This window comes from Monodelphis domestica, chromosome 5, assembly GCF_027887165.1.
Source record: "Monodelphis domestica isolate mMonDom1 chromosome 5, mMonDom1.pri, whole genome shotgun sequence".
In the NCBI taxonomy this organism is placed as follows: domain Eukaryota; kingdom Metazoa; phylum Chordata; class Mammalia; order Didelphimorphia; family Didelphidae; genus Monodelphis; species Monodelphis domestica.
The window spans coordinates 293176986-293249074 of record NC_077231.1 but is presented as its reverse complement, the minus strand read 5'-3'; the positions used below and the strand labels follow the sequence as shown (position 1 = coordinate 293249074).

The 72089-nt window shown below is 37.4% G+C and overlaps 1 long non-coding RNA gene across 1 annotated transcript; it reads right to left on the bottom strand.

Moving 5' to 3' along the window:
- Positions 1-40525: 40525 nt before the first annotated feature.
- Positions 40526-57954, bottom strand: LOC103099259 (uncharacterized). Its single transcript, XR_008912480.1, has 2 exons — positions 57812-57954; positions 40526-40825 (listed from the first exon to the last, which is right to left on the bottom strand). It is a non-coding gene; the product is annotated as an uncharacterized LOC103099259 (long non-coding RNA).
- Between the last annotated feature and the right edge of the window lie 14135 nt (positions 57955-72089).

Below are 72089 nucleotides of genomic sequence, written 5' to 3'. Positions count from 1 at the left end.
TACAACATAGATAATATTATTTTATAGTTTTCTAAGTCAATTGGCATCATATATAAAGCCCCAAAATTAAACTTTGCATTGTTATAATCACCAAACTTGTTCCTGAAGAAAAGATAAGAAAATATAGCTTCCACTCTTTTCAGAGCTGGGAGACTATGAGAATAGAACATTCCATATACTGTAAGACTCAATTGATATGTTAATGAATTTTGCTGAACTCCTTTCCCCCATTCTCTTCCTTTTTTATTTTTGTTTCAAGGAATGACTTTCTAGCTAGAAAAGGAGTGATACATTAGGAAATTAAGGTAATGTAAAAAAATTAATTATATTAATAAAAATTTAAAATTCTTTAAAATTAAAAAGAGAGAGAAGAGAGCCAAATGTCTAGCATTAAAGTTGAAAAGGGTGAATTTGCCACCAAAGAAGATGAAATTAAAGCAATTATTAGGAGTTATTTTCCTCGATTATATGTCAACAAATTTAGCAATTTAAGTGGAATGAAAGAATACCTACAAAAATATAAACTGTTTAGATTATCAGAGGAGGAAATAAAAAATCTAAATAAACCTATTTTAGAAAAAAAAAATTGAACAGGCCATGAACGGACTTCCTAAAAAATCATCAGGATCAGATGGACTTACAAGTGACTTTAACCAAACATTAAAGATCAACTAATTCCAATATTGAATAATTTGAAATAATAGGTAAAGAGTTTTACCAAACTCCTTTTATGAAGCAAATATGATATTGATACCCAAACCAGAAAACTCAAAAACAAAGAAAATTATAACCCAATTTCATTAATGAACATGGATGCAAAATCCAAAATAAAATATTGGCTGGGAGACTATAACCATGTATCACAAAGATCATTTATTAGGACCACACAGAATTTATATCAGGAATACAAGGCTGGTTTAATATAAGGAAAACTATCAGCATAATTGGTTATATCAATAACAAAAGTAATGAAATTCATATGATTATAGCAATAGATGCAGAAAAAAAATTGACACTCATTCCTATCAAAACCACTGGAAAGCCTTCTTTAAATGATATGAAGAATCTACCTACACCATCAGCAAGTATGATTTCTAATGGAAATAAGCTAGAAGCCTTCCCAATAAGGTCGAGTGAAACAAAGATGCTAATTATTACCAATAGTATTTAATAACATATTAGAAATGCAAAATGCAAAAAAGAGAAGAAAAATAAACTGAAGGAAATAAATAAATGTAGAAAATTGTAGAATGTAGAAAGAGTTAATAAAATTATCTCTTTTTTCAGATGATATGATGGTATATGTGAGAAATCCTAAAAACTCAATTAAAAAGTTAGTTGACAGTATCAACAATTTTAGGAAAGTAGCAGGATAAAAAATAAACCCATGGATAAGTCCTGCAAGAAGAGATAGAGATCTTGAATTTAAAATAATCACAGATAGTATAAAATACTAGAGATTATACTTGCCAAAATAAATCAAGGAACTACATGAACATAATTATAAAAGACATTATACAAAGTCAGATTTAAATAATAAGATAAATATCAATTGTTCATGGGTTGACAGAGCCAATATATTTAAATGACAATCCAATCTAAACTAATCACCTTATTTAGTGTTAATTAAATTAGTGGGAGAAAAAATAAAATTCATTTGGAAGAACAAAACATCAAGAAAATCAAATAAATTAATGAAAAACTATAAAGGAAGTCTAGCAGTACAAGATTTTTACCTGTATTACAAAACAATAATAATCAGATTTAGTATTTCCTAAGAAATACAAATGTAGATGAATAGAACAGAACAGTGAAAAAAGGGACAAAAGTATATATCCAAGTTTTTTAGATAAGAACTCACCATGTGGCAAAAATTGCTGGGACATTTGAAAAGTAGTTTGGTAAAAACTAAATATAGACTAACATCTTACACCATTTACTAAGATAAGATCAAAATTGATACGTAACCCAGACATTAAAGGAGATATGAAGAGCAGGGAACATAATACCTATCAGATTTCTGGATAGGAGAAGAATTTATGAGTAAACAGAAGATGAAGAGCATTGTGAGCTGTCAAATGGCTAATTTGATCACATTTAACTTTTTTAAAATTTTGTACAAAAGAACTAATGTAGCCAAGATTAGAAGGGAAGCAGAAAATTGGGGGAGGTGGGTTTATAGAGTTTTTTAGATACAAATCTCATATATAAAATATATAAAAAACATTGTCAAATTTATAGGAATATGAGCCATCCCCCAATTAAATAGGCAAAAGATTTAAAAAGGTTTTAGATAAATAAATAAAGCCATATATAGATATATGAAAAAATGTTCTACCTCACTACTGATTTGAGACAAACAAATCAAAACAATTCTGAGATATCTTCTCACCTGCATCAGATCGGCTAATATCATAAAATGGCAAAATGGAAAATATTGGAGGAGATATGGAAAAATGGAGGCACTAATACATTGCTGGTTGAACTATGAACTGATCCAGCTATTTTGGAGAGGAACTTGGAATTATTCCCAAAGAGTTATAAAACTGTATATAGCCTTAGACTCAGCAATACCATTGCTAGATCTCTTTCCCAAGGAAATAAGGGGTAAAGGAAAAGAAACTATATGTTCCAATGCCTGTACATTCATGGTATATAATTGTGATGGAACATTACTATGCCATAAGAAATGAATAGAAGGTTAATCTTTAAAGAACATAGAAAGATCTACCTGAAATAATGAAGAGTGAAATAAGTAGAACCAAGAGAATGTTGTTTACAACTATAGAAATATATGAAGAATATTGCAAATGTCCATCTCCAGAGAACGAACTGAAAAATCTTTTTGTTGAGTGATACTTTTAAGGTGCAGGGAAGAAGGGAATAGTACTAAAATATCTGGTAATACATTCCATTAAATAAATAGTTGTTGTTTTTTTTAAAGAAAGAAGTGAAAAGGTCACTTCTTTGTGTGAAACAGGAGTGAAGAAGAAGATGGTGGCAAAAGCCTTGTGAGTGATATGAAATGAGGAAGAGGAGACTCAAACCCTGAACATGAAATTCTTACAATTCGATATGCCAATATTTTGATAGATTAAGTAATTTCATTAAAATAGATTTTGCTTGTAATCCTTTCATATTTGTGTGTGACCTTGATGATTCTTATCCATGACTTTCCATAATGGTCCACTGAACTATTAGTCAAAATTCCTGTAATCTATCTGCACTGTCCATCCGCCATTCTACCTTCCTTCTACATGACTACCTATTTCCTTTTCAAATCATGTATGTTAATGATATATCTTTTGTGTTGTTCAGTTGTTTCAATTTTGTCCAACTCTTCCTGATACCATTTGTGGTTTTCTTGGCAAAGACCTTGGAGTGATAGGCCATTTTCTTCTCCAACTCATTTTACAGATAAGAAACTAAGACAGAGTTAAGTGACTTACCCAGGATCCCACAGCTATTAGTCTGAAGGCAGATTTGAACTCAGGAAGATGAGTCCTCCTGACTTCAGGTCAGACATTCTATCCACTGCACCACCTGGTTGCCCTACACCTTTATACCATCTCATTTATATGTTATCACTGGTAATATGCTGCAGCCCATTTATATGTCTACCATGTGTCTTTTTCAATTGCCTTTGTTTCAACAGAAAATGTGATTTTTCTAATATCATGGTATTCTATGATTTGTAATCACATAAAATCCCTAGGACAATACTATTTTTAAAAATTGGGAGGAGAGAACAACCTCAGATTATTGAAAGTTCAGCATAGCTATCTAGTAATCTAGCCCAGTTTTCTCTTATTCAAATCCAGTTCCTATATAGCACCTTCCAAGATATAGGCACAGACTATGCCAAAGTGTTTTTTTATTCAAAATGTCATTTTAGCATCAGTTTCCATTTTTTATCTACTTAATTTTTCCCATGTGAATTTCTAAGTCAAGCTTTTATGAATGACTAAATATTATTAATGAAGCTTTGTCACATTGTCTGGCTTAATGCAATCAGCAATGTGATCTCCAAAATAAGTATTTGAGATACTTCATTGCCAAGAGGAACCTATCTTCCCTTTAGATTTACACAGGACATATTCAGATCTGCCTAAATGCTTTGCATTTCTTTTTTTTTATTTAACTCAATCATCTTTTTCAAGGCACCATCCTAGTCACTAGAGATGTAACAGAAATAAGAACAAGCTCTCACCCTCACTGATCTTTCATTCAATGAAGAGATATAAACAAGTAAACAGATTGAATAAGATGAGATACTTTGTGGAGAGGGAGATTACTTACCACTAGTGGATCAGAAGATTCTCTTCACAGGAAATCTCATCTGAGCTCAGCATTAAAATGAATCCAAGGATTCTAAGAGCTAGAGGTAGAGAGGTGCATTCCACACACAGGGAACAGATGGTTAGTGCAAAAGTATGAAAGTAAAAGAGATAGAATATATATTCAAGAATTAGACCAGTTTGACCACAAAGTAGAGAAAAATTGAAGAAGAATGAGATGAAATATCTTTAAAGGAAACCTGCAACCAGATTATAAAGAGTTTTTAAATGTCAAGGTAAGGACTTTTTGTTTTATTCTAGAGCCAATGAAGATTCTTTGACAACAGGGAAACATGACCAAACCTATAATTTGGCAAATTATTTTGATACATGTGAACTTATGGAAAAAATATAAAGATGACCAAAAAACTGAGAGGGCTGTGACTATTACTGTCAACCAGATATAGGAATATAGGCACTTCCCACAATATGATATTTCAGAAAACATTCCCTCAGTTCTTCATGTACTTCCCAATGTTAAAAGTCATTACAATGAATCCAAATAATCTGAAGAAATAAAAACATAAGTATCTAAGACACATATTATTTTATTTTGGTTTCCAAATTATGCCTGATTTATTTTATGTCAGGACTAAGATCATAAATTTGGAGGTGGAATGGATATCAAACATCATCTCATTATTAGTTTATAAATGAGAAAACTGATGTCCAGAGAAGCACCCTGCCTAAGGTCAAACAGATAGGAAGTAGCAAAGCCAGAAGTCTAGCCAAGGCCCTCTCACTCTATATCCAATGTTATTTTCAGTGTATCAATTTATTTTAGGGCCTAGACTACTGACTTCCATAACATAGTCTGTTTTATTAAAAATCATTCATTTGCATAGAATTATACTCATTTCATTTGTAAGTTCAGCCATTCTCCTATTTTGTCTTACAGTAGCAGAGCTTCAAGGTTCATGACTATTACCCTACAGCAGTGTGTATAAATATCACTGGATTTGGCAACAAAACACCTGGATCTGCACCTTGGCTCTGCCACTACTATCCATGTGTCTTTGAGGAAATCAATGAACAAGCCTTATAGTACTCAACTTTAAACTGAAAAGTATGTATGAAAATGATGTCTAAAGGCCATAGAGTCCATAATTCTATTTTTAATATATATCAAAAGTAGAAATATCCATTTAATCTAGTGTTCTCTCCTCAGTCCCTTTTGCATTATGGTTGTATTAACACATTAGGTCATTCCTTAAAATGAAAATGATGGAAAATCAGAATTGAACAACAACCAAAAATAAAAAATTCCCCTTCCTTCTTCTAGCAAATGATATACTAAGGATTGATAACATCTTCCAAAATGGTTGTAAAGTGATCTTTCTTAAATTTCCACCTCTGTGGAATCAAGAAAATCTGAAATTGTGCCCACCTCATAGCTAAACCCTGCCCAAGAAATGAATAAAACATGGAAGGAAGCATTCAGTAGCCCAGCTGTCACCCCCTGCAGATTGCCTGCTGCTACTGAGGTGAGGCTGATAGGTCAAAGCTAGGCCAGGAAAAAAAGGAGAAGAATTCTTGGCAGATGTTCTTCATCTTCGCTTGAAAATAATATTACCAGATGTCTTCCTTCTTTCCTGTAATCCCAAAATAGATCAAGTCTTCAAGATAAATAAAGAAAAAAGAGGATGCAGTAAGGAAGGAAACCTATCTGAGCCCTGCTGTGAAACAGGCCCATCAATGATCTTGATAAAGTAAATGGGCAATTTCTCTTGATAAACTAATACCTGAGTCTTTTCAGAAGTCATTTGGAACCAGGCAACCAGTGCCAAGGCCATTTTTCTTCCAAAGCCTGAGGAGCTTAACCCACCATAGATACAATTTCTTATGAGATCTCATGGGTACCATTCATCCTCCTCGCCATTCAAGAAAGCTCTTTCCCCGCTGGTCTTCCCCTTTCCTGGAAGAAGTTCAGTATGTGTATTTATAGCTCCCTTTCTATTCTGCCTGACCCTCTCCCCCCACTTGGAGCAGACAGGCTTTGGTTGCAGGTGAGGACAAGAATACCCACAGAAGTCACAAGTCATGGCAGGAAGGGAAAGATAAAATAGGCAAGGTCAAGGACTTAGTGGGAATCTCATGTGCCTCTCAATTAACAGTAGATTGAACTGAAGGACTCAAGGTCAGAGAAAGAAGAAACAAGGAAGCAAGCTAAGCATTTTACATTCTGCTATGATTGGGAGTTTCTTCAGAAACTATTTTTGCCTTTCTTTATAACCCCAGCACTTAGCACAGGGCCTGGTGCATAGTAGGTGCTTAACAAATTACTATTATTGGCTGACTATGGATGCCTACATCCTACTCCATTAGCAATGAGCTAGCCAAAACAATAAACAGCTTGAATCCCTGCCATTGCAGAGCCTTGAACAGAAAAACACTAGCTATAAGAATTTCTATCTGTCCCCTGCCTAAGCCCATTGACCAAAAAGGAGGGGTCAAGATCAAGGCTCCAAACTTCTAATTCTTGACCAGCTCTACTCAATAATGTGAGTCAGATATCATCCAAATCTGTGTTGTTTTACCTATTTTCATGAGAAATGGTCAAGGCAGGAGGGAGAAGATGAAAGAAGCAAAAAAGAAGAAGAAAAGAGGAAAGGGGAAACAGGGAGATGGTAAGTGAACAGAACTCTGAATCTTTAAACTCCTGGGTTCATATTAGCTTATGTATGATCGCACGCTTTAGGTATAAGATAAACTGTAGGCACATAGTTCATAAAGGAGAGGAAGGAAAGGAAACAATCATTTATTAAAGCCCTACTACGTGCCAGGCTCTGTGATAAGAGCTTTTATAAATATCTCCTAGTAAATTCTTATGTTTTAGTCTATTTCCTTTAAAGAAGATTTTAATACTACTTGTGAAACAATTAAGATAGCTGTTTGGTATCCCACCCTCCATCTTTCCTTTCTTGTATGAGTTTCCATGTTGTGCTAAAGTCAGGGGCTTCTGAATCTTTAATTATATTTTCTACCTTTTAGCTTTCATCCATTATTTCCTTTGGTCCTTACAAGTTCTCTGTGATGTACATGCTATTATCATGAAACCATTCTATTTTGCAGATGAAGAAACTGAGGCACAGAGTTATCCTTGCCCAGGATCATACAACTAATAAGTGTCTAGGGCAGGTTTCATTTTTTAAAAAATCCTTCCTTTCCACCTTAGAATCAATATTTTGTATTGGTTCTAAGACAGAAGAGTAGTAAGGGCAAGGCAATGGAGGTTAAGTGACTTGCCCAGGGTCACACAGCTAGAAAGTGTCTGAGGCCAGATTTGAACCCCAGACTTCCCATCTCTAGACCTGGCTCTCAATCCACTGAACTACCCAGCTGCTCCCTCTAGGCAGGTTTCAAACCATGTCATCCTGACTCCAGATATATATTGCTGTTTGTTTCTCTGTACTTGGACTTTCGTGGGTTCCCACTGACAATCGCCTCACTTCCTTCTATCCATCGTGTTCCTCATGATTACTACCTGATTGCCTATATTTATTTTAACTTACCCCTGGATGCACCATCAGAACACTTTCAGATGAGTCCAGTTGGTTCTGAAATAGAAACATTTCACCATAGTCTCTCTCATCACTCACTCCTCAATAATACAGAACACTGGTAATCATGGCTGCAATCTAGACTCCACACTCTTCCTCTCCCCGGTACTGAACGAAATAGACTACATCAAAGGAGCATAAAAATCACCTTTGGCGGAACAGGACTCCCCAGTACTCCCCAGTATCCCACAGAGGTGAAGGTACGTGGGGCTTGAACATTTCCACACTATAATAATAAGGAGGAAAAGCTTGCACAGAAAAGTGAGCTGAGCCGCCCTTTCCCCACCCCACCTCCCCCACCAAACCAGAGTGAGCTACCAGAGCACTCACCTGAACAGCGAGTGAGTGGGGAACATCTCTGTCTGGGGGGGGGTGGCACTCCAGGGTCCTTGGGATCTGGGGACTGCCAGGAAACAACGTCTCAGAGCAGTTTCACGGGAGAACCTGGCGCTGAGCACGGGCTGCGGAGCCTTACTCGGGGCAATTGCTCTGAGCATCTGGGCGAAGCTAAACACCAGGGGTGGACCACACGCTGATTATCTGGGCGGAGCTGAACACCTGGGCAGTGTGGCTGTGATCAGGGACCCAGCACTCTAAGAAACCTCGGAGGCTGGGAAGAACTAGTCTGAGGCAACCTAAATTCACAGAAAACCTGTCCATATCACCCAGACCCCAGACCAAAAAGGAAAGGGGAATAAAACCACCAAAGGGATGGCTCACATGGCCCAAAATCAAGCCTCCAGGAAGAAAGGGAAAAAGGTGACTATTGAAAACTTTTATGGTGGAAGTACCCAAGGAAAAGAAGAGAATGAGGAGGAAATCAAAAAAAAAAATCAGAAAATGCCTCCCAAAATGGAAACTATCAACAAGCTCTGGAAGATCTTAAACTGGAACTTATCCAAAAGATGGAAACCTGGAAAGAAAAATGGGAGAAAGAGATCAGCAGCCTGACAGATAAGACTGCTCAATTGGAAAAAGAGCTCGAAGCATCCAATAGAAGGGCAGACAAAGCTGAAAAGCAAAACCAGTCCCTAACGACCAGAATTAAGCAACTCAAAGAAAATGAGATCATAAAACAGCAAGAATCAATAAAGCAAACCCCAAAAATTAATGAATTAGAAGAAAACATAAAATATCTCACTGAGAAGGTCACAGATTTGGAAAACAGAGGGAGAAGAGACAACCTCCGAATTATCAGTCTCCCAGAAAAACCAGAGATAAACAATAAACTCGATATTATTCTACAGGAGATTATAAAAGAAAATTGCCCACACATTCTGGAGCAAGGGGGCAAAATAGAAATAGAAAGGGTTCATAGAACACCCTCTATACTAAATCCCCAAAAGACAACCCCTAGGAATGTAATTGCCAAATTCAAGAGCTTCCAAGAAAAGGATAAAATCCTACAAGAACCCAAGAAGAGGAGCTTCAGATATAAGGGGGATCCCATAAGGATCACACACGACCTAGCGGCTAACGCACTAAGAGACCGCAAAGCATGGAACATGATATTTAGAAAGGGAAGAGAGCTGGGTCTCCAACCAAGAATCAACTACCCAGCAAAACTGACTATATACTTCCAGGGGAAAGTATGGGCATTCAACAAAATAGAAGATTTCCAAGCATTTGCTAAGAAAAGACCAGAGTGTAGTGGAAAATTTGATATCCAAGCACAGAAAGCAAGATAAACATGAAAAGGTAAATATGAAAGAAAGGGAAAAGGAGATAAATCTTATCTTTTTCTTTAAGTCAAACTCTCTTCTATAAGGACTACATTTACATCAAATTATATATATTAATATGTGGGGGAAATGCTTTGTGTAACTCTCAAAAATTGTAGCATCATGAGAGTAGTTAGAAGAAACATGCATAGGGAAAGATTGGAGCATTAAGAAGATTTGGGGAAAGTGGGGGCAAAGAAAGGAAAAGGGAGGGGGGGAACCATCAATAACACTAAGATTTACTTCAAGAAATAGGGGAGGGGGACTTAATAGAACAATCTTTCCCATATAATGATACATATGGGAAGGGGAGGGGAAGAACTCTCATATGAGAAGGAGAGGAAGAGAGCGTGAAGTGAAATTACTTAAACCTTACTCTCAGTGAAATCAAATCTGAGAGGGAAGAACATCTAGATCCAGTGGGATCCTGAATTCTATCTTATCCATTAGGGCAAGAAAGAAAGGAAAATTAAGGAGGGGGTGGGGGGAGGGAGTACAAAAAGGGAGGGAAGGAGAGGGGGGAGGGGAAGGGAGCATAAAAAGGGAGGGGCTAGGAAGGGAAGCACCTCAAGGGAGGGGACTAGGGGGACTGACCTAAAGTAAATCACTGGTTCAAAAGGAGAAAGCTAAAGAAGAAAGGTTAGAACTAGGGGAAGATATCAAAATGCCAGCAAATCCACAAATGAAAATCATAACTTTGAACATGAATGGGATGAACTCACCCATAAAACGTAGACAAATAGAAAATTGGATTAGAACCCCAAACCCTACCATTTGTTGTCTTCAAGAAACACATATGAGGTGGGTTGACACTCACAAGGTTAGAATTAAAGGTTGGAGTAAGACCTTTTGGGCCTCAACTGATAGAAAGAAGGCAGGGGTTGCAATCATGATATCTGACAAAGCCAAAGCAAAAATAGACCTGATCAAAAGGGATAGGGAAGGTAAACATATTCTGCTAAAAGGGAGTATAGACAATGAGGAAATATCACCTAATCAACATGTATGCACCAAATGGTATAGCATCCAAATTTTTAATAGAGAAACTAGGAGAATTGAAAGAGGAAATAGACAGTAAAACCATATTAGTGGGAGACTTGAACAACCACTATCAAATTTAGATAAATCAAACCAAAAAATAAACAAGAAAGAGGTAAAAGAGGTGAATGAAATCTTAGAAAAATTAGAGTTAATAGACATATAGAGAAAAACAAATAGGGACAAAAAGGAATACACCTTCTTTTCAGCACCACATGGCACATTCACAAAAATAGATCATACACTAGGTCACAGAAACATGGCACTCAAATGCAGAAAAGCAGAAATAATAAATGCAGCCTTTTCAGATCACAAGGCAATAAAAATATTGATCAGTAAGGGTACATGGAGAGCCAAATCAAAAATTAATTGGAAATTAAATAATATGATACTCCAAATTCAGATGCTTAGAGAAGAAATCATAGAAACAATAATTTCGTTGAAGAAAATGACAATGGCGAGACATCCTTTCAAACCTTATGGGATGCAGCCAAGGCAGTACTTAGAAGAAAATTCATATCCCTGAGTGCATATATTAACAAATTAGGAAGGACAGAGATCAAGGAATTAGAAATGCAAATCAAAAAACTTGAGAACAAACAAATTAAAAATCCCCAGAAGAAAACCAATCTAGAGATCCTAAAAATTAAGAGAGAAATTAATAAAATCAAAAGTGACAGAACTATTGAGCTAATAAACAAGACTAGAAGCTGGTACTTTGAAAAAACAGACAAAATAGACAAAGTACTGGTCAATCTAATTAAAAAAGGAAAGAAGAAAGGCAAATTAACAGCATCAAGGATGAAAAGGGGGATCTCACCTCCAATAAAGAGGAAATTAAGGCAATCATTAAAAACTACTTTGCCCAACTATATGGCAATAAATATACCAACCTAGGTGATATGGATGAATATTTACAAAGATATAAATTGTTTAGACTAACAGAAGAAGAAATAAAATTCCTAAATAATCCCATATCAGAAAAAGAAATCCAACAGGCCATCAAAGAACTTCCTAAGAAAAAATTCCCAGGGCTTGATGGATTCACCAGTGAATTCTATCAAACATTCAAAGAAAAGCTAACTCCAATACTGTACAAACTATTTGACATAATAAGCAAAGAGGGAGTTCTACCAAACTCCTTTTATGACACAAACATGATACTGATTCCAAAGCCAGGCAGGCCAAAAACAGAGAAAGAAAATTATAGACCAATCTCCCTAATGAATATAGATGCAAAAATCTTAAATAGGATACTAGCAAAAAGACTCCAGCAAGTGATCAGAAGGGTCATCCACCATGATCAAGTAGGATTTATACCAGGGATGCAGGGCTGGTTCAATAGTAGGAAAACTATCCACATAATTGACCACATCAACAAGCAAACCAACAAGAACCACGATTATCTCAATAGACACAGAAAAAGCCTTTGATAAAATACAACACCCGTTCCTACTAAAATCATTGGAAAGCATAGGAATAGAAGGGTCGTTCCTAAAAATAATAAACAGTATATATCTAAAACCATCAACTAATATCATCTGCAATGGGGATGAACTAAATCCATTCCCATTAAGATCAGGAGTAAAACAAGGATGCCCATTATCACCTCTACTATTTGACATCTTATTAGAAACACTAGCAGTAGCAATTAGAGAAGAAAAAGAAATTGAAGGCATTAAAATAGGCAAAGAGGAGACCAAATTATCACTCTTTGCAGATGACATGATGGTCTACTTAAAGAATCCTAGAGATTCAACCAAAAGAGCTAATCGAAATAATCAACAACTTTAGCAAAGTTGCAGGATACAAAATAAACCCATATAAGTCATCAGCATTTCTATGTAATTCCAACACAGCTCAGCAGCAAAAACTAGAAAGAGAAATCCCATTCAAAATTACCTTAGATAAAATAAAATACTTAGGAATCTATCTCCCGAGACAAACACAGGAACTATATGAACACAACTACAAAACACTTTCCACACAACTAAAACTAGACTTGAACAATTGGAAGAACATTAACTGCTCATGGGTAGGACGAGCCAATATAATAAAAATGACCACCCTACCCAAACTCATCTATTTATTTAGTGCCGAACCCATGGAACTTCCAAAAAAATTTTTTACTGATTTAGAAAAAAACATAACAAAGTTCATTTGGAAGAACAAAAGATCAAGGATATCCAGGGAAATAATGAAAAAAAATACAAAGGAAGGGGGTCTTGCAATCCCAGATCTCAGTCTATATTATAAAGCAGCGGTCATCAAAACAATTTGGTACTGGCTGAGACAGAAAGGAGGATCAGTGGAATAGACTGGGGGCAAGCAACCTCAGCAAGACAGTATATGACAAACCCAAAGATCCCAGCTTTTGGGACAAAAATCCACTATTTCATAAAAAACTGCTGGAAAAATTGGAGGACAGTGTGGGAAAGATTAGGTTTAGATCAACACCTCACACCCTACACCAAGATAAATTCAAAATGGGTGAATGACTTGAACATAAAGAAGGAAACTATAAGAAAATTAGGTGAACACAGAATAGCATACATGTCAGACCTTTGGGAAGGGAAAGACTTCAAAACCAAACAAGAATTAGAAATAGTTACAAAATGCAAAATAAATAATCTGGAATACATCAAATTAAAAAGTTTTTGTATAAACAAAACCAATGTAACCAAAATCAGAAGGGTAGCAACAAATTGGGAAACAATCTTCATAAAAACCTCTGACAAAGGTTTAATTACTCAAATTTATAAAGAACTAAATCAACTGTACAAAAAATCAAGCCATTCTCCAATTGATAAATGGGCAAGGGACATGAACAGGCAGTTCTCAGCCAAAGAAATCAAAACTATTAATAAGCACATGAAAAAATGCTCTACATCTCTTATAATCAAAGAGATGCAAATCAAAACAACTCTGAGATATCACCTCATACCTAGCAGATTGGCTAACATGACAGCTATGGAAAGTAATGAATGCTGGAGGGGATGTGGCAAAGTAGGGACATTAATTCATTGATGGTGGAGTTGTGAATTGATCCAGCCATTCTGGAGGGCAATTTGGAACTATGCCCAAAGGGTGATAAAAGACTGTCTACCCTTTGATCAAGCTATAGCACTGCTGGGTTTGTACCCCAAAGAGATAATAAGGGAAAAGACTTGTACAAAAATATTCATAGCTGCGCTCTTTGTTGTGGCCAAAAACTGGAAAATGAGGGGATGCCCATCAATTGGGGAATAGCTGAACAAATTGTGGTATATGTTGGTGATGGAATACTATTGTGCTAAAAGGAATAATAAAGTAGAGGAATTCCATGGAGACTGGAACAACCTCCAGGAAGTGATGCAGAGCGAAAGGAGCTGAACCAGGAAAACATTGTACACAGAGACTGATACATTGTGGTACAATCGAAGGTGATGGACTTCTGCATTAGTGGCAATGCAATGTCCTTGAACAATCTGCAGGGATCTAAAAATACTATCCACAAGCAGAGGATAAACTGTGGGAGTAAAAACACCGATGAAAAGCAACTGCTTGACTCCAGGGGTTGAGGGGATAAGACTGAGGAGAGACTCTAAATGAACACTCTAATTCAAATACCAACAACAGGGAAATGGGTTCGAGTCAAGAATACATGTGATAACCAGTGGAACCAGAGGACAGGTCTCTCTTTAATACTGAAAGTTTCATAGAACCCTTTGTAATTTTGAAACAAATTATTCATTTCCACAACAGTTTTGTTTTGTTTATTATGGATAGTTATCTATGTGCTTTCAAGGAAAGGTTGTGTAGGTTGACCTTAGAGGGTTGATAGCCTGGTTTGGAGTATTTATTTGTAAGATTACATTAAAGTAGTGACTTGTATAAATGGAGATTTTGAGTCTTTGGACTTCATCCACCTGAAGTCCCTTAGTATTTCCCAAAATTCCCTTTTCCTGCATCCCCACTTTTTGTGTGATTGTATTTAAGTGGCTAAAACTTCTTCCTCTTCCTCTTTTTTACTGGAAACCAAGCTGAATTCAGGCAGTTCTTTTGATTTAGTTATTAATAAAAAAAACTTTATAAAATAAAATATTTAGTTATTGATTATTAATTTTAAAACCTACATTTTGGCTGGCCCTAAAGAGATAGAATTCTCAAATATTTTAAAGATAGAATAGATATATTTTTTCAAGCCTGTGCTCCTGCCCGCCTGCCTATTTTCACACCATCTGTTTTCACACCATTGTGGTCACTGTTCTCGGCCTGCTCCTGATTCTGTCTAAACTGTACCTGCCCAATCTCCAGCCCTCCAACAGCCCATGACCAGACCCACCTGCCACTCCAAGCCATATGTTCCCTCCTCCTCAAGGGTGAGATTCCCCAATCCCTTTGGCCACCACCACCCCCATCCCACACTCCATGTGGGGTTTTTTTCCAGCCTGCCCTAACCATTTTTCATCATAGAGAAAAGAAACCCCACCCCTTCTAGTTTTCAAGAAGATTTTTTTAAGCTTACCTTGTACTCCTATTTTAGAAGGCTCTTACTAAAGGTTTTTCACAGGAAGGGAAGTTAGTTCCAAATCAGTAGATTTAAAGTCAGTTTGGGGGAATAAGTCTGTTTTTTTCCTTCTTTCTCTTAACCCAAAACACCAAGGATAAGTATTTTTTCTCTCACATGCAAATCTGCTATTGTTTTCCCTCTAAGTTTTGCTTCTTTCTGTTTACTCTGTAAACAAACCCCATTCAGAGTCTTTCAAGAAAAATGCTATTGCAAAGGATGCTTGAAACTCTGAAACAATAGTTTGAATTGGTAGAGCTAAAAAGTATAGTTTAGATCTGCTTAATTTTTTTCCTGGGACTTTTTATTTTCATTGGAGAGTTCCCATTTTATTTCCCTTTCCTCAAGAATATGCCACAAGCTAGGCTGTAGCTTATGCTACAAAACAACCTGAAATATTTTGACAAAGTTCTAAAAGTCTTAACTGCTCTCAACATGCAGAGTGGTGATTCTGCCCCGTGCTTCTATGAGGAAATTCAGACCTCTGACAAATGAAATCTAAATGGATAATAAATATGGGGAGGAGGGGAAGGAAACTTTAAAAGAGATCTGGAAGCTTATTGCTTACTATTTTAAGTTTATTCTCCTCCTATAATATAGAACATGTCTATTGGGATTGGTAAAAAAGGATTTTTACTACACTGCCTGAACCTTCTCATTTGTTTATATTATTGTATTTACTGATTGCTTTAAGGTTTAAATTTTTTTAAGTTTATCTGTATTATTCTAGTCAATACCTTTCTTTAATACTGAATCATTTTAAGCATATATTGATCTTTAATTTGTACCTTTGCCTCTGCTGAAGAACAAAATGTTATTGTATAAGCCCATGAGCATTTTGCCTAAAACCCTTGTCACTAGATCCATTGAAGATCACATGTTACCTTTGTTATTTGTCACATAGATGATGATGGATGGATTTCAACAAAACTGGTTAAATTGTGTGCAACTTTTAGAGAGTTTAATGAGCTAAGAATTTAAATGGTAATTCTAAGGGATCTTCAGAAATAATTTTAGTAACTAGTAGTTTCTGAATGGATGATTTTTTATATATTTATATATATTATAAAAAATATTGTAGTAAAGGTAGAGAAAAAGAAATGTTCCTACCAAGATGTTTCTATGAATCAGAAAACCAAAAAAAAGAGATCCTGTAAAACTCTTCATTTTAATTTACTTCCAGCATAACAATCTAAATTTCTTGATGATGTTCTAAACCCAAATAAGTTTTACTTTCTTTAAAAATGTTTGCCAAGGGGGCAGCTGGGTAGCTCAGTGGATTGAGAGCCAGGCCTAGAGACGGGAGGTCCTAGGTTCAAATCCGGCCTCAGCCACTTCCTAGCTGTGTGACCCTGGGCAAGTCACTTGACCCCCATTGCCTACCCTTACCACTCTTCTGCCCTGGAGCCAATACACAGTATTGACTCCAAGACGGAAGGTAAGGGTTTAAAAAAAAAGAATAAAAAAATGTTTGCCAAGTTTGAAAGATTTGCTACATCTGTAAAAAATGTGACAAATATCCATTAGTTCATAGGTGTTTTTATGTCATACAGCAACTTATGTGAAATATGATAGTGGGTTTGTTTGCTATTGTAATTAACTAGGCTACTGTAAATTTTGGAAACTTTGGTACTTCTTTGAATGTCCATTATCTACTGTGTTACTATTTTTGAATGATTCTGAAAATCATTTTGTACTCACACATGACTGATACAGTGTGTCACTGATGTTAAGCCATATATTTTTTGATTCTTAAAACTTTTGTTATTATTGTTTTTTTCCTTGTATGTGCAATATAATATCTGGGTTTTATCTTTTCTCTCCTTTTTTTTTATTTGAAGCACATGTGTGAAGGTTGGATTTAGCTATCCTCTGATTGTAACAATGAAAATACTTATTTCTTCCTTTATTGTAAAGATAAAATTGTAATCTGTAATCCTGATTGTAAAAATGAAGGTGCTTAGCTCTTCCTTTAAAGTGAAGCTAGAATTGTAATCCACAATCTATTTTTAGATTTTAATCTGCAAAAAGGTGGTAACTCAGTATTTTAAGTACATCTACCCATTTTAACCACAAAAAGGTATTAAGTAACTACCAAAGGGTGAACTTACCAAAAAAGTTGTTAAGTATCCCAAAAAAATATTATCTAACCAAAGAAGATGAGAACTAAAGAGTGGGCAGTCCTGGAGAAAAGCATCTGTTGTGATTGGTAGATATGAAATTTAGGGGAGGTGACACAAGAGAAAAAGATCTTTAAGAGGACCAAAAAGGCAGAAGAAGATTTGAGAGATATTCGATTTGAGTTTTGAGTTGGAGGCACTGACTCAGAGGAGAGACTGGAAGACAGACCCTTGAGGAGCGACCAGAAAATAGACACCCAGACTTCTTTTCAGACTGTCACCATTGGTGAATGAAAACTTAGTGACCCTGCTTTTCTCTTCCCCTGGCTGAGGCTTAGAAATTTTAAGTGATATCAGAAGAAGCCAGAGTTTTTTTCTCTCTCTCTCTCTCATTCCTTAATATCTCCCTTCTATTGTAAATATTGTAAAAAACTACTATAAATTCCATTTACTTTAGGAATTCATTCTGGGATTTAGAAATTAAATCCCTTGCAACCACATATATAAATATAGTCAGAGTCCAACCACAATTAAATTTAACACATGTCAACAGTATTGATAAGATTTTTCTTTTTTTTTATTTTGCAGTAATATAAGTTTTAAATACATTTGTTCTAATATTAATGCATACCCAAAAGCTTTAGACTATGAAAATTATGCCATTGATTGTTTAAAAGAATTATGTGACATTGCTTCATGATTCTGATTCCAGAAGAAATATACAAAAAAGCCACTGTACAGTTCTAAAGAAGCACAGAGCATCTGCATAGTGCCTATGGAGCACAAGGTCAAAGAGACCAGATCCCAGTGGGATTGATGTAATTTTGAGCCAAGAAAAGAGGACTTGAACTTGTTTGGGGTTCAAGGTTGCAGCTGTTTAACATGTGCTAAATGCAGGACTTCCTTGAGCCAAATTCTATCAAGCACTTCCTTTTTGCTGCCATGTAGACTCCCATTTGCTGCTGAAATCTAGTCCCTTTTCTGTCTTTCATGGTTTGACAAACTTTCTGTAGTCTTGGCTACTGATTGGGTAGTGAATAATTGCTTAAATCATTTTAATTGGGCCTCGATTCAAGGACCTGTCATAGATTTGTTTCTCCTGTGCTTAGATGTTTTTAGACATAAGACTTTTACATTTTGTATTTCATCCACAAGTTATTTTTTCTCTTTTATTTGGATTTTTTCATGTTTTTTATTTTCTTTTGCAAATTGATTCATATACCTCATAACTCAGCCATACATCCCTGAGTGATCCCTGTGTTTATTATTCACCTCAGGGGGGCCAAGTTATTGTTGTGAACTTTGATTTAAATTTGAGCAATTTTAGGATAAGAAAATTGCTAACTCCCAGAATCCAGAATGTGTCACAAAGATAGATGCCTGCAGAGACCACATGCTGTACCAGAAGATCCAGAGTGAACTTTGGGATGTGAATTGAACTACAGGGGGTTGAAATGCCTTTGTTTTAAATGTATACTCTTATGCCAAAGGGGACTGCCCCAAAATTGGCTTTTTGTCATACTAGTAATCATTGGTTTTGTTCTCTTTTCCTTTTATCCACAAATTATTGCAATTTTTAAGTTGATTATGTTTCCATGATCCTTTGAGGGAAACTGGTTTCCCAACAGGATCACAGGTGGGGGGGAGGTATGTATAAATGGAGATTTTGAGCCTTTGGACTTCATCTCCCTGAAGTCCCTTAGTATTTCCCAAAATTCCCTTTTCCTGCATCCCCACTTTTTGTGTGATTGTATTTAAGTGGCTGTAACTCCTCCCTCTTCCTCTTTTTGACCTGTGACTGGGCTGAATTCAGGCAGTTCTTTTGATTTAGTTATTAATAATAAAACTTTATAAAATATAATATTTAGTTATTAATTATTAATTTTAAAACCCGCAGACTTCACAACTAGCCATGATTTTTCCATTAAAAAATAACAATAACACCTAACAAGAAAATGTTGTCAGGTAGATACTATAGATATTATTAGCTTTATTTTACTGATGAGAAGTTAAGTGACTTGCCAAATGCCAGAAGCAGAATTCAAATCCAAGTCTTGGCTAATAAGAGGTCCATCTTTTCTTTCCACTATAATGTCATCTCCTGAATGTAATAGCTGACATTTACATTACACTTTTATATAGATTTACAAAATACTTTACACACATTATGGTCTTCATTATTAAAAATTCAACTTCAGAACTTACCTTGCCAATAAAAAGAGTTTTCCCAGGATACCTGGAGTCTCTCTTAGTTCTATCAGTTTTTCTTTAAAGAGATAAGACCTTCCACCTGAATAGTCAATGAACTAAAGCAGAAAGAAAGGTATCTGGTCTGCTGTCTTTTTCCCAAGGACAGATACTAATTGAGGGCTCCATTAGTATCAAACCACTTCAGTGTGTATATATTAGGAGGCTATAAATAGAGTCTGAGCTGGGTAGCATCTGCAGTACTTTAGGTCTGGAAAAGGATTAGCTAGGGCAGGTCATTTATAGGAGCTAAGGATGTCAGCATTTCCTGAACAAAAAGCAGATGGAGCAAACACCTATTGTCTGAAACTCAGTGTACCCAGCTCATGATGACAGTGATTGACAGAGAACTGGGCCATTTGGCCATGTTTTCCAAAATTAAATGTACCCAGACTTATTTGGACAGGAGTACAATGGCCATTAATTAATCAAATTCCCCAAATGATGGAAATAATTGTTGCATTAATATATCCTGCCACTCTCCTTGGGGAACATGGCTCTTTTCTTTATACTCTTGACTCTTATTTGTTCTGATTCAGGTCTCAACAACCTACCCATGAAGCTGTCTTTGGGACTGGCAGGAAGAGAAGAAGCCCCAAGGATAATACAAGTGTGAGGTCAGGTTTAGCAAATAACAGTTTTTGTGTCTCTTGGCCAAAGATGGAATGGAACTGAAATGGATTTCACATACTGGTCCTCTCTTGATAACGAATGAATTTGTCCAAAGAGAGTAAACAGGACAGAAACTTATTATGGGATTCTCACTCCTTAACTTGCTCTTAGACAGTGACTTAGCACGGTGATACTAGGAGCACCTTGTCATCCAGAAAATGTACTCTTTTCCTCCTACTAAATAACTTAAAAACTGGAAATTGTCCTGATCACTTTACAGAAACTTGTGGTGCAGTGGAAGAAGAGTATTGGAATTGGAAAGAAAAGATTAATTCCTGTCTGGGTGACCTTGGACAAATCACAGCTTCTATGGGACTCAATTTCCTCATATGTAAAATGAGGGTAATAATAGCACCAAACTCACAAGGATGTTGGGAGAATCGAATGAGATAAAAAATACATAAAGCCCATTACAAATATATAAATGTTAGGCATTTTTATTCATTTTCCTATGAACCTCTTGCTCCCTTTAGGTCTCTAATGACAAGACACAAAGGAAATTCTCAGTCTTAATCCTTATGACTTCTCAGGATTTTAAAATTATTTAGCAGCCTTTCTTTCATTAAACACTTCCTTTGGCTTCCATGGCACACCCATTCGCCTAGCCCTCTACTTTTTCTGTTTCTTCCTTGTCTCCTTCACAGGCTTTTCTGAAGTTCCCGAAGTGGACATATTTCTCTAATGTTTTGTCCTTTGCCTTCTCTCCCAACCCTAATTTCCTTATCAACAGAAGAGATTCAACTGTGACCTCTCCATGAAGCCTTCCACGTTTCCTCTACCCACCCAAATTAATAATAACCTTGCTCCAATCAATATTACCTAGCATGCTCACATGTGCTTTGCATTATTATTTTGTATTAACATTATTCCCATGTCCCCAAAGGACACATTATGGAAAGGAAAACCATGACCCAGGTCAGAAAAGAGCAGGTCAGGGGGCAGCTGAGTGGCTGAGTGGATTGAGAGTCAGGTCCAAAGATGGGAGGTCCTGGATTCAAATCTGGCCTCAGACACTTCCTAGCTGTGTGACCCTGGGCAAGTCACTCAACCCTCATTGCCTAGCCCTTTACCACTCTTCTACCTTAGAACCAATACACAGTATTCTAAGATGGAAGGTAAGGGTTTAAAAAAAAAAAGAAAAGAAAGAGAAGAGCAGGTCAAAACTCCTATGATGACCATAGGGTTTAGACTCATGAGTGACCTCTGCCTTTCAGACCCCAGTAAAATAGAGAGATCAAGTCTTGAGGAGAAAAATGTAATAATAATGATAATAATGAGAAGGAGGATAATACTGTGCAGGCAAACTCTGTTACAAGATTTTCCATGTAAAGAGAAAATAAGCAGATAAGCATATGCCAGAAGGAAACATTGTTTGGAGAAGATTAATGATGGTCAGTGGTATGTATTACCGCCAGGATAGAGCTGCTAGATAAAGCAATTTAGCTGATAGTGCTTAGGAAGTTTTAGAGCTTGGTCATAATTTGAAGCCATTTTCATCCAAGTCAATTAATTCATATGATGGGAAAATAGCTAGAACAGCTTATTGGGCTGAGAATTTGCTTCAGGCTTTCATGATGTCTCAGGATCAACTAGTAACTGGAAAGTAGCCCTAAGAAATCTGTCCACTCTCGGAAGCAGTTCAGAAAAGGACAGAGTAACTTATTTCCAATCAAGAGACAGTGGAAAGATCACTGGTCTCAGGATCAAATGCACCTAAGAACAAATCCTACCTTTCACACTCACTAACTGTGTGAATATATACAAGTGACTGAACTTCTCTAAGCCTCAGTTTCCTGACATGTAAAAAGAAAGAAATTTGGGGGCAGCTGGGTTGCTCAGTGGATTGAGAGCCAGGTGCCTAGAAACAGGAGGTCCTAGGTTCAAATCTGGCCTCAGACACTTCCTAGCTGTTCACCATTGCCTAGTCCTTACCACTCTTCTGCCTTGGAACCAATTGGTTCCAAGACAGAAGGTTAGGGTTTTTATTTTTAAAAAAGGGTGGGGGGGGGGGAAGTTGGCATATCTAAATAAATATGTATGGTAGTTAATAATAATAATAATAAACATCAATAGTATTCTATGTGCCTGGCACTGTGCTAAGTTCTTTATAAATCATCTCATTGGATCCTCACAACAACCCAGGAGGTAGGTGCTGTTATCATTCCCATTTCTGCCTTTGTTTCCCCAAAGCCTAGCACAATACCTCATATATAGAACATACTAAATAAATGTTTGTCGAATTAAATTTAATCCAGACTACAAGAATAACTGAAAGATTCCCAAGAAAGTTGCAAATTATCTTCAGGGTCATAAGTTACTTTCAAATTAAGACAAAAAAAATATTAACAATTCACCCTGCATTGATAATGGAAATTGGAAGCACTGAAATCACCAAATATAAGCGTTATCTTTAAAATATATATATAAACATCAGAAAATGCAGGCTCACTACTGCATAATGGCACCAGGAAATGAGAAAGAAGCCTTACTATGCCCATTTCATTATCACCTGCCTTCATGCCTAATCTATTATTTATCATTGGACAATATCAATAGCCTTCCAGGTCTTCTTCCAGGAAGACTGCAGCACAAGCACAGTCTTCCCACTCCCCCCTCTGCCACCACCACCCAGCCTGCCTCAAGGAAGAGATGATCCAGAAAAGACCCATCCAGTTCCAGACCTAATCAGAGCTAAAACTGCTCTGTTCTGAAGAAGTAATTAGGTTGAAAAGTCTACCTTGCATTAGTTTCCATGCCAAAGAATCCAAAGAGGACTCTGGATGTAGAATCAGATGCTGAACAAGTGTATCTTCATTCTCTTCATTCCATAAATGCTTGTTATCCAAGGATCACATATTACCATCCAGTAAACATTGATAATCCAATCCAATTAATTATTTGCTCTGTGCCAAGCACTACACTAAGTGCACTAGAGATACACTTAATAAAAAGAAAGATAGTCCCTGCCTTCAAGGAGCCCACAGTCTAACAGGAGGGGGTAAGACACCAAATGAGGCAGAAAGATGGGGGAGAGACAGACTTTGTTGAGTGGAGTTGAAACTGGGCAGACCAGCAAATAAGAAGTAGAGAAAGCTCAGAGACCAATTTCTAATTGGAATTGTTTGGAATTCAGGTGGAAGAGTTTGGCACCCCACCCCCAGCTCTCTAATCAGAAAGGAAGCAGGAGACTGACTGAGGGAGGAGGTGGCAATCAAGGCTCAAGTTCCCAGGGTGGTGATGAGATTAAAGTGATCAGCTTATCCTGTGAGGAGAATCTTGTTCTTTGGAATGGAAACCAGGCAGAGCAGCAGATGAAATGGTTTTAAGAAAACATGAATTTCTTTATTCGGTCTATGCATAGTGGGGTAACTTTACATCACCAGATCTCATGCCATTGCAGGTATTCATTTCGGTGGTTTTGACTTAAATTTCTGTATACTCTTCTCAGTTTTGCTGCATGAAATTAGAAGCAAACTAGTGGGTACTTTTTAAGACAAGAATACAAATTGCATTTAAAACAGTGATTGGGAGTCAGGGCACCTACCAGAAGTCTTATTGTAAAAGGCTATAAACATCAGATCCCATAAATGCTATGTTTAGTAATGGCCCCAGGAAAGGAAGATGCATCATCGACACTCGGAGGTCATCATTATTCCTTTCATGCTTAATCCATTATTTATCATTAAACAATAGCAACAGTTGACCATCTCATGGATACCGTTATCTGAAGGGGTACAAGGTACATCCCTTTGGGGAAGCTGAAAGACACAAGTTTGAGCCCCAGGTCAACTGCTAAACTGACATATAGTTGGGGGAAATTGCTCAACCTCCTTGGGTCTCCATTTCTTTAAGTATAAAATGCAAAATTTGGACTAAATAAGATTGTCTTTGAATCACTGTAATTCTGTTGATATGAGGATAGCAAAAGTGTGATAGTTCAGTTCATGGGTTTTAGTTCCCAAATGTGTGACCAGGTCATTTGAGCCTCAGTTTTCCTCATCTGATAAATGGAAGCAATGATATATGAATAACTCACTCTTATACTCTAAACTCTATGAAAGTGCCTTATCTAATCTTTTTTTTCTCCAAGATCCAGTATAGTGCTCTATTCATGAGACACAGAAAACAAATAGCTTCATCATCCAAATAAAAAATAGTTTGTAAATTCCCCTTCCTCAACTATTCAGTCCAGATTTAATTCCATAACCTTCATGTATTAGTTAGATCATATTATTTTATGATAGCTAGTTGACAGAGTGGATAGAGTGCTGGGCCCAGAGCCAGGAAGACTCCTCTTCCCAAGTTCAAATCCAGCCTCAGACACTTACTACCTGTGTGACCCTGAGCAAGTCATTTTGTTTCCTCATCTCTAAAATGAGCAAGAGAAAGAAATGGCAAAACACTCCAGTGGCTGCCAAGAAAACCTAAAATGGAGTGACGAAAAGTAAGATATTACTGAAAAAATGACTAAACAACAACAAAAAGATTTTTTAAAATTCTATGCAAGTTCAAAAATTGGCTGCTATTATCTACCGTATGTTTGGGGTTTAAAAGAGGAAGAAAGAATAAGAAGAAGCTTGAGGGAGAGGAGGGATCATTTGCCTAGTTTCCAAACTACCTAATCCATTCATTGTCAATGCATAGCCCAGAAATATGGAAGGGCAGGTGGGTAATAAAGAATGCAATATTAGTATGCGGGCACATGAGTTAAATGTTGAGGACCAGGGCTACAGCCTGGATATTATGGTCTCTTCCACACCCATCCACCTGACTCTTCCTTCTGCCATGGAGCTTAAGCCAATAACTCTGAAGCTTCTGGCTGGACTTTCTTGTTTGAAAAGTTTGTGTTGCAAAATCAAGGCCTCTCCCCAAATCCGGCATCTGATTTCAGAGATGACCTTTGGCCTGAGTGCCTTTTTACAATTTATGAAAGGCTGAGAAAAGCATCATGTTAAATGGCAGGTCTCTGGCCACCCTGAGAACTCTTCCATTTTGTGGAAAGAAACCTGGAAAATTCATGGAAGAGGGCGGCAGTCAAAGCAAATCCCTCCATCGCTTGACAGTAGAACGGAGGGGACAGAATCGGGCTCAGCGTGAATCCTTTTTACCCCCTTGTCACCAACAACTTTCCCATCCCCAAACTGGAATCGACTTGACTCTGTGACATTGTTCTGCTGAGCTGACGGCTGGGATCAGCACAACAGCACTGTTATAAATGTTATGAGCTTCATAAAAACAGTCACAGAGGCTATAAAACAGTAGGTGATAGGGAGCGCCGCAAAGTCCTCATCATGACTTAGCATGACTTGCTGGGGTAAAGAAACAAATTACAGGTAATGCCTGCCACCTCTACTGCTGAGCAGTGGGAGACAGAGAATGCAAGCACTTACGACCAAACAAGACTCGAGATTTGGCCCGAGGAAAGGTATGATGCCTAGTTTATTGGGGAAAAGGTATTCATCGTGTCTAACACTAAACCCAGGGGACATTCATACACACATAGATATACACGTATGTGTAGGTTTCTATACACATACATAGATGTATATGCCCACACATGTGTGTGTATATGTACACACATTTCTATATTGGATTTGGGTTTGTATATATGTTTATAGCACTCTAAGTGAGAGCTGGCCTTGGAACCAGAGACCTGAGTTTAGTCCTACTCTTGATACTTACTTAGCTACATGTTGTTGTTGCTGTTGTTGGGTTGTGTCCAACTCTTCCTGACCCTACTTGGGGTTTTCTTGGCAAAGGTACTGGAGGGGTTTGCCATTTCTTTCTCCAACTCATTTTACAGATGAGGAAACTGAGGCAAACAGGGTTATATGATTTCACCAGTATCATACTTTTGGTAAACATCTGAGGCTCGATTTGAACTCATGAAGATGAGTCTCCTTTATTCCAAACCCACTGCTCTATATCCACTATGCCACCTAGCAGCCTGCTCAGTACATGATAGTAGGCTTAATTCTTAGTACTTTAGGCAATTCTTTAATATAGGAGTTCCTAACCTTTTGTGTATCATTGACCTCTTTGATGGTATGATGAAGTCCATGGACCCCTTTTCAGAATAAAGTTTTCAAGACTATAAAATAAAAACATACCATTAAAAAGAGAGTCAACTATATTTAAATTATCCAAAATTTTTTTAAAAATATAAATGTATAGACCCTGGGTTAGTAAACCTTGTTCTGAGCCTACATGCTGCAGAAAAGTGCCATCTGCATTAGTAAGAGGAGTTTACATATGGCTCCCTTAACCAATGAACCCACAGGTCCAGTGCCAGTCTCTAGCCCTATTCTGCAAGTTACAAGATTTATAAAAAACAAAACCAAGTCCCAGGACAGGTCTGGGGTTTCACTTATCTGTCCAGCACATTTTTAGCAAGAGCCTACCCAGTGGTAGACACTGTTAGGTACTATGATGTCTGTACCTTTCCTCTACATAATTTATTGCATGTAATTGGTACAGTAACATTTTAAAAAATAAATTCCATTTAAAAGTGCATGACTAGCATCCATATGCATACTCTCTCCTGCAGTACATTCCTCCAAATACATCTCCACCTTCTCTTCTCCTCTGATCTTCTTGTTTAGGATCTTTCATCCACCTTGCAGATGAGAAGTTCTTTCTCTATCTGGGACTCTCAAGGTGACATTTGTTATCCCTGGATTTCATTGCATGACTGGGATATGCCTCCTTTTTCTAATCATGCATCTCTTCAATGTCATCTTTTACACATTAAAAAAATGATCTGACATCAGAAAGGAATTAACCTGGGAGTTATTGAGAATTTGTCATTTGCCATTCCCAGAAGGAAACCATAATAGGAAGGAAGGGAGTAGAAGGGGCAATGGAAAGAGGACATACTTTTCTCCTTGGGGTATTAGCAGAGTTCATTAGGGAAAGATGTGTTGGATTAGACATGCAGAATGAGCCATATTTTTGAGACTCTGAAAAGGTGTTGATTTGTTTAGCTTGACTCTACTTGTTACTATAAATTTAGGGCTCTTGTTTGGAGAGTATAAGGAAGAGAGATCACATGTCGTGACAGATGTTTTAAAAAAAGAGATCCTCAATGTAACATTTTCAAAACACACAAAAGAAGATAAAAAGTTTAGAAGTTTTTTAAAGTCATTATACATTTTTAAAATAACTATATCTTTTTTGGTTTTCCTTGGATATTGAAATTATCTGCTGCTGGTTATATTGATAATGAAAAAGAAAAATTTAACTGTAAAAACAATTGTGATCACTTTTTCTCACAAAAATGCTCTCTCAGCAATAGTCTCTAAAAGTTAAAGCTGACAAAAAAGAAAATTAAAAGATATGTAGGCATGTGGGGAAAGGGAGGTGGGAAAGAAGGAACAAAGTCAGACTTTGAAGAAATGATCCCAATTTAGTTGACTCCCAAGATGAGGAAAGATGTTCAGAGATCTATGTCCTTAGCTTTGGTTATAGGAAAATGATATCTACATAAATCCCATTGTTCCTCTGAGGTATTAATATGTTTCCAAGCATGTTGGAATCTTGAATTTTTGACATGTATTGTGCTCATCTTAAAAGCAATAGAAGGCTAAAAACACTTACAACCGAGTTTAATGGATTTGAGAATTCTAATCCTGCCTCAGACATTTCCTAGCTGTGTGACACTGGGCAAATCACTTGACCTCTCTCATGCATGGTTTCCTTAAGTGTAAAATGGGGAAAATAATAGAACATATCTCACAAAATCATTGATCAATGAGGTAACACAAGTGAAGCTCTTTGAAATCCTTACAGTGCTAGCTTTTATTAATTTAGTTTATTTCACTGTACTCAGAAATGTATTATCTTGTGCCCATAGGTACATTTGCCTATATCCCTTGTGCTTCAGAATTTTCAGGGATTTAATATAATTAAAAGAATTAAAAAGTTGCATCCAGCATGTTCTATGATGTGTTACAATAAAACCAAATAACAATGACCCTAGCACAAACATACAGCTTACATACCAGCAAAGCATTGCTCATCTCCAGGTTGTAAAATTTGCAGTTTCAGTCATTTGCCTGATGAACATGTTGACAAACTATCTTCTTCAGCACTCTGGAGAGAGCCTTTAGACAGAAAAGTGTGAGCTTTATTATAACAACTTAAGCCAATTTTGAAATAACTACACACCTAAAAGTTACAATTATAATAGCATCTCCAATACATTGTTTATGGCAGTGGGTGCTCTATACTGGCAGTGAAAGTTACAAGAAAACAATCTATAACTTTTTACTGTCGCTGCACTACAGCACTTTAATCATCCCCAAAGTTTACATTTGCTTTTGTAGACCCCTTTATCTGTGAAGCCCAAATGGGCTATGGACATCATACAGTGCAGGAAGATGGAATAAAGAAGGCAACTGGGGTTAAGAAGAGTATATTAGCTACATGCACCCTTTAACTGACACCTTCAATGGGGCTAGTGTTCTATCACCGCTAGCAAATCAACAATTTGGCTGATGGAGCATAATCTAGTACTGACTGGTCACAAGCCCATGTGTGAACTTCTAGCTCTAATCCTAAAGTAGAGATGAAAGGGTTTAAACCAACAACCTTATAATCTGTAGGACATTAGGACATTATACTGATTTACTAGGAAACACTCTGAAAAAAATTATGGGCAAAGAAATATGAAGGAGTGAGAGAAAGGCAAAGAAAAAATACTCCAAAGGGATTTTAAATCATTGAAAATTTTGAGAGCAGATGAGATGATGACCTTTACATTGTCAAAGCTTCTTTACAGCAGATGAGTTGTTGTTCATATTTCCATAAGAAAACAAACATATCTCAGTTGTTTTGTGTTTGCTCTTGGAGAAGGAAAATGGACTGGGGAATTTGAAAATTGGGGTCCAAAATGAAATGTCCAAGAACTACAAGCTCTTTTTAAAATGTAATTCTTGAGGCTAAATTCCATCCACTCCCTCAAAAAGACTTCATATGGAATCTCCAAGGAGTAAGCATCCCCAGAGGTCATTTGATCCAACTTATACCTGTGAAGTAGTTTGTCTATAATGACTCTGATAAGTGCAGACAGTCTCCACTTGAACATCTTCAATGATCAAAAACCCATGAGGCATTGCATTCTACTTTTGAAGAGATCTTATTAATTAGGTTTTTCCTACCATTATCCTAAATATTCTTTCTCTCCAACTTTCCCTTGTTTCTAGTAGTTCTGCCCTCTGTGACCAAGAAAAGCACACCTAATTCTTCTTCTATATGAGAGTCCTTTAAATATTTGAAGTTATCCTGCCTTACTAGAGTCTTCTTTTCTCCAAAGATTAACCTTACCAGTTCCTGACAATGATCTTCATATGAAATCATGTCAAATTACCCTCTTATCTAGATCAATTTCCTCTGGATGCTCTCTAGTTTGCCTTTCCTAATATGCCCAGAACTGCCTTTAATACTTTGAATATGGCCTGACTAGACCACAAATGGACCATCACTGTCATATTCTAGACATTGCTCCTCAATACAGATGAAGGTATCATTGATCTTGGAGAAGTATTTTTACACTTCCAAATTTTATTAAGCTAATATTCCACTAATTCTACCCAACAAACATTGAAGTAGGGGTATTGTAGAAGACATTGTGCCAGGTGCTAAAAATACTAATACTACTACTAATAATAATTCCTGCCCTCAAGGAGCTTACAAACTAATAAGACAGTTTAAGAAGAACGACAGAGCACCAATAAATAATGGACTTTTCAGGTGACATTTTCTAGCTACTCCTGCTATTTTAAAGGCTATTTTTTAGTTTAGACATTCACTGTATGGATAAATGACTAAATATTGGTTGATGAAAATAGTAGTATTATTGTGCTTTTTAAGTTATCTATCATTTACTCATTTTAATGTGACACATTTTGCAGTGATTACAATTTTCTGTCAATTAATGGATTTGGAACTTATATTCAGGTCAACTGGTTAGTCAGTAAACATTTATTAAGTGCTACTATGTGCCAGGTACTGTGCTAAATGCTGGGAATATAAAAAGAGTTAAAAGAAAATCCTTGCCCTCAAGTCAATTGATCTAGTGACAGAAACCACAAGCAAAATAAATAAGTACAGAGAAGCTACAGACAGGATAACTAAGAAATAATTCAAAGAGATGAAGCACTAGAACTAAGAGAGGTTGGGAAAGGCTTCTGGTCAATGATGGGATTTTAGTTGTAACTTGAAGCCACAGAATTCAGGAGATAGAGAGGAGGAAGGAGAACTTTCCAGGCATAGAGAACAATGAGTGAAAATTCCCAGAAATGAGATTTCTTTTACAAGAAAAAGCAAGGCCAGTGCCACAGGATCAAAGAGTATGAGGTAGGAAGTGAGGTGTAAGAAGACAGGGATGGGAAGGAAAGTCTTTGAATATGAAAGAGGGAATTTTGCTTTTGGTCCTGAAAGAGACAGGAAACCAAGGAGTTGATTGAGTAGGAAGAGATGAATTGGAGTAGGAAGAAACCTGAGGGAGGCAGATACATCAGCAGGCTATTGCAATAATCCAAGTATAGGGTAATGAGGGGTTTACCTTGTAAGAGAGAAGGTCATCTGTTCATATGAGACAGGAATGAAAGAGGAGAGATAGATGGTGGCTGAAGGTAACTGAAACAACAGCATTGTAGCAATATCACAGAGGAAAAGGGGGGAACATATAAAAGATACTACTTAGGTGAAAGTGAAATTGGCAGGCCTTGGTAGTAGTTTGGATGGGGAGGGGGTAGAAATAGAGAAGTTGAGGATGACTCTTACATTGTAAGCATGAAGGATTGGGCTGGGTGGTATTGCCCTCAACAGGAGCAGGGAAGTTTGGAGTGAGGGAAGGTTTAGGGAGAAAGATAATTATTTCCACTTGGGATATATTGAGTTTAAGATGCCTAATGGACATCCAATCTGAGATATCTGAAAGGCAATTAGAAATGTGAAGCTAGGAGTCAGGAAAGAGGTTCAGGCAAAATAGGTAGATTTGAGAATCATATCAGCATAGAAATGGCAATTAAATCCATGCGAGCTGATGAGTTTACAAAGTGAAGTATCAAAGATTCAGAAGAGAAGAGGGCCAAGGGCAGAACCCTGTGGAATGTCTATGATTAGAAGGAATAAGGAGGGGTCACATAGGCAGGAGAACCAGGAAAAAGTGTTGCCCCAAACACCCATAGAAAAGAGAATATTAAGGAGAATAGGTAGTCAACAATATGAAAGTCTTCAGGATTAAGAAAAGGTCACTGAATTTGGCAGTTAAAAGATCACTGGTAATTTTGGAAAAAAATAGTGTTGGTGGAATGATAAATTTGGGAAACAAATGGTAAAGAGCCAAGAGAGGGAGAGGAGAGAAGGTGAAAAAAATCTGTTATAGAAGACTCTCTCAATGAATTTAGCAATAAAAGACAGAAGATATAGGATGGTAATTAGCAGAGATAGAAGGATCAGGTGTGAGTTTTTTTGAGGAGGGAGGAAACATGGGCATGTTTAAAGGTAGTAGGGAAGAAGTCAGTAGACAGGAAGAAATTGAAGATAAGTAATCAGTAGGGACCCTAAGGAGGGGAATCTGTTGGAGGAGCTGGCAATAGAATGGGATTGTTTGTCCAGGTGGAGTTGTTTGCCTTGATAAAGAATAAGATCCTCTATTCATGTGAGAGACAAGGGTGAAGAATCTAAATGATATAAGATGAAGACAAAGGGAGAAGAGGGAGCTCATAGCAAATGGCCTCACATTTTCCATAAAATCTGAGGCAAGATTGTCGGCTAAAAGTGTGAAGGAAGAAGGGGTCAGTCATAGGAGGGTTGTGGGTATGGAAAATCTGTAGGAGAATTACAATGGAGAATGGAATAAGTTGATAAAGAAGGTAGAGGCAAAGGAGGAGTGCCAAGCAATAGTTAGGGCACAGTTAATTTTGGTTGACAAATTTGTAGTGGAACCAGTTGCATGATTTAATCTTCCTTTATTCAATAGAACATGTGTAGAGGTAAAGGCAGCAGACAGTGGCAGTGATCCCTCCTTCCACGGATAAACAAAAGGTTCCTGACTATTAGATTGAACAATCCAGGAATAACTACCACATGAAACTCACATATTACTTCCTTACTTCCATGCACACTCCACAGAGGCCAAAGGCCCCTGCAAGATTCAAATAAATCCTGAAAGGACCAAAACCTGACAGAGCCACATGGAAAGAATCTATTCATCAGAATTCACTTATTAGACATTTATTAATGGAACACTATGTGCTAGACACTGACGATTCAAAAATAAAATCAAAATCAGTTCCTGTCCTCAAGAAATTTACATTCTCCTGGGGAGAAACAACATATACAGAAATAAGTAAATACAAAATGGGCCAAAGAAATATATATTTTTAAATATTAATGAGTAGAGGAAGAAACTAACAATCTGGAAAGGTAGCTAGATGTTACAGTGGATAGAGTGCCAGGTCTGGAGTCAGGAAGACTCATCTTCCTGAATTCTAATCTAGCCTCAGAAACCTACTACTGTTGGCCCCGGGCAAGTCATTTAATCTGTTTGAGTCCATTCCTCATCTTTAAAATGAGTTTGAGAAGGAAATGGCACACCACTCCAGTATTTCAACTGAGAAAACCCTAAATGGAGTCACAAAGAGTCAGCAATGACTAAAACATACTGAGCCCATATAAGGAAAAAACCGCACATGGGAAATAGAATCTAAGCAAAGCCTTGAAGGAAGCAAGGAATTAGAAAAGACAGAGAAGATGGTATACATTCCAGAGATAGAAGACAAGAGAACTGAGTTAAACCACCAACTCTATTTAAAACCTTTTTGACCTTGACCAAGTTATGTAACCCCTATGAAAACAAAATTGAACTTATCAGTATAGCAGGGATAGGAGACCAGATCACCAACTTATTCAAGAGTCAAGACTATACAGCTGAAAATATTGAAATAGTGTGATTTTTTTCTGGAGATATCCAGAAGACAACTTCAGATATCTTGTTTTCTATTCTGTAAAATTCTTTTAAACAAGTTTTCTAACCCAACATAATTTTCTAAAGTAATTTTAACAATAATAATAATAAAATACTTGATTCTGCCCATTCTTGATGTTTCTAAGAACGTTTAACTTAGAACTCCCCCTGAAGAATGCTTACAAATAATTAAAAGTAATTTTGATAAATCTGATGGCAAATCCACACAAAGTTTGTTTCTCTGACACTGTTATGAATTTTATTTTCCTCATTGGTAAACTGAGGAAATTGGATCAGATCTGAGGTTCTTTGTGTATGTGTGTGTGTGTGTGTGTGTGTGTGTGTTGGACCCTTTGGCAGTTTGGAGTCTGTTATTAAATGCATAAAATAAAACACAGGAGATTACAAAGAAAACCAATTATATTGAAATATGATTGTTAAAATATATTGGGGTGATTTAAGTTCATGGACCCCATATTGAGAACTCTTGAGCTAGATAATCTTCAAAATTCCTTCTAACTCTAAATCAATGATCCTCTAAAATGTAGAGAAGTATAAAATCAGCACCAGGGATTAGAAGAAAAAGCAATCACAGCAAATGGTAATTATAAATAAACTTTGACCATTATGAATCAAATACCCTAATTGAGATTATAACTTTTGGACCTAATTACCTAGGTGCTACATGAATTTATGTAATATAATAACCATTTTTCTTACTATGAAATTATTCTAATTAGGTAATTTTCCTATAGTGTTGCCTGAATAAGAAATAAACAAAATTGGACAGAATCCAAGGTGACTGAATAGGAAAAAAAAAACTGCTTTGGATGGCCGAAAGGACACAGCCACCACAATCTTTGGCACACAGAAATCTGTACATCCATTTCCCAAGTCCTACCATTCAACCAAGCCCTCCCAATCCTATATCCCAAACATATATCCATTTTCTAAGCTACAACCTTCACAGAATTAATTGCTCTAACTTTTCAACTCTCTACAGTTTGAGCTGTCAGAATTGTGTAGAGGGAACCATTATTAGAGGTCAGAAAACTTGTGAGTTTTGGTGAAACCAAAGGACACACTGGCCTAGCCTGTTTTCTCCAGCTCCCACTGCACCTTTAGTTAGGACCTTTCATTGCCCTCTAGTTTCCATACATCTCAAAACTGTGACATTGGTTTGAAACAGTTGTTGGACTACTCTCCTATATCTTATGTATCTATAATTTTACCCAGTGATAGTTGATATTACAAAGTTAATTTGTTTTACTTTGCCACAGAGGGCAAAACAAGAATCAAGAAAATTGATCTGTAAAATGATATTAACCTTATGGATATCCATTTGGGATTATTCAAGAATTGTCATTGATCTGTGCATACCTTTTGACCCAGCAATCCTAATAGTATAGATATCTCCCAGGAAAGACAAAGGCAAAAGTCCATAATACACAAAAAGTCTTTAAAAACAAAATCATGAGATTTTTCTGTGATATAAAAAATTAGAAACAAAATAAGTATTTACATGCTAAGAAACGACTAAGCAAACTGTGGCATCTGGATACAATGGGACATTATCATGCAGCAAGAAATGATACAGGAAGAATTCTGAGAAATATAGGGAAATTTGTATGAGGCAATAGCACAAATTCAATATTGACCAATTCATATAATAAAATGTAATGTTATATAAATATTATTAAAATTTATATGGATCAACATATAAAGCAAAGTTAGCTCACAGCTCCAATGAAATAGAAAATTATTCCATTTCTTCTAGACCTTTTCTTATATGTTCCTAGAAACATTATATGTCCCTGTTTGCAATGTCATATTCAGGAATATAAATACTTGATTTTCACAATGATCCTGGGATGTCATGCTATTCATATCTCCATTTTACACATGAGGAGAACTCAAGCATACAGAAATTAAATTACTTACCTAGGGTCACACATCTAGTAAGTGTATGAGACCAAATTTTATCTCAGATCTTCCAGACTCCAGCATTTGCACTCGATGTCAACAAAATTAATAGGTTCTGTGTCCCCTTCCTAATGTGCCATGTTTGGATGCAGTCCATATTTTAACAGTTTTCCTCCTAGGTGAAAGAGTTACTTTTTAACCATGGCCCTTTGGAAACTATTCTTCGACTCAAAGGAAAAACTAGTGTAGATGATTTCAAGATTTAAGGCAGGAAACCATTTTGAACTCCATAAGAACTATGTTCAAGGGATTACACTAGGTGGTAGAGTTGTTTGTTTTTTTAATGCAGTTAGGTGGCCTTGTGGTTGGACCTAGAGTCAGGAAAACTCACCTTCATAAGTTCAAATCTGACCCTCACTACCTGTGTGACCTGGGTAAGTCTATTAACCTGGTTTGCCTCAGTTTCCTCCTCTATAAAATGAGTAGAAGAAAAGATAGCAAGCCACTCCACTATCTTTGCTGAGAAAATCCCAAATGGTGTTCCAAAGAGTCAGATGCTCCTGAAACAACTCAACAACAACAACAAAGAGACAAAAAAAAGTACAAAATGATCCCTATCCTTAAGGATATCCTTTGGGAAGAAAACTATATATAGACAAATAAGTAAATGCAAAATATATACAAAGAATTGGGGTGCAGTAGGGATCCTTAATACTCTTTAAATCCTACCACATAGATAGATGCTTTGTTGGCATTAGTACAGGATGAGTCACAACGTCATTGCATTTCAACTACAGAGTTCTTGTACTCTCTGGCTTTCTATTTTTCATTAATGCAATATTTTTTGTTCTGTGGCCAAGCAATTTCTTCTTCCTTCCAAAAAATTGAGAACTTTCATGATTCCTATTGAGTCACTCTTGAAGTCTGATTTTTATGAATGTGTTTTTTTTTAAAAACAGGAATCCTACTTACAAGTGTTATTCACACCATTGGAAATTCACATCCTATAAATACTTTTGGCTACAAATCTTTGTACAGGATAATCTCTCAGAAACTGTCCCCACAGGAAACCAGATAGGTTGAAACAAGCATCTTAAATTATATTCTATAATAAACTCTGATTAGGTACATTATTTAGAAAAATAAAAGGTCACATCAAAAAAGGAAGAGGAGTTAGAAGTTATATCCTTCACAACTATGTTAAAAGTGAATAACCAAAACAGGGGCCAAGAAAATTTTCAAAGATAAAATTAAAACTTTGCTTACCTAAAGTTAATAAGCTTTGGACCAAACAAAATTAGTATAATTAGAATAAGTAGAAGTGATAGACTAGGGGAGGGAGACGGAGAAATCTTTGCAAAAACATCTCTGTCATCCAAAATCTATAGGGAATTGATTAAAATATGTCTAAGAGTCATCTGACAAAAAATAAAAAGTCAAAGATTATGAACAAATGTTTTCAGAAGAAAGGCAAACTATCAACCATCATATAGAAATTACCTGAATAAACTACTAAAGGAAATGAAAATTAATACATTTCTAAAGTATCACCCCAAATATGTCAAATTGAGAGAAATAATAAAGATTGAAACAGATAATCCTGGGATAATCATACACACTAACATACTTTAAAGGGAAGCATGAATTATTATAGTTATTCTAGAAAACAATTTGGAATTATGAGAAAAAAATTTACTCAATTGTTCATACTCTTTAATACAATGATGTTGATATTAGATATTTTCCCTGAGGATATTAAAAGTGGGACCCATATATATAAAAATGTTCATGGAAATATCTGTAGTAACCAAAGGAATTAAAAGAAATTTGGTTACCTTTAATTGTAAAAATAGAAGAACAAATTGTGTATGAGTGTTATGGAATGCTATTAAATCATAAGAAATGTTGACTCTGATGAATTCAAGTAAACATGAAAAAATGCATCTGAACTGGCGCAAAGGAAAGAAGGTAGAATCATGAGAATATATATAAATATATATATATCTACTATAATAGCATAAATGAAGGTAAAATTAAAAGACAATCAAATTCAGATCATATGCAATGACCAATGTTGGAATACTTTTCCTTCAATTCAGTGAAGAGATGGTGGAATGCAGTGCAGAATGGCCCATGTTATATCAGTTGTAGTCATTGCATTGATTGGATTTGCCTTTTTTTGCCCAATATCTGGTTTGTTATCAGCCAGATATACAACATAAATACAGGAATTTAGAATGAGGGATTCAATTGAAAGGAAGTTACCTAACATTGGAGGTTGTTTCTCACCTTTCCTCCTCCCTTTAATTTGTATGAGAACCAAAGGGAAAAAGCCACAGTGCTTTAGCCTCAAATAAGTCTTGTGGAGGGATTGGGGAGCAGGGAGGTTGGAGGACCTCTTATTATACTATAAGCTTCTGGGGAGCAGTCATTGCCCACCCACTAGAAATAATCAGATCAGACTAAGAACCAATCATACCATCAACCAATGCCTCTTAGACCACAATCCTTGCTTGCCATCAGTCCTTGCAGACATCATCAAAGAGAGTTATACTTATAGACATGTTATATACCAATCCGAGTCACCACAATTGACTTACATTTTTAAAAATTTTAACATCTTGATCCCATTTGGGTTTGTTTTTTTTTTTTTTTGGCAAAGCTACTAGAGTAGTTTGCCATTTCCTTCTCCTACATATTTTACAAAAGAAAAATTGAGGTAAACAGGGTTAATGACTTGCTAAGAGTCAAATAAGCTAGCGAATGTCTGAGGTTAGATCCAAACTCAGGTCTCCCTGATTCTAGACCCAGGTTCAATCTCCTAAACCACCTTGTTGTCCCTAATAGTTGGTTTACATATTTTAGGAAGTGAATTAATCATGCAGAAACTTAAATTTGTTATACAAGGATACTCAATTATCTCTCATTCTCCAACTCGAAGTCCATGCAGATTTGGTTTTGAAGGGATGGATTAGCTGCCTTTGTTTAGGGCTACAATATCATAAGCACCTACAAAAATGAAGCAAATAGGCATTGATATGCATTTTAATACTCATGAAACATTAATTTCAAATCCAGCCTTTGTTTTAGGATCTGTTTATAGCACAAATAAATTACTAATTGAACCATCGCTAAGGAAGGCTTGTATCTTGGAAAGAATGCATGCCCAACCCAAAAACTTCCAAAAGGTGCATTGGAAGAGACACAAATCAAGTGGAATCATAATTCTGGCATTGGATCATCATCATTTATTAAGTTTTTCACTGTGTTAACATAGCAGGGACAATGAGGAACTACAGGGCACGAAGATAAAAGAATACAGGCAATGCTTTACCATTACTGGCAGGTGGTTTCCTCCTTGGAGCATCACAGTTCAAGTAAGGCAGTGAGAAAACCACAAAATCCAAGACTGTTTGTTCATTGTGCCAGTTCTTCTCCCAAGACATTTATGAAATCTAGACAACAAGGAGACTGTCACGTTTAATGGCACATTTAAATCAAACTGGCCTCTAAAATGTGTTGAGAAAGCCAATGTGGTTAGAATGAACAGAGGAATCCCAAGAGGGAGGCTGGTACAAAAGCCAGGAGAATCTATACAACTGTTGCAATGCCCATGACTAGAAGTCCTAGGCTTTTCTATTCTCTGTTAGTCCTATTTTTTTTTTAATTTATGGCATCATTGTGATACGTGGATGGGTGGGGTCATCTGTGTCAGTAGAAGGGCTGGACTTCTGGGATTTCTGTAAGGCAGTTACGAGGTACAGTGGCTACAGCCCAGAGCAGAAAGACTCAAGTTCAAATTCAACCTCAGATGCTTACTAGCTCTGTGAATCTGAGCAAGTTACTTAACCTCTGTTTGCCTCAGTTTCCTTATTTGCAAAAAGGACATAATAGCAACACTACCTTGCAGGGTTGTTGTGGTGATCAAATGAGAAATATTTGTCAAGTGCTTACATAGGAACCGGCCCATAATCAGCACTTCATAAATGCTTGTCCCATTCCCTTCCTTTCCAGTATTCCAAAGTCCAGATATATCTCCAACCAGGTTTATACAAACATGTAAATAAATGTATCTGAGAGCCCCCATGATATATCCACTTCCCAGGCTACACACAGGCTCATCAAACTATAGAGGAAAACCAGCTTTTTAAAAGCTGACTCTGAACTCACATCACTGTTTCTTCTTCTCTCAGACTGTCATATGAAACATTAATATGAGGCAAAATATTTTAGTTAAAATATTTTAAGTAGTAAGAAACAAGGAAATGAATAAGATAGCAAGCATACATTTGAACGTGCAAAAAAATTTTTTTTAATCTACCCATTTGGCAAGAGGTGTCAAGGCTAACAAAAAGTAAATACCATATTTTCTAATTCTCTTAAAAAGAAGCAAAAGGTATCTTTTCATACCAATCGTTATGATTTCATATAGCTTTGACTTTGTTTAATACCCCATAAAGGACATCACATTTTTGCTGACTTTTTCCAATTTCACCTCTCTGTGAAGGAAGGAACTGTGTGCTAAGTGAAATGTGAAACTCAAAGCCTGCTATGGAATATTCATGCCTTTGAGAAAAAATAAAAACACATAAAAATAAATAAAAAGCCCACCACAGAGAAATAGGCCAAACGGCCTCAACAACACAGAAAGGAAAAGTTTCCAGGATGGTGGACTGTAAAACAACCCAGTGTCATTTTCTTACAAAACTGGGAAAAGAAGAAGAAATATAAATTATCACATAAGGCAGAAGACAAATGTCCACTGACCTCAAGGATAGGCCCACTCTCATACCGCCACATAAGAATGATGATCAAATTGTGGTCATTTAAGTCAATGTAAAAAATGGCATTCTGACATCGTATCCCCAGAGCCTAGCCTTGTGGCTGGGAAATTGTAAGCACCTGATAAAATGTGGATCGAAAGGAATCCATTTTTGGATCCATGAAGCTTGGGTATAGTATCTTAATCTTAGTAGGCGCCTCATAAAGAGTTGTTTGACAAATGAGTCAAGAGTCCCAGTGAAAACAGGCCTTCATGGATGAAGAGCTCACCTCTGCATTCCCTTGCCCCCTGGCCCAACATACTAAGAGAATTTACTTGTTAAATAGCTATTAAAATTAGAGGTTAGGAAACACTAATCAATCAACAAGTATTTATTAAGCACCTTTACCAGGTTCTCTGCTAGATGTTGGCAAAGGCAAAACTTAAATCCTCTCTGCCCTCAAGTAGTTTGCTTCCTCTGTCCTAGGTCCTGATCTCCAATCTTTTTGTTTTTCTTTTTTTCTTCCCTGATTCTCACTTCCATTCCCACCAAAACTGGGGGATTGAGGGGGGGGGGGGAGTTTCTAAAGATCAAAGTGACTATATTGCATTTATTGCACATGTTACACAGGAGATTGAAGTATATTTATTTCTATGAGAACTGAACATGCAACTCCATTCTCATTTAAAACCAAAAGGGCTATGAGTAAGTAATTTTCATAGAGATCAGCTGTGACCCAGATCTTCAGTGATCAGTCAGTTTGCCCCGGTCAATGACTTCCAAGGTCTCTGATTAGCAGAGATGCCTCTTATTTAGAATAACTATCTGCTGAAGTCCAATCATTATTGATCATGTAGCTGACCTTCCTGCTGGGGTTCTGATAATCATCTCCCCTCTCCTTGTGTCCTTAGTCATCGACAGCCTGAGAGATGAGATCAAACAGATAATAAAGGAGTTAATTACTAAGTTATCTCATTGGTGAAGACTCTTCCAGTTCTCATATCTGTGAAATACGTTGAGAGGTTAGCATTTATTCGTCTTAAATATTTCTTATGATTTGAAGTTTCTTATACCAAAGCCTCCATAAAATAGCTTGTAACATTTAAAAGAGGGGAAAAGTCTAAAACATACATCCTGAGGAACAGCAAGGTTGCTCAATGGATAGAGACTCAGGCCTGGGGATGGTAGGTCATGGGTTCAAATCTAGCCTCAGACTCTTATGAGCTGTGTGACACTGGGCAAGTCACCTAACTCCAATTGCATAGCCTCTACCTCTTCTGTCTTGGAGCTGACACTTCATATCAATTCTAAGAGAGAAAGCAAGGGTTTTTAATGAAGCAAAATAAAATATATATTCTGAAAAAATTAAATTCAACAAGATTGGTAATTAAGAAACATATCCGTGTATTCAAAATATTATGTTTAAAAATCACAGAACCGGGGGCAGCTGGATAGCTCAGTGGATTGAGAGCCAGGCCTAGAGATGGGAGGTCCTAGGTTCAAATCTGGCCTCAGACACTTCCCAGCTGTGTGACCCTGGGCAAGTCACTCGACCCCCATTGCCTAGCCATATACCACTCTTCTGCCTTGGAGCCAATACATAGTATTGACTCCAAGACAGAAGGTAAGGGTTAAAAAAAAATCACAGAACCAAGAACAACAGACTTGGGCCACACTTAAGTAATCTATAAACATCCAAATGGCATGAAGTTTTGTCAGTACAAAACTCAGCCAATCCCTCTAGATGTTCAGGTTCATGCAGCCCGAATCACAAGATTACAATATCATAAAAGCATTTAGGTTAAAGAAACATTAAAAATCATGAAACAGAAGGATTTCAAACTAAATGGAACTATAAGTATCATATGGTACATTCCTTTAAATCCATTGAATAGAAAATGGAGGCCTAGAGAATTCTTCTCCAATGTTCCATAGCTGGTAACTGTTCAAACCCACACAAATGCTCTACCATAGGGATAATAATATTACTATTAATAAATACTAATAGTTCACATTTTATGGCACTTTGCTACTCACAAAGTGATTAGCTTATATAATCATCTTATGTACATAGATATTTTTAGAAGGGGAAGAGGTGTCTAGATGTGTGATTTTACTGGTAGAAAGAATTCCCAGTGAGGAAACATCCTCTATCAGATAGATTAGCAATTGCTTTGTAATTGTATAGTTTTAGTTATCTGGGTCTTTACCCCAAAAGAGATCAGTTAAAGAGAGAAAGGATCCATATGTACAAAAATATTTATGATAGCAAAGAACTTGAAGAAGAGGGTGTCCATCAACTGGGAAATAACTGCACATGTATATGAATGTGCTGTAAGAAGTAATAAGGAAAGGAGAAAATAATGTAGTGATGAAAAAATGGTTTCAGAGAACTCTAGGAAAACTTGTATGAATTGATGTAAACTGAAGTGAATAGAACCAATTAATATAATAACTTTGTAAAGACAATACAACTTTAGGGGCAGCTAGGTAGTGCAGTAAATAGAGAGCCAGGTCTGAACATGAAAAGTCCTACATTCAAATCTGGCCTTAGCTACTTCCTAGTTGTATGAACCTGGGCAAATCATTTAACCTCTATTGGCCACCCTTCACTGCTTTTCTGCCTTAGAATTGATACTTAATATGGATTCTAAGACAGAAGGCAAGGATTTTTTTAAAAGAAAATTCAACTTTGAAAAGCTTAAAAATTCTGGTCAATGCAAAGATCAACTACTATTTTAGAAGATTCATAATTAAAGCTACTTCCTGATGCTTGACATCATATTCATGCTATGATGGCATCGTTGTTGGAGATTTGGGGGAGGAGTATGGAGGATAGTGAAACGGAAATGGAAAAAGGTGAATTTTTGTTCATTGGAAGAATTTTTTTAAAAGAATATTGCCTGAGAAATTTGAGAGCTTAAGTTACTTGCCCAGAGTCACACGGCCCCTGCTTCTCAGGGATACTTCCTATCTCATAGAATCAAATACTAGATTGCCTCTCCACCTAGTTCATAAGATCCTGATCATAGAAGCTCACGTTGATGGAATGTTCACTAGTTTACAATGTACTATGAGTAGAGCTAGAAGTTATCAAGTCCAATCCTCTCATTTTATATAAAAAGAAATGGAGTCCTTGAAAGGATATGTGATTCACTCACAGGTAGTCAATGACAGAACTGGAATTCAAAATCAGTTTCTATAATTCCAAATTCAGCACTTTGTTCACTGTCCTGACACCTCCGAGCTTACATTTATATAGCACATTAACCTTAAGAAATCATGTTAAACCATTGTTTCATTTGATCCTTACAACATTTGAGAGAAGGAATTAAAATATATCTGTTTTCCAATTAAAGAAACAGACACTTAAGGGTGGAATGACTTCCCTAAAGTTTACATGATAAAAACGCACAATTGGCTATCCTCATTTTATAGATGAGAAAGTTGAAGATCAAACAGGATAAGTAAAAGATGGTGGAGAGAGGCAGAAAAAGCTCAAACTTCCCTGTGAATCCTCTCCAGCCAGTCTTCAAAACTAATACTAGATGAATCAGATGGATGCAGATCAAAGTATACTGTCTTTCACATCAATGTATTTACAATTTTATTTGGGGGTTTTAGTATTGTATGAGTGTGCTCTTACAACAATGACCAATATGGAAGTCTATTTGACATGATAATACCAGATGTATGGCACAGATCAAATTACTTAGCATCTCTGAGTGGAGGGAGGGAAATGAAGGAAGGAGATGGTTTGGATCTTATAATTTTGGAAAATATATGTTCAAAATTATTACAAGTAATTGGTAAGATAAAATACCTTTGAATTAAAAAAAAATATTGGAGTGATTGAAGCAACTTTCCAGAAGAAAAAAATTTGAAAGAAAGGCATACAGGGTCTGGTTCACTTGAGTAAGAGGGGAGCATAGCCCACAGCAAAGCCTTTTGCCTGCAGCAAGTAAGCCCCAACCATAACCCCACATCTAATGTTTCAGCTTCTGAACCTGGGCCCAAGCCAACTTCAAGACACTGAGACTCTGCCTAAGCCAACAACAGAGCACCCCATAGCCACCCTTGCAGTTCCAAGCCCTAATGCAACCCTGCAGTGAGGCCCTAAGCCCTAGGAAAGACAAAGTCCATGTTCTGCCTGGCTGGTGTAGGCCCAGAGTGAGGATCCAAGGTTAAACCCAAGCTGATACCCCAAGCCCAGTGCAGGGTAGTCAGCAGTGTGCCTAAAGGGTACAAATCCAAAGGGAGGCTTAGGGCCTTTGCCAACACTTGCAATGAGGACCTGAACCCCAGTGTGAGATAGTCCACAGTGCTTTTGATGTGTGTAGAGCTAGAGCAAGGCCAAGAACCCTATCTAATCCCACAACAATGTTACAAGTCCAAGATCAAGACAGTACACAGTGTAGCTGACCTGATCAAGCCCAGAGTGAGGCATAAAGCCCCTACTGAAGCATGAGGCTAGACCATGAGCCTCAGGACAGTGTAGCTCTCAGTGTTATGAGTTCTTCTAGCCATCAGTTGTCCCTGGGGGTGATCAGCTTTGGGAGATAGCTTTCATAGCTCCCAGTGCACAGGTCATCATACCACCTTGGAAGAAGTGAAATTTGCAGAAACCAAAAAACAGAGCCAAGGGTAGCAGAAAGGAAAAACTGAAGTTAAAAGGAGGGCCATCTCTATTCTAAGAACAAAGTCTACCTTTAAAATAACAGTTAAAATCAAGGAAAAGGCTAGGGAAATGAAAAAACCTAGCCATTGAAAAATTTTATGGAGACAAAGAAGAGCAGAAACTTAGAAAGGGACAGTGAAAGCAAGGCAAGCTATCTGGAGGAAAGGATGAGGACAGTGACCAGCAATGATTAAACTTGAATCCCATCCTAATTATCTCAGAGAGGAAATAAGAACCTTACTGATTCAGATATAAAATCCTTGCTTACCTAGAGAGAAGTAGGAGGGCAATAAGACAAGTAAGGGTAACAGAAGGGAAGGGAAAGTAGGGAGTGGTGATTAAAAGCGAAACATTTGTGAGGAAAGACAAAGTGAAAGGAGAGAGAAAGAGAAAGATCAAAAGAGGAAAATAAGATTGAGGGAAACATGGTAATCATAATTGTGAATGTTAACAGGGTGAATTCATCCATAAAATGGAAGCATAATGGATTAAAAAATAGAATTCTATGATATGTTGCTTAAAAGAAACACATTTGAGGCATGGAGATACACACAAAATAAAGGCATGGAAAAAATATTATTGTACATCATCTGAAATTAAAAAAAGGAGTAGCAACATGATCTCAGACAAAGTTAAAGCAAAAATAGATTTAATTAAAACTGATAAGGAAGAAAACCACATCTTGACAAAAAGGTACCATATCATGAAGTAATATCAATACTAAGCATATATGCAACAAATAGTATAGCTCCAAATTTTTAAGGAAGAAATTAAATTAACTACAGGAGGAAATAGTAAAACTATACTGGGGGGGACCTCAATTTATACCTTTTAGATAGAGATAAGCCAAGCCAAAAAATAAACAGAAAATAAGTAAAGGAAGTAAATGAATTTGGGGGTTAGAATTAATAGACCTTAAGAGAAAATTGAATGGGAATAGAAAGGAATATACTTTCTTTTCAGCATTATATGACACCCAAACAAAAACCAACCATGTATTAGAGCATAAAAACTTCATGACCAAATGCAAAAAAAGGAGAAATAATAAATGCGTTCTTTTCAGATCATAATGCTATTAAAATTACAATCAATGTGTCCATGGAAAAATAAATAAAACATTAATTGGAAACTAAATAATTTAATTCAAAAAAGGGATGGGTAGTAGAACAATCAATAATTCCATTAAAGAGAATGATAATGAGAGGGCAACATATCAAAATCATAGACTTCCAGAGCTAAAAGGGGGATTGAAGATCATCTATTATACTAGCAATCCCTCATTTTTAAAATTAAAAAATCAATGTTCTAGGAAGGAAATGATTTATGGTCACATAGCTGAATGATTAAATGAATGATAAAGAACTGCAAGGTACTATGATAACTGCTAGAGGTACAAATATAAGCAATTAAAAACAGTTCTTTGTGTGATCCTAGGCAAGTTACTGGGGATGAGAGAAGAGTATTTCAGCTTGGGAAATTACAGGGATGGTGAATGGAGCTAAAGTTGACATGCCCTATTCAAGAGCTGTGATTACACAGATCTGATTATACAGTGTCTAGCCATTGCCCATCTGTCAGAGTTGTTAAAATGAAAAGATTTAAAAATAAACAAATAACTAAAAATAAAAACAGTCCATTGCCCTCTACAAGCTTACAGTCTAATGGAGAAAACATCCCTAAGGGAAACTAGAACAGGGGAAGAATGCAAACACAATAGTATGTCTTGGAAATTATTGGGAAGTGCTGTGCAAGCTTGATTCTGGGCATGGTAAGATGAAAACTCACCTACTTGAACCCAAAGTCCCAGGGGCAGAGTTCAAAGATATGATAAGAGAGGGTTGAAGAAAATGTCCAGAAGGGGGAATGGAATGGAATGAAATGGAAAAGAACTCACTGAATTGCTTCAGATTTCATCCATATACATTGATATCTTTCTCTTGCTAGAGATGTAAGAACTACATTTTCATACAGAGCCATTCTTTAACCAGCTAGTTCTCTTCCTTCCATTTCAGGGCATGCTTTAAAAAAACGCCAGTGAACAAAGAGAAAGGTCTGAAGATGTTTGTACTCATTTTAGAGTGTAAATACCTTTGGACAATGGCTGGGTAGCATGTATTTTCTTTAAAGAATCCAGCACACCAGGAGCAGTCAATGGGCATTCAACAATCAAACAATCAATACTGCAAGCTGTGGTTCGCATGAAAGAATGGAGTCTGTCAGCTATTTGTACAGAAGCCTGGATTCCAGAATAAGACCCAGGAGATTCTATCCAAGGAAAAATCAAAAGAAAAGTTTCCATCTATTCTCACTAACTTACCAGCACATCAAATGAAGACTCCAGTTGCTGATGAGTTTCCTTATGAATTTGGTTATCAAAGGAAAAGAGAATCCTATCTACCACAGTTTTTAGTCTATTTCTGAATAGCATAAATCTAAACCATCGCATACATCTAATCTGAGAATAGATTTTGTGAACTTAAAAAAAAAGGAAAGGAAATCGACAAAGAACATATTCAAATGACAAGAAGTGCAAGTAAAAACAATAGAACATTTACAGGTGGGAAAGAAGAGAAAATTGAAGACTCAGGTTGTATACACAAGAACAAACCAACTGAATATAACTTAAATGGTTACTCGTAGTAGTCATGGGATTTATTTTAATTCAAAGAGACCATAGAAATCATCTATTCCAATCCCCTACTTTTACTCTATAAGAAACAAAGGCAGAGGCAAAGTGATTTGTCCATGGTTTCACTGGAGTCAAATCTAGGTATAGGAACCCAGCTTAATATCATGAGATTTGAAGATCTAACTATTTCAGAGGAGAATGAATGTATTTAAAACATAATCATTTACAATAGGCCAAGATTTGCACTGATCACCGGAGTTACGAATACAAAATCAGGACAGTTCCTGACTTTGAGAAGCTTATATTCTAATGAGGGAGAGTAGGGATGAGAGAGGAGTATTTCATCTTGGGAAATAACAGGAATGGTGAGTGGAGCTAAAGTTGGCCTGCCCTACTCAAGAGCAGTGATTACACAGATTTGATTATACAGTTTCAGAACTGGAAAGGGGAGAAGAGAGCACATTGTAAGGTGACAGAGAAGAAGACAAAAAGATGACCAGTGTTGAAGGTCTAGCATGACTGAGGATATATATATATATATATGCGTATGTGTGTATATATAATTATTCATTCATGAATAGAAATAGCAATGAATGGATTTTCAAAAAGAATGCATATACTTGGATGATGTTTGCTTTTGTCAACATAGAGAACTACTGGTGTAGGAATTCCTTCTATCTCCATTGATGGCACAGTCTATCTATGACTTAGTAGATGAATTCTAGAGAATCACCTGTAGCCACTAGAAATTAAGTAACTTGAATAACTAGCACATACTGGGGGAAGGATTTGAACTCGGGTCATGCTGACTTCAAGCCCTGTGCTGTATTATGTTGTACAACCTCCTTCAAGTGAAATAAATGCAGTAGTGAAATATCTTTATATATCAAGATGATGATATATTATTGTAACAAAATCTACGAACCAGCCTCAGGAAGCATTATGAAAGACATGTACTGCCTACTGTGGCACTCATTACAAGGACAACTAAGCTTAACACAGACAGGTACATAGGTGATTCTGCCAATCATAAGCAAACCAAATCTGAAGGCACTCCCAACCTTGGTTAAATTACAAAAGCACAGAACTAGAAAGGATCTCAGAGACCATGTAGATCAACCTGAATCAACCCCAAAGTCTGTTAAAAACATACCCAATAATTGGTCAATCAGTCTTTGCTTGAAGACCTCCAAAAAGATGGAATTCAGTAAGTCCAGAAGTAGGGTACATTGATGTAGATATTTAAGGTTTTCAGAGACAGTGTGGTGCAATGGATAGAGAGGTGGCCCTAGAATCATGAAAAAATACCTAGATTTGAATCTCGCCTCTGATATATCCTGGATGTGTTATCCAAAGTCAGTTACTTGAACTCTTTGGACCATATGCAACTCTGTAAAATTACAAATTTAGTGGGAGGAGTTTCTATTCTAGTGAAAGAATAAATCTGCACACACAGAGTATGAAAAGCCCACTTTAAATACAAGGAAAACAGGCTTTTATTGATCTTGGAAAATATTACTTTATCCTGTCAAGCAATCTAATCTCAATGTTGATTTTAATGACTAGTGGAACCCAGAACTCTAGAGCCCATAAAAGACCTCTCCTAAAAATAAAATCTCATTTGATCCTCATAGCAAACCATGAATTATAGTGCAAATATTTTTAGCCCCATTTTACAGATGAGAAAATTAGATCTCTACGAAGTCCAGTGTTATAAGGAAAGTATATAAGTTTGCAGAGAGAAGGTGGCATGAGATCAGCTAGAAGATTCTGAAACTTTGAAAGGGGGTTAGTGTGGGACCAAGACTGGCTTTCTGGAGAATATCTGGAGGCAGTGGCTGCAAATTTCCTTGGTGGCTAATCCTGTCCTTACCTGCTTGCTATATTTCATCAAGGCAGTTCCTGTTGAACCCACATTGATTGTGAGATCAGGCCTGGATCCTTTTTGGATCTAAGATCTTCCCTGGCCCTAGCAAAGTCTTATACGGACCCTTTCCTTAAATCCAACTAAAGGGGAAGGAGGGTAGTTGAAGGTTTTAATTAAGATCAGGGACTGGAGATTTAGGGAGTTAGGGAGGATTAGAGTAGGAAGTTCACTAAGAAGAGATCTCTGTGAAGAGATATTTAGATCTGGTGGGTTTAGGTAGATTGACCTTAGTTTAGATTATCCCAAATCCCCTTTTCACCTTCCCTTGTTTATTAAATACAAGAAACTGTCCCTGTTATATAGTGGTCTGTGTTTATTATCTCAGGACAGGCTCAGCCTGGACTGGACCTGTCAGCCACAGATAGCCTTCCCAAAGTTTATTCTTCTGATATTGGCCCTACATTGTACCATCCTATCCCATCCCCAAAACCCTACCCTTCAAAGTTCCAGAATCTTCCTGCTGGCCTCATGCCACTTCTCTCTGCAAACTTATACACTTTCCTCATAACACCAGTGACTTGTCTGAGGTTACACTGCTAATAAATGGCAAAGTCAAGAACTCCAACCCAAGCTTCGAATTCCAAACTTCCCACTCTCCCTACCCTACCACACTGGGACATCAAAATATGCAAATTCATTTCACTGAATTAAAGCATTTTCTCAGATGGAGTCCCTCCTCCCTCTAGTAAGAAAGCATTCATCCTAGAAGGAGGAAATCTAAATGAACTAATAGCATATGTATTTAGCAGAATAACAGTAATGTGTTGGTTTCACTAACTAAAACTATCCTCCAGAAACGCAAAGGAAATCTAAGGCAAAAACACCAAGTGAAACTAACAGCCTTCTCCACTTCCAATCTATGAATGATCCCACTGAGTCGAAATGAACCCATGAATGATCCCACTGAGTCAAAAATTCCTCCAAAAGAAGTCTAGTTATTTATGAGGTTTGGGAAAGTATACTTTAAGCCTGAAAATTCAGAAGGACATAGTGGACAGTGGGCCTCTCTATAGTTTATCATCAGTGCCAAGGACTGTTGCATAATTTAAATTAACAAACTATATAGCCCCACCCGGGTCTTTTCCCTATCTCTCTTGTCCTCAATCACTCCCTTAAGCTGACATTTTGGGGTGTTTTTTTAAGTTTCCTACACTTCCCTTCCAACCTCATATTCCATAAAGATTAACAGATGCCAGGTAGGTCATGTGGTGAGAATGGATGACACCAGCATACTCAAGCAGATGCTGCTGGAGACAAACAGCAGGAACGGAAAGGTAGCGATTGTATATATAAGACCCAGAAATCGAAAGTTTCAAGGACACTGTGACAGTGTAACATTGACATCAGGAGCTACTGTCTTGGTTCCTAAAAGAATCCATTTAGAGCTAGTAGGATACTCTGAGGCCATTTAGTCTAGTCCTTTCATTTTGTAGACAAGGAACTGAGAAACAGAGAAAGTCAGTGATTTACCCAAGGTCACACAAGGTATAAGTATCAAAGCTAAGGAAAGAATCATTAATCTACAGCAAAAAAAGGATATCAGGAGCCATCTAGCTATAGGATTGGTTATAGGATCATAGATTAAGAGCTGGAAGGGACCTTAGAGATCAACCCTCTAAATCCCATAAAAGGGAAGTAATTTGCCCAAGTTTACCCAGTGAATGAGTAGCAGATGTGGAATTTGAAGCCAGATGCTCTGACTCATATCCAGGACTTTTTTCCATCCTAAGCAAGAACTTATTTCTCTCTCCTCTTTCTAAAAATTGCTTTACTTTGTATCACAAAGCCTACCAGTACCCCAACCCTAACCCTAAAGTCTAGCAGTTCCCTTTCCCCAAACACTTCTCCTGCTTTAAGTCTTTACTATTCCCTGCCTAGAATGTATAGAATACCCTGTTCTTAAGAACAACAATCAGTGGGATGCTATGTAATAATGACCAAACTTGGCCCCAAACAAGATAAGAAAATATGCCTTCCTCTTTTCATTTGAGAGATTAGGGGGATATGGATGTGTGACTGCAAATAGTATCAGATTGAGTTGATATTTGGGCTATTTTTGTGAGCCACTTGGCCTATGTTTTTGTTATTCTGTTCTAAGACCATCTAACTAAATAGGAAATATGGAGTAGCATACTCAGCAGATGATGGAAAATTATACATAACAAACCCCTTGAAACTAGTAGTGGTGGTGGTGGTGGTGGTGGTAATAATAATAATAATAATAATAATAATAATAATAATAATAATTTTTTTAAAAGAGCCACTCTTCAAATCACAGATAAATCTGTTCCTGTCTTCTCTTCTCTAAGCCAAAAAATCCCACCAGTCCCTTCAATGATTCATTATGCAGCAAGGTCTATAGTCTGCTCAACATTCTAGCTGCCCTCTTCTGAATGCTCCCTGGATGGTCAATCTCCTTTCTAAAATGTGACTAGAAAGGACTTGGAAATTGTATATAGTCACTCATTTTAGAGGGGTGGAAACTGAGACCCAGAGGATGGGGAACGACCTAACCATGGTCACACTGCTATCATCTGAAAAAGGATTTGAACCCAAATCCTCTGATTCAAAATCAGAAGCTCATTCTACTTTCCCAACTTGCTTCTGGAAATGTAAGTAATTAGCCCTATTTATTATCATGGCTTAGCTAAGGAGATAAGGCAAATATACATGAAGACATAACTGAGCAACATGGTGCCATGGAGTGCACTGAATGTGGAGCCTAAGAATCTCAGTTAGTCACATTTCTGCCACTAACTAACTCTATGTCCTTGGACGAGTCTTTTTCCCTAATTAAAATTCCCATTCCTTCGTCTCAGCAATGTGCCATGTAGAAAAGAAATAGCCAAGTTAGTAGTTAAAGCAATTCATGCTCAAAGGAGAATGAGTGAGAGATAATTTTTCTATGGGGCATTTGTATTTTTAGAAATTAGAACCCCAAATACATTTCTAATGCTATCAGGTCCTAGTACCCCACCAGCTGAGTACCCCTCTTTACACACACAGTGATTGACAATAAACTCAGTTGACAGAATCAGACTGGCAGACCTGACAATAGCTGAAATACATTTTCATCCTCACTCAACTCCAACTACTCTTGTGTGCCCTGGATCTGTGTTAAGCAGTACAAAGAATGACCTTCCCCAACAACAAGCAACTAAAAACATACTACGCTCATCCAGTAAACATGACAATATCATAGAAATGGAGTTAGAGGGTCCTCAGAGGCCATTTAGTACAATTGCCTCAATTTAAAGATGAGGAATCTTGAGTCTCAAGGAGTTACATCATTTGTCCACAATCATAGAAGTAGTATGCATTACTGATAGGATTTGAATCCAGGGCCTTTGAATCCCAAATTAGGGTCCTTTCTACCTTCTAATATTTCAAAGGTCTGTGATTTCAACAGCAGAGAGAGGGGGTTGTTCCTTTTTGCCCAAAGAAGATCAGAGGGGAAGTCTTCCAAAACTTAGGAGATGCTTTTCTTATTTGCTATAACATACCTTCCTGTGGGCAGTTAAGTAGTACAGTGGAGAAAGCCCTGGGCCTGGAGTCAGGAGATCTACTCTTTCTGAATTCAAATCTGGCTTCTGTGTGAGCCATGTAAGGTATTTAACCCTGTCTGCCTCAGTTTCCTCAGCAGTAAAACGAGCTGGAGAAGGAAATGGCAAATCCCTCCTGTATCTTTGCCAAGAAAACCCCAAAAGGAGTCATCATGATGAGTTGGACATAATTTAAAATGACTAAAGACACACAACATCTTCTTGTATTGGTTAAAGCACACCAGCTTACCACCTCTTTGACCTAAGGCTGGCTTTCTGATGATGAGTTCCTTCCCAGGTACATACTCAAAACTGTTCCAACTTGGTAGGATCTGCTAAAGGTTGTATCCCATTGTCATAGCCTCTGAAAACTCACAGTCATCTCACCAACATTTTGAGGCATCAAAGGAAGACCTAGGAAGACTCAAAGTGGAGGGAAATACAAGTGCTCCAACCACTTACCAACCCACCTAACCTCTCTATCTACCCTCTTAATATCCACTCTCTCTGCTCACCAACTCTTAAGGATTGGCTCACAGATTACAAGTTATGTTCTATCTACTGGGATCACTAAAAACATCCTGACTACATGCAACAGGATTGATGCAAAGACTGTCCTATTTGACCCAGTTGTTCCCCAGTTGCTGCCAGCCAAAGGGTCCTCCTCCCTTCTCTTTGGTAGAGCATCAGCTGAACGCTCTTCCCCTTCTTTGATCCCCAATACCTTATTTTTCCCACTCAAGTGACAACAAATCATATACTGAGCAGTATATAAAGAGAGGACCTCCTATATTCTTTCCTGTAAATCAAACTATCAATAAATTATAAACAATCAAGAGGTCCACTGGCTAAAGTTGGACTTGACGTAAGGAAGGTCTGAATTCAGATCTTGTCAAAGCCACTTACTAGCTATATGGGCCCAATGCAATTTTCTCTCTCTCTCTCTCATCCTCTATGTCTTCATCTATAAAAGTAGGACACTATCTGCATCAACGGGGTTTTGTGACAATCAAATAAGATAACATATGAAAGGTGAATTGGGAATCTTAAACCACCAACTAAATCAATAGCTATTTTTGTCTATTAAGTACCTGCTGTGTGCTAGGCACTGGAGATACAAAGGCATAAAATAAAACAACCATCACCTAATGAAGACACAAATTTTCAGACATGCCCAATGTAAGAATCTGTTCTTGCGTTGGCCTGCATATGTTACAGGGGCTTTGTTTTTCTTTTTCCTCCTTTTCAGTTGGTGGTATTTAGAGAAAGAATGGAGGTAGGGATAGAATAGCAAAATAAAAAAAGAAAGGAAAGAGGATCATTGAAACGTTTCTTCCAAAATTCATAGGAGGAAGGAGAGAAGAAAACACAGACAAGCATGAAGACTTTGAAAATTACATGCTGAATTTGTTACATTTAAGAAGAAAAACAAGCTATACTTAAGAGAGAACCACAATTTCATGAATGATCTTCTTTTCTGCTATATTTATATGGAAATTCCGATTTTATTTTGGTATTTAGTAAGTGAAGATTTTTAAAAAATCTTTAAAATAAAAGAATTAGCAGCACTAGATCTCAAACTATATTAAAAAGCAGTAATCATCAAAATAATCTGGTATGAAGAAACAGTCGGATGGATCAGTGGAATAGATTAGGTAACAACACACAACAGTAAATTACCATACTAACCTTGTATTTGATAAATGAAAAGATTCAAGCTTTGTGGAGAAGAATTCATTATTTGAACATAATAGATGGGAACACCGGAAAACACTTTGGTAGAAATTAAGCATAAACCCCATCTAACCCTCTACACTAAATATGATCAAATGGGTACATGATTTAGAAATGAAGGGTGATATCATAAGCATAAGAGTGTGGAAGACTTTACCTGTCAGATAATCAACAAATAACCAAACAAGAGATAGAAAACATTAAGGGATATAAAATGGATAATTTTCATTAATTAAATTAAAAAGGGGTTGCCCAAACAAAACTAATGCAGTTAAGATTACAAGGAAAGCAGGAAAGTTGGGGAAATTTTTACAGTAAGTTTCTCTGCAAAAGACCTCATTTCTCAGTTATATAGAAATATGAGTAAAATTTATAAGAACATGAGTAATTTCCCAATTCATAAAAGCTCAATGGAAATAAACAGGCAGTTTTCAGAAGAAGAAATTAAAGCTATCTCTAGTCATATTAAAAAGTGATCTAAGTGACTATTGATTAGAAAAAAATGCTATTTAAAATAACTCTGAGGTACCACTCTAGACACATCAGATTAGCTAATATGACATAAAAGGAAAACAACCCTTTATTAGGACACTAATGTACTTGGTGGGGTTGGGAACTGATTTAATCATTTTAATAGCAATTTGGAACTACACCCAAAGGATTATAAAACTGTGCATGCCCTGTGATCCAGAAATACTACTACTAGGTCTATATCCCAAAGGGATCAAAAAAAGGGAAAAAAAGCTTATATTTACATAAATACTCATAACAGCTCTTTTTGTGGTGGCAAAGGATTGGAAATTGAGGGAAAGCTTATTCATGGGGGAATGGTTGAATAAATTGTATATGAATTGATTAAATATTATTATGCTCTAAAAAATTATGAGCAGGGTGCTTTCAGAAAAACTTGAGAAGATTCATATGAACTGATGCAAAATAAAGTGATCAGATCTAGGAGATCATAGTACATAGTAACAGCAATATTGTATGATGATCAACTGTGAATGGGTTAAGTGTTCAGTATTACAATGATAAATGATACAAGACATTCCAAAGGACTTATAAAGAAAAATGCTATCTGCTTCCAGAGGAAGAAGTGATAGAGTCTGAATGCATATGAAAGCAAACTTCACTTCATTTTTCTGGTGGTGGAGTAGGGGTGGCAATGTGGCTAATATGGCAATATGTTTTGCATGTCTGCACATGTATAATCTATATCAAAGTGCTTGCCTTCTCAATAAGCAGGGAGAAGTGGAAGGAGGGAATTTGAAACTCAAAAATTACAATAAATTTTAAAATTGCTTTTATATTTAATTAAGAAAAATAAAATAAAAATTATTTTTAAAACAAGAATTTAAGATATATAGAACAAAACATATACAAAATAAAGATAAGTCTTCTCCTCCTGTCTTTGACCAAAAAAAGGACTTTTCAAACTTTGTGAGGTCTGGAGGATTTCTGACTTCCCATTTTTCATCCCCCAGTGATAGGGTCAGCTGGATGCATATTTTCCATACTTAAGAAATTTGCAAAAAAGTAGGGTCAAAAGACTTCCAAGAACTAAGAAATGTGAATTACCCTCTTGCCAAAAGTGCTTCCTAAGATTAAGCCCACATTTCCTATATGTATCAGTGGGATAGTATGTCACAGACTTGGCAAGGGGAAAAAATGTTTTATATCAACTTTTCTTATGATGGCACTTTTCTAAAAGCTTTTAAAACTACAACAAAATTAATATGGGGAATTGGGGAAAAGAAAGTTAGCAGTTAGAAAAATCATGAAAGTCCTCTGAAAATAGCAATTGGCACCCTTCCCCCAGTGATGGGAGATAATGCTCAGCTGTACAGGGCAAAGATACATCTGCCAAGTCATTACAAGTTATGCCAGTCCTTTCCACATTCCATCCTGCCAACTTTCAGTGACACTCCTGCCCTTCCCCATACTTACTATCACTTTTATGGCTCCCACCTTCTGAACTGAGCTCAAAATAGGATTTGTCCCCAGATCTACACATCTAGTCTGTAACCCTTCCCTATCAACTAGAAAATTGGTTTGTCACTGGTGTATTTTGAGGTTCTCATTCATTTAGTTATTCATCTACAAACCCACACACAGCTATTTGTACTGGATAAATCTGTCTCCTTTCTAAAATTCATGGCTTTTTTTTAATCAATGTGCAGAAACTAAATACCAAGTAGTTCAATGATTTTTCAAAGTTGAGTGACCTCAGATGAATCCCTTAAATGAGTGTAGACCATATAGCCTCTATGGTTCCTTCAAGTTCCAGATTCAAGATCCTACAGTTCATTGTTCCATCAGAGAAAGAACCACATCATAGTTATAGGATCTGGAATTGGAAAGGACCAGAGTCCTTTATACCATTAGCTATATGATGCAGTAGTAAACTGGATTTGTTTCCCATTATTGTTAGCTGAAAGGGGCCAGAGATTCCCAAACCAGCTCTAGTGTTGGAATCAATGGTTATGGATTTCCAACCCTGTAAGGCAAGAGTATTGACTAGAGACTGGGCCTCAGAGTCAGTCCTGGGTTCAAGCCTTGCTTCTGACACACATCCCATTATGTGGCCCAGGAAATCACTTAATCCCTCTGTAATTCTCTAAATTTTAAATTGCAGAACACTTGATGATCTGCCCTGGTAGAAGAGTTCCCTCAATGGGACATCCTCATACCAGTGAAATCATAATCTGGCTACCCATTTCTTTTCTCTCCCATCCCCAAAAATGGAATATTACTATTAATCATACAAATCTCATTTTATAGTTAGGAAAACTACATACCAAATACTCAAAGGATTATACCAATAGTTGCTTCAGAATACATCTTAAAGGTCCAATACAAACCTAGGTTGGGATCTTACCTCTAACGCTTTCTATGCATGTGATCCTGGGCAAGTCATTCAACCTCATTGGGCTTCCCTTGTCTCATGCATAAAATTAGGTCGGATTAGATAGGCTCTGAGGTAAATTCTAGATCTAGATCAATGTTTGCTAATTGTTATTCTCTTTAACCTTCGAACTCAGGATATCTGGAGAATCAAGCCTATCTAAGGAGAAACAAGATGTAAGACACTGAAGAAAGGACTTGGGGAAAGGAAAAGGGAAAACTGAAATCCAAGCTAGAAACTAATATGACTTTTCTTTTAAATTGTTTTGAAGGAATTATGGGTAGAAATTTAACCTTCTGGCTCTGGGCCAATTATACTGTGCAATTTACTACCTTCAGAATATTAGAAAAGTCATTTCAAGGGCAAGTAGGTGGCTTGGTAGTTAGAGAGGCAGACCTAAAGACCGAAGGTGATAGGCTCAAATCTGGCCTCAGACATTTCTTCACTATACGACCCTGGGCAAGTCATTCAATTCCCATTGCCTGGCTCTTACCATATTTCTGCCTTGTGTGGGTTTTAAAATAGTGTGGCCGGGGAACTGTAGTCTTGCCCCAATGGTCCCTCCTTCCTACTTCCTGGTGTAGGATTGGACTTGAATTGGACCAATCTTGTGCTGGGAGGGACCATGCCCCCTACTTCCTGGCATGGGATTGGTATTGAATTAGACCAATCCTGTGCTGGGAAGGACCACACCCCTTACTTCCTGGCATGCGATTGGTCTTGAATTGGACCAATCCCATGCTAGTGAGGGGCCACGCCCCCCCCACTTCCAGGTGTGGGGTTTGGTCTATAAATACCAAACCTGCGCCTAGGAGGGAACTTTGAATCTGAGAAGATTCAGAGTGGGAAGGGAGGGGTGTTAGTTAATTTCAGCTAGAGAACTCGGTTTTTTTTTTCCTTTTACTAAAATTTTAAAAAGATCAAAGAGATAGTTGTCTTTTACCTCTTTCACTTGGAACCAATTCTTAGTACTGATGCTAAGACAAAAGGTAAAGGTTACAAAAAAGTTTTTTTGAATAAAAGAAATTTCACCTCTTGAGCCCTCAGGTTTCTCTTCTGTAAAACCAGACAGCTGGACTAGATGACTTCTATGGTTCCATCAAGCTCTAAATCTTATGATGAACGCCTAGTCCCTTCATCTTTTAGGTATTTCTTAGATTAAAGGATTATACGTGCAGAACTACATGGAAACTGAAACCATCTCCTCCAACCTCTTCATCTTACAGAAAACTGAAGACCAGGGTGGTGAAGTAACATTGCTAAAAAAAGGTCAAGTAATATGAGTTAGAGACAGGATTCTAACCCAGATCTGCTGACCAGAGACAGTGCTATTTAAACTGCACCCAACACTGCCTCCAAAGTTTATTCTAGCCTGAACACTAATCCATCCTATTTCTGGGTCTCTCAATATTCCTTCTCCATTCCTTCACCTTTCTTCCCACTCCCTCCTCCCCACCCACTCCCACCCCCCCCCCAAAAAAAAAACTGAAGCTCTCCTCCTCCCCTTCACACTATGCTACCAAAAGGAGAAACTTTCCCATTCAGGGTTGAAAATCCACTACAAAGAACCTAAAGTCTTTCTGAGCTAAGAACTGGAAAGCAGAGATAAAATTCACAAGTTCCTGAAAGCATGAGGCTGAAAAGAGCTTCCATGGAGTTCAGTCCCAGCTGCCTCCATCAATCTAGCTCCCTGGCTGCTCACTCAAGATGCAGGACCATACAGATAACCCTTGTTTCTGGAAAGCTACAGCCCCCTGCTGGCTCCATCTTCTCGTTGCAGTCATCTGAGCTATCTCCATCTGTTATCTGGGTCACCCCAAATCACCATGAGCTCCCCCAAATAGCCCAAAATGTGTCAAAGCTAAGAGAAATGTCTGGAAATATGCCATGATATTTCTTTTTTCCCCTCTAACCAGAAAGATTTAGCCTCTGCCACCCCCCAAAAAATCCTCTCCCTAATAAAAAATGCAGAGCCCATTGTACTCCATCCAGCTTCTTGCTTGAAATATCCCAGTAGAATTTTAAAAAAAGAAAACAATTCCATGACAAATTTGGAACCCACTGGAGCAGCAAGAAAGCTGAAGTTAAATTAATCAGAATCCAGTCCCTAGACAAGACAGTCACTGCAGCTGAGAAACCCTTTAGGGAGGAAGTTTGTCCTTGAAAGATACTTGATAAAGCCGCAGTAGGGTTTAGACAAAATCTCCTCAGAGGGGCCTCTGAAGAGCCCCTTGGCTCAAAACAATTGGCAAATAAGCAGATTTTGTAAAGAAGATTTGCCTTGAGTGAATAATAAGTAACATCTATCCTCCATTAACCTCCCTTTTTGGTTTGGGAACTATCACTTCTCCATGGCATTGAGACCCCTGAAATTCTCATATCTCTCAGTGGTCTCCTTTGATAAAGTAGCATAGTGAAAGCCACATCAAACAAGAATAAAAACCTTACAAAGTTGGTTCTCTCATTCATTCATTCACTCAACAAAAAATTATCGACTTCCATGTATGTGCAAAACACTATGCAAGGCACAAAAGAAGATATAAAGTGTGGATAAGGCAAAGTTCCTGACCTCACGGAGCTCACGTTCTCTCATAAGTCAATAACAAGCTTTTAATTATACAAGCTTTGTATCACACCCACAAATATTCCAGGGGTTGCTTTGATCTCATGAATACAGATGTTACAGATCATAGTCTGTCCTTGCCTCCTCATGCTAACCAGTTCTTTTCTGTACCTTCCTAGAACTTCACCACAAGCTGCCCACTCACATGGGGAGAGCCATTCTCTATTTCTCTTGGCATGGAAAGATAATCATGGAACATACAGGCTGTCCTCTGGTAATCCCTAGCTCTTACTAAATGTTGAGCTCTTTTTTTTTTTTCATTTTGTTTTGGAGTCTTCTAAAATACTTTTCCTGGAACTCTGTATTTTTATGTTTTTGTTGTTGTTCAGTCATTCAATCATGTCTGGCTCTAGATGATCCCATGGACTATATTGGCCATGAAGTTTTCTTGGTAAAGACACAGGAGTGGTTTGCCATTTCCTTCTCCAGTGGAATAAGGCAAACAGAAGTAAAATGATTTGCCGAGAGTCACATAACTAGTAAGTGTCTGAAGCTGTATTTGAACCCAGGTCTCCCTGATTGCAAGCCCAGCACTCTATCCACTGAGTCAATAATTGTAAGACTCACTAAAACCAAAGACTTTATGGGAGGCCTTTTTATGTTTAATTCTCATGGTTTGCTTATATAGCCCTGATTGATATACAGTAGAAGCCTTTTAAAATTTATTGAACCCTACAGTGTTTTTCACCAACAAGGAAACCGGAAAGGCTTTGTGGACAGGTAACTCTAAACAAATGGATGAAAGTCTCATTTTATTTCCAATTGGAAAAAGTCCAGAATAGAGGGAGGGCAAAGAAAGAAGTGAGGGAAAGAATAAGGTACGAGGTTGCAAAACCATATGCTATAGGCAAATTTCTCATTCTGCCTTTGGTAGCAAATTCAAATATGGCAGTGATGATACAGCCTTTAGCAAAGCCCCTGAGGAGCCAAAATATCAAAAATGGATTGGACCCTTTGTCAAAGCTGTGAACACAGAACACCAACTCCTTCTGAGCTGCTAACTCTTATCTTGACAGATCCTTGTTAGCTGTCTGCTGGGCTGCTGGAACACTGCTGAATTTGCATATGGCTGCCACTGGGTCCAGAAGGCTGAGCTATTTCTCCCAAGGTCAGTTTGCTCAGCTAGGGAGCATCACACAGGTACTACTTAGATAGAACAAAGTGGCCCATTCTAGGGCTCCTGATTACCCTTAAAAATTGGATTCTTTTCCCATGAAGTTAGATTCAGAATCTGGTATGTCAGGAGAATTTCAAACAGAGATGATCTATTCTAAAAGTTTCCACCTGGGAAAGGGTTCAGATGCTTTGATGGCATTCACTGACCAAGACAATAGTTCCTTTCTCAGATTCTACATCTAACCTTCTCAGCTAACATTCAAAGCATCTAGGATTGGCTAGACGTATTAAGAAGAAAATCGAGTCTTATTTAATTTATAATTTTTATGTCACAATCATTAGTCAATATTTCTCTCTGACTGAGCCTTCCATTATAACAGAGAAAAAACAACTGGCACAGTGACCATTTCTACATTCTGTACCTATAATCTTCTACAGTTTTGCAAAGAGGAGACTGGTCTTTCATCCTCTGTTTCTGGGCTGACATTGGTTGTTACAATTCATCAGAATTGTTAATGAAAGACAATTCTTAAAACAGTGAGTGACTATTTTTTTTTCTAAAGATGGAACCTTAAAACTTTTGGACTTGGCCCAACTATCTGCCACTTCTATTACCCTCATTCCTCTACCCATCACACTCTACTAACCTGATTCTAGGGTAACCTAGAGCTTAAAGCAGAGGATTTGTTTCTTTATTATTTTATTATTTGTTATTTATAAATATATATTTATTTATTATTTCTTGGGCAGTCAAAATCTTTGCCCACGAAGTCATGAAAATGTCTGCCACTGAATCTCAGGGTCAAATTTGGTTACAGCCACTTTCTAGATGTGTGACCCTGGGCAAGTCACTTAACCCACATTGCTTAGCCCTTACTGCTCTTCTACCTGACAATCAATACATCGTATTGATTCTAAGATGGAAAGTAAGAGGTTTTTGTTTTGTTTTTTAGTATCTGCCACTGGCTTTTAATCAGGGAGGAATGAAAAAAAGAGCAAGAGAATGAAAATGCCACTGCAAGAAAATGTATTGATCGATTGAAGCATCAAGGCAACCTGAGAAACATAAAAAGGAGGCATATGACAGATGAGTCTAACCACCACATCCAGATGGAGATGGCCCAGGACCCAGAACCTCATGAATAGCAGCCCCCTAGACTACAGGTTTTGTTTGCTGGTTAGCTTCTGCAGTCATCATCCAGGCAATCAATGTCTGAGGAAGAGACATATGGCAACTGCTTCTGCAGGTTCTATTACCCCTGCCAACCTAACAGCCACAAGTCCTGGAGACCTAGAAAAGCAAGGTCCCATGGCTAAAAACCTTGGCATTGTCAGATGATTCAGCAATGGAAACAGAGATGGTTTTATCAGTGGAAATGACCTTAAAGAAGGCACATTTTTACCTGTTTCACCTCTGCATGCTAAGGACCAAGGGACTTTCCCCTCACACACAGTTGAAGCCTCCTAAATAGATATTGTCTCCCCTTAGCGAAATGTCAGCTCTTTGAGAGCTGGACTGTCTTGCCTTTCCATTTGTACCTCTAGTACTTCCCACAATATTTGGCACATGAGAGGAGTGGAATAAAGCCTTTTACATTCGTGTTACAAAAATAGAAGACACTTTGCTGTTTTGCAATAAGTTTTATAGATACCCTGTTGCTTTTTACCTGCAATCATTTCTTGAGCTTTCCCCATTTTGCCTAACACCAACCTGACCACTAGACTTGAACCCTCTCTTATAGCAAGGAAAAACAGAACCAAAAACACCCATTGCAATGACTAGATCTAAAACCAGAGACAATGTTTGGTCCCAGTAGTCTCCAACGTCCCTGCCAAGAGAAATGGAATGTGTGTCATTATCTTTTCTCTGGGTCATAATTGATTTTTCAGTTATTCAGAATTTTGCTTTTTTCAAACATAAACGTTGTTGTAGGCATTGTGTCTATTATTCTTCTGGTCCTATTTATTTTACTCTGCGTCAGTAAAAGCAGCCTTTTTGGATGGAGATTGAGACATGTAATGTCTGGAAATAACTAAGAATGAGAAGGGAGAAATCGGGTTTCTTATTTTAATTTTGTACAAATCAGCCTCCTGGTGGGTTTCTCTTGTTGGAAAGTAAGCCATAACTATTGTTCAGCCTTCGCATGATTGGAATTTTTTCTTGCTATCCTATCCTATTACTTAATGAGCTGTTCTCATCATTCTCAATTCTATCATCTTCTCCCTTCTCCCCCTATGTTCCAAAGAAAATGAGCAAACATGAGGACTCTTTGTCTTCCTCTTGCAAACTTATTAGTCTGGTAGATATAATTATATTAGCAGCTCAAATTTGCATACTATTTTATGGTTTTTCAGAGAATTTTTATAACTATTATATCCTTTATATGGGAGCACTCCAACATTATCATTCATTTCTTTTTTTTTCTTCTATTTTTTTTAATACTGCATCTCTCTATTTTACCAGGGCTGGAAATGCAGGGGTTGCTCGCAGGCCTAATCCCACTCTGAGTATTGATTTGCTCCATCCATTATTTTACATTTGGGCCAGTTTCCCCCTTCTTAGGTATCCTGGCAACCCCTCACCTGACATCTGGTCTCCAAAGGCTCACAATCTTAATGCTAAACTTTTTGTAGACACCCAACAGGCATAGCCTACTTGGCTTTGAACTCTTAAGGTCCAGGCACCCACCTACTTCAGCCTTACTAGTAGGTGGTATTATAGTTGGATGCCTTTTCTCACCTCTGCAGAAGGTATGAATGAGTATCACTCTGTTTCTCTCATCTTATTTTTGTTCTAAGATGCCCTGAACTTTCTAAAAGAAGCTAAAATGGAAATCCAAAAATCTGAGGTTCCAGGATATTTTCAAGGCTTTTCCATCTTGCTAAGGAAACTGTCTCTCCAGAGCTAAGAGTAGAAACCAAAAATATGAGGCACCAGGATATGATTCTCATCCCACCACTTATTGACTGGATATTTAATCCTGGATATCTGAAAGACATCTCAAAGTCATGTGTCCCAAACTAAACCTATTCTCTTTCCTACCCCTCTTTGAAACTTCCCTGTTCCTGTCAAGAGCATCACAGTTCTTCCAAAGACCCAGATTTGCTTCTGGTGTTGCCCTGTCTCTCTAAAGCCAAGATTAGAAGCCTAAAATATGTGGTACCAAGAGATGATCCTCTAGAGTTTTTCTTCTTACAAAGTAAACCCTATATTTCCAGAGCTAACTCTAGAAACCAAAAACTATGAGGTGCCAGGATATGATTGTCTAGATTTTTTTTATCTTTCTAATATATAATTCTCTAGACTTTTCCATCACACTAAGTAAGAGAATGATTTCCTGGGCTACCCAGGCTTCCTGGTGAGTTTCACAAAGGATCAAGCACAAATTCAAATTATTAAACTTTTTTTTTTCCCTGAGCAATGCAAGTAAGCAGAATCTGAAGTTTTCCCCTATCCCTACCTCATTTAGTTGCTTCTCTCCATTAAGTCCCCAGATGATTAACAGCTAACTCCCCAGCCCTGAAAGTTCTTTGGCTCAGCCTGATAACATTCCCTTCTCACCTGTACATGTTAGAAAGCAAAAAACAAATTCAGGGAAGGAGATCTCTTCTCCCTATCCTACCTCTGGTAATGCCAACTGTATCGATCACTTGACCTTTACAGAGTCTACACCCTAGATGGTATGTAATGCTGGGGGATTAAAGATGCTGACATATTTGTTTTCTAAGTCAAATTTAAACTCTGTCCCTCCAGTGCCAAGTGCTTTAGACTGTCTGGAGTCTTCCTATTTCACACCCTTCTCCCTGACATTTTGGACACCACTTATTGATTCGTTTCCTAGTGACTGTCATTCAGGGATACCCAATTTTTGCAGGATCAGGGTTGGAATGACAATTTCCCAATCATCTATGGTTCCCTGAGTCCCCACAGAAATGTCCACAAGTTTGCCTTCAAAGACTCAGTCTGCTCATTTATTCCATTCATCATTCTGAGCCTATAGAGTGTATTACACAGAAATATCATTTTAAGTAAAATTTCTAAAATAGTTATCAACATACAAAGTTTTTGTTCTTAACCTGTTTTAAGGGGAAATATTGCCTCTAAGGCTTCTGGTCAATGAAGTCACTAAAGTTTCCTAAGTACCATTTCCAGGGAATTCTGTAGGTTAGGTGTGAAATTGGTGGATCTAATTCTATTTCTAGAACACGTTCAACTGCTTGAAATTTTGATTGGATATTTAAACCTGGACATCTGAAAAACATCTCAAACTCACATGCCCCAAACTAATTATCTTTCCTACCCTTCTTTGAAACCTCCCTGTTTCTGTCAAGAGAATCACAGTTCTTCCAAAGGTCCAGATTTGCCTCTTTGGCATTACCTTTGTCTCCTCCACTCCACATAGCCGTTCAGTTGCCAAATTTTGCCATTTCTCCCTTTCCAAAATCTCTCACACCCTTCTCATCTCTAGTCACACAGCTACCACCCAAGTACAAGCTTTCATCACCTCAAAAACTCCAATCACTCCCAATGCCTCATAAGAGTAAATGTAACTTCTTCTGTTTGGCTTTTAAAGCTCTACACAAACTGACCCCAACCTACCTCTCCAATCCTACCTATTACTCCCCTTTTCATGCTCTTGGGTCCAGTCAAATTTGCCTCCCTGCTCTCCTCACACTAGACATTCCATCTCCTATCTATATCTTTGCAGCGGCTATCATCCCAAGCCCTGAATGTACTCCCTCTTCACCTCCATCTCTTAGAATCCTTTATTACCTTCAAAATTCTCCTCAATTTCCCCCTTCTACATGAAGCTTTTTCTGATTCCCTCCAACCTTAGTTACCTCATTTTTATCTGTATATAGTGTCCCAAATGTCTTCATGTAGTTTGAAATTAGGGCAGTTAGGTGATATAGCTGATAGAGCACCAAGTTTAGAGTCCATTTTCATTAGTTCATTAGTTCAAATCTAACCTTGGAAAAGTCACTAAATCCTGTTTGCCTCAGTTTCCTCATTTGTATAATGAACTGGAGAAGGAAATGGCAAACTATTCCAATATCTTTGCCAAGAAAACCCTAAATAGGGTCACAAAGAGTCTGAGAGAACTGGTGACTGAACAACAACAGTTTCCAACCATTAAAGCTTAAAATGTCACTGACACTTTTAATACACCCTGTATACATTTATTTATGTATATGTTTTCCTTCCAGATAGGGTTCTTGAGGGGTTTGCCTACTATATACCTAGCACATAGTAGGTAATTAATAAGTACTTGAAGAATCAACCAGGAGAATGCCCTTGAGGGCATGTTTTATTTTTTACTTTGTATCCCCAGTGCCTAGCATAGCCTGAATACAGTAGCCCAAACAATATAATAACAAGTGCTTTTGAAATAATTGATTTGGACCAAAAAATCTGAGTTGTGCTCTTTGTAGTAATCAACCTGGTTCATATATATTTCCCATGGCTCAGTGACTCTGAGGGTACTTCCTCCCACATGGAGAAAGCAACTTATCCATGCCTTCTCTCCCTTCCCAATGCCATATGTCCCTAAGCCTATTCTTCTCCAAGTCTTAGTCTTCTTCTTCATTGTGGGAAAGAGATGCTCCTGCCTTCTCAAGGATCCACTAATTCTTAACTCCTGATCCCTTTATCTATGAAATGCAGTTGCCATATGCTAAGATCAATCAATAAGTATTTAAGCATCTACTTGGTAGGGTACTAACTGTTGCTATTATAAAGACAAATTTAAACCATCTTTACAAGAAGGTAACAAAATCTGCATGTAGCCCTTCTAAGTCTGAGTGTCCTTATCCCAACTCCCATTCTATTCTCACAGACAAATCTTGGGTCCCAGAGCAAAGCCATCCAAACATAATTCTTGTGAAGCATCACTCCAATTCAAAAGACTCTTACCGCTTAGTCTGCAGCCTATGAATGGTTGGTTGATGCACTGAACATCTTGTCACTCAGCTTAACCTGATGGAATGAAATAGCAATCAACCCCACCTTCACACTCATGTAAGTAAAAATATCCAAAGTAAGCCTATAAGGTGAAGAGAAAAGAAGCTCTAACAATGGTGTAGAGGGTCCAGGAAAGGCCCCTTTGAAGAGAAGATGTCTCCAATTCTGTGGTTAACAAATTGGTCTCTGTCTTATTGTTCCTCCCTTATTGACTCCTTCCACTGACAATGATGGAAACTTAGCTCCTTAAAGAAAACCCTGAATCTCAAGACTTCCTCCTCAGTATTTACTGTTCCCTCTCTCTTGCTTCCAATACTCTGGGTCAAAAGGCATACTTCTTTCCCCTCCCTACCACTTCCAGGCTAACCCTTAACCAGTAACACCTAGCAACTTTTCCCCAAAAATAATCTACCCTCTTGGTCTGTAGGGCCCAATCCAATTGGCCATCACCCCTGTCCTGTAAGTCATTCCCTCTCCCTTCTCAAAGGGTTCAGCCTGATTCAGTCTTCATCTCCACCCCAATCTCTGCCCCCATACTCAGGGATAGTAGAATTATAAATTTCACAAAATTGTCTTAAAAGCTTAAAAGTTGGGATCCAATTCCATCATTTTATATATGTGAGGCAAAGATCTATAAAAATAAAGTGTCTTGCCCAGAATAAATCAGGTATAGGAGACAAGATTTAAATCCACGTCATCCAGACTTCAGACCCAGAACTTTATCCATTATACCAAGCTGCTTCTCATAACAACTTTCTTTTAGGGTGTAGAATAAGTTTTTTTTAATGGACTTTAACAAGACTTTGAGCCAAGAGAAGGATTTTTTTCACTATCAAAACACAAGCCAGTAATTCTCAAACATAAGATAGCTAACCATAATCAAGTTCAGTTCAATTACTGGTAGCAGATGTTACATATGTTCATCTTATTTAAACATGGGGACTTACTCATTAACTCAAAATACAGCTAAGATTCAGAGACACAGAAGACCTGTTTGATCTGATGCAGAGTAAAATAAGTAGAGTAAGAGAAGCTTTAAGGGTTTTTTATCTTGAAAGCCATAAGGAACCACTGAACATTCTACAGATAATTAAACCACTCTCTCTCACAAAAGAGGTGAGGGAACTAGAGGAGTAAACATTGTGATCACCATAGCAATGTTTTTGCACAATATTTTAAAATAATTATTATAAAGAACGATTAATTTTCAGAGTAGAAAGGAAAGTGAACATAACCTAAAACACAAAAAATTGCAATAATAATAAGTTAAACAAATGTTACCAAATAGAATCTGAATTCAATAAAGGCAAAAGCCCCATAAATATCAATTCAACTCAACACAACACAAAAAAAAAAATTTGAAGGCTTACTTTGGTGCAGCCACAGAACTAGATGCTAAGGATAAAGTCAGAAATGAAGCCAATTTTTGCCCTCAAGGGGTTGGCATTCTAATGGGAAGAAACACTATGTTACAATTAAATAAATACAAAATGTAGACAAGTTAAATACAAAATCATTTGAAAGTCATGCTAACAATCAGAGGCATTAAGACAGGCCTGGCATAAGAACTGGCACTTGGGTGGAGCCCCATGGAATCTAGGGATTCCAAAAGATAAAGGGGAGAAGGGAGGATATTCCATTAATGGCCGCTGGAGACATGATGTATTTAAGAAATAGAAAATATCAGATTAACATCAGTCTGGAAAGTCAGACTGGTTCCAGACTGAAAAGGATTTTTAATGCCAAATAAGGGTATTTGTTTTTGATCCTAAAAGCAATAAGGAAGCACTAAAGATTCTACAAATAATGAACCCCCCACAAAAGAAATGAGGGAACAAGAGGAGTAAATATTATATACCTTAGCAGAGAATGATCACCATAGCAATGATTTTGCTCAATATTTTAAAATTATTATTATTACAAAGAACAATTCATTTTCAGAGTACAAGGGAAAGTGAACATAGCCTAAAATACAAAAAAAAAAAGGTTTATTAAATATCAGAGCAGGAAGTCCAAGGCTCCAGATCTCTAGACCAGCTCTGATACATTCATTCAGCCAGCATAAATGTTATGGTGGCAGAAGGAACAAAAGTCGTATTTGGCTGACTGGCTTCTTTTATTAGGTCTAGAGCACTGGGAATTATGTACAAACCCCCTAGCAACATGGGATCTCTGCAGATCATTGTGTAAGTTTTATGTGACTTCAGGAAAAGAACAAGTTTCAGCAAATCTCCAGAATTTTATGTCAAGATGCAATGAGACTAGACCTCTAACTTTATTAGTATAAGGCAGAAGTCCTCAGCCTTTTGTCTCTGGCCTCTTTTATACCCTTTTTTTTCCCCCCTAAAACTCTTCTCTTCTGTCTTAGTATCAATTCTAAGATAGAAAATTTACAAAGGCTAGACAAATAAGGCTCGAGTGACCTGTCCAGGGTCCTGTAGCTAGGAAGTGTCTGATTTCACTATGATATCTAGCTGTCCCTCTCTTTTACACTCTTAAAAACTGGGGACCCCAAAGAGCTTCTGTTTATGTGAGCTGTGTCTTTCAGTATTTACCATATTATAAATTAAAACTGATCCTTTTAAAATATATTTTAGTTCATTTTAAAAGGACAATAAATCCATTACATGTTAACATAAATAATATTTTGTAAAAATAACTATATTTTCCAAAATTAAAAAAAATTCTGGGAGAATAGTGGCATTGTTTTACATAGCTTTTGCATACCTCTTTAATGTCTGACAATAAAAGATAAGGGATTGATTCTCCTACGTACTTCTACATTCAGTTTGTTGTGTTAGGTTACTTTGATCTAAGTATATGAAGAAAAACAAGTCTCGCACAGATCTGTAGTTGTAAAAAAGGAGAAATATTCAATTAGGAAAATAACATATTATATATGTATATTATATATTATAAAAGAATCTGAATTCAATAAAGGCAAAAGCCCCATAAATATCAATTCAACTCAACACAACACAAAAAAAAAATAATTTGAAGACTTACTTTGGGGCAGCCACAGACTAGATGCTAAGGATAAAGTCAGAAATGAAGCCAATTTTTGCCCTCAAGGGGTTGGCATTCTAATGGGAAGAAACACTATGTTACAATTAAATAAATACAAAATGTAGACAAGTTAAATACAAAATCATTTGAAAGTCATGCTAACAATCAGAGGCATTAAGAATTATTATTATGAATGTGGGCAGCTAAGTGGCAGAGTGGATAGAACCGGTCTTGGAGTCAGGAAAACACACGTTCAAATGAAGTCTCAGATATTCCTTAGATATGTGACCCTGATCAAGTCACCTCATTCTTTTTTGCCTCAGTTTCCTCATTTGTAAATAAGTTGGAGAAGAAAATGGCAGACCCCTCCAGGATCTTTGTCAAGGAAACTCTAAATGAGGTCATGAAGAGTCAAACATGACTGAAACAACTGAACTAGGAAAATAGTTTTGATGTCATGGACCCTCCAAAGGGATCTCAGGAACCCATATCGATCTATAGAGGATTCTTTGAGAACTACATTTATAAAAAAAACTGATGAGGAAACTCCCTCTACCATGCAGATGAGCATGAATTTAGCATCTTATAACAGATATTAGCTGAGAAACACTCAGAAATTAAGTGACTTGTCTGGGGCTACATACCCAGTCAATGGCAGGACAAGTATTCCTGACTGTGGGAGTTCTCTAAATCGATGGTGTCAAGCTCAAACAGAAATGGAGCCTCTAAATCATACACAAAGATCCCAGTAGAAAACCACACATTAATATTGTGTACATCCTACTGTGTTTTGTTGTGTTGACTATTTCCCAATGGGGTGTATGGAGTGCTCAGGGAGGGGTAATATCTCTGGTATGGAGGGCTTGTCATGCCCTTCTAGGGCAGCTCTCCAGCCACTGACCCCCACCTGACACCCAGCTCTCACTTGTGGCTTCCAGTAGCTGCTAGCATGTGGCAGCGGCCATACCTCGGGCAACGGCTTTGACAGGCCGGCTAAACCTTGTGAGGGTAGCCAGCAGGTCGACGTCAACCCCTGGTGAACCAGGGCTTTGCTCACCCAGCATGTGAAGACTGCTTCGGCGGAACAGGCGGAAGAAACCAATAAGAAGGTTCAACGGCTGAGAGGGCAACGCAGCAAAGCACTGTGGAGTGCTTAGGGCGTGTTTGGAGCACAAAAGACAACACGGCCATCCAATGCAGCTGAGGAAGTCTCCAGTTGTAACGACTTTTCGTGCCAATGGGCCCAGGCTTTCAACGCCAAGAGAGTGGAACTGTCTCTGTGCATCGACTTTTCCACTTAAATCTTCATGCACAGGTGTTTTTGTGCACAAAAACGCACAAAGACAATCGTCATCCTCGGTTCGAGAGACAACCAACATTTCCCAATGACGTTGTAGCTTGGCTCAGGTGCTACTCACGAATATTCTGAGCCATGGGTTTGACATCTCTGCTCTCTACCACATTGCCTCCTAAGAGGACAGAGAGATATTTCAAAAACAGATTCCTTCATGGGGAAAAAAAGCTGCTCCTGACATTAGGGTTATCCATTTAGATCTGGAAAGGACCTCAAAAGTCATTTACTGCAACCCTTCTTTGACAGCTATGGAGACTGAGGTATAGAGAGAATAAGTGACTTACCCAAGATAATACAGGCAGGAAGCATCAGAAATAGTTGAAGTCACTATGTCTGACTCAAGAGCCCATGTTCTCTGCGTGCCTTCTCAAATGGATTGAGATACGAGTGAGGGCAGAGAGTCCAATGTAAGGAATCCCAAGCTCTGTCAGAATGCTATTATCCCTCTTTATGCTACCCTCTAGAGATCTGCAGGCAGACCCCCACCAGTCCTCCTAAAATCATTGTCTTAAGCAGAGGAATGAACAAAGAGACCCTCCTGAGTGAGAGCATTTCATAAGGCAATGTCCATTAAATTCCCCTTTCGGGCTACTTGGTGGTGGGCTCCAACCTCTGCTCATTAGATCACAGCTTACATGCTCCTCCCTTAGGCTAAAAGACTGTTGTCTGCCTTTGGTGAAGCCCAAGAACAGCTCCCAGGACTGCCAGCC